The sequence below is a fragment of the Arvicanthis niloticus genome, chromosome X, assembly GCF_011762505.2.
Source record: "Arvicanthis niloticus isolate mArvNil1 chromosome X, mArvNil1.pat.X, whole genome shotgun sequence".
Classification (NCBI taxonomy): domain Eukaryota; kingdom Metazoa; phylum Chordata; class Mammalia; order Rodentia; family Muridae; genus Arvicanthis; species Arvicanthis niloticus.
In genome coordinates this window covers 78,796,550-78,868,638 of record NC_047679.1, presented here as the reverse complement: position 1 = coordinate 78,868,638, position 72,089 = coordinate 78,796,550, and the positions used below count along the sequence as shown (strand labels likewise).

The window sequence follows — 72,089 nt, the reverse complement described above, 5'->3', positions numbered from 1 at the left end:
CAGACAGCTTCCTATGTTAAATTCTAAGAAGAAATTGAGCATCCTTGGAGTTACTCCAGTTGTGGTGAGACAGCCACTAGGCAAGAATTGCCACTTTCCTTCTACAGACAAATTACTGTCCAGAAAAGGACACACTTGCAGAATAGTCAACTGATTATATCTGCCTAGACAGAGTAATCAGCCCTTAATAATTTTGCAGCACTAAGGTCTGTCAGAAGATCCTGGACCAGAAGGCAGAAGAACAGATGCTCCAACGTTTTGAAGTAGAACGAGTGTCCAGGTGGTCAGAGGTCTCTATAAATTGGCTAAGTTTTAGAAACTATGATTTGTGCTTCCCACAATTATAGTTAACTCAGTCATTCTGGATTTCTGATGGGGTTGAAAACATATAGCTATTGACCTTAAGAGAAAAGATTTGAGTGGATGGTCGTCAGCTGACATTCATCCTAAAGCCAGGTTCAGAACTAAATGTTTTAGTAAGAATAGATGACAGAGGAGCTGGTTAGTCAACAAAATGATGGACTGGGTATTAGGACTATCTTGTACCTCACTGGTACAAATTGGCATAATTATGCTCTAATTGTATTTTGAGAGAAAAGTTTCATTTTAACAGGAAGGGTGATTTGTAGGAGGAGATAAGGTAGGAGGAGTACTGAGAGGAAGAAAAGGAGTAAGAAGAGGAGAAGAAGAAGGAGAGGAGAAGCTAGGTGATGAAAGAGAGAAAGAGGGGGGAGACAGGGAGGCAGATATTCATGTATCTCCACCAGTCAAAGATAGTTGTTATATCTAAGTCGGTCAGTGGGTTACACCTCTGATTGAACAATTCCAAACTTATAAAGCCTATGATTAACATTCTTTTTTTTAAAAAAAAAGTATAAATGCAAAAAGAAAAGGGGGCATGGGATATGGGTTTCCTAAGGGGGGTGGGTGGGGAATGGGGATAGGGGATGCCATCTGAAGTGTAAATAAAATATCTAATAAAAAAAAAAGAACCTTTATACACTTCCCAACTACCCCTCCTCACCTTGAGTTTCATGTCTTTGATTTTGGGTAAACTAGCAAACATCAATAGGACTGTTTACAGGAACATGGATATGAGTCATTTACAGTATGTGCTCCTTGCCATTCATTGCCTAAAACACTGAAGAAAATGACTCTCCCTTTATAACAATATAACAATGAAGAAAGAAAGTGACTCCCTCATCCCTCAACTATCATATTAATTTATAACTTTTTGGAGAATACAAGGACACACGAGTCCCTTCTTTTTCAAAGGGAAGATTTTGACTAGCCAAGTCTTAGGGAATTTTTGTGTAGATAACCATAACTGTTATGAGTTCAAGTATGCAACAACCATGTTGTCTCCAGAAGATAGTGTTCCAAACTATGATTCCTCTTCCACTGCATCTCACATTGCCTTATTCTCTTCCAGGATATAGACCACAAGCTTTGGAGAAGGTACTGTAGATGAGTTTTTCAACTTCTAGAAGCTTACAGTTTTTCTGTGTTCCAAGCCATCAATATTGTAATTTCATGGATTTCACTCACAATCTAATCTTTCTATACATGACCCTCTGTTTTCCTCTTAATTATCCATTTAAAATTTGTTAAGGTTTTCTGTTTTAAAGTCAGCTGACTAGTGATTTTAAGTGCATTGCAACTGGAATTTCTCTCTGTTATTTTAACTAATTTAATAACAAACTCTAGAGAACAGAAAGTGGAGGAGTAGGAGTCTTTCTTCAATGTACCCTATCAACTACACTTTAAGATACTGAAGAAGACTGTAGTATGTATCTGAAGTAGTTAAACATGAAACAGAGCTTTGAAAGGAAGTTAGTATGAGAACGAATTTCATGTTGGACTTTTCGAGGGCATTCTTTTTTCTAAGTTTTTTTTTTTCCTGGAACTCATGACACAGTGAGACCAAGCTAGTCTGGAACTCAGAAATCTGACTGCTTCCATCTCCCAAGGGCTGGCATTAAAGGCATGTGCCACAGCACACTTGCCAAGGGCATTCTTTCTAAGCAAATAATGTTAATATATACAGACTTTGGAGCTAGATAAATACAGTCCCCAGTTCTATGTCTAATATTAGTAACTGTGATTTTCCAAAATTCACAGAACTGCTTTCTGCTTCAGTTGCTTACCCATAAAAAAATCATAAACTTGCTACCCAATTTACAGAATCATCATGAAAGTTAAATTATCTCTGGTTTCTCATCTACAATGTAAAGAAGTTAAAATCACCATTCAAACTCAAAACTAAAAGAAAACAATACAAAAATAACCATTATGAAAACTGAACAGGTTAACTCAGCTCCATGAGTAAGATGGAAAGGCTAAGCTTTATCCCTGAAGTTGAGACAGAAAAACAATTACAGAGAATGGCATATTATCTGAGCCAAAACCCACTAGCAAAATATTCTATGAAAATCAGTGTTAAGGTAAGAAAAACTGGTTTATGACTGACAATTAAAACAGAATGTGGGGGTTAAAACAGAATGTCCCCCATAGCTCACATACTTGAATGCTTGGTCCCTAGTTGTTTGACAGTTTGGGAAGACTAGGATATATGGCCTTGTTGAAGGACATGTATCATGAGGCATGGGCTTTGACATTTCAAAAGCCCTAGTCTGGCCCAGTTTCTCTCTCACTGTTTCTCTCTCACTGTTTCTCTCTCACTGTTTCTCTCTCACTGTTTCTCTCTCTCTCTCTCTCTCTCTCTCTCTCTCTCTCTCTCTCTCTCTCTCTCTCCCTCCTTCCCTCTATTGCTCTTGTCTGCACCAGCTTCATATCTGCATGTCTGTTGCAATGCTCCACATTATGATGGTCATGAATTCACCATCAACAATAGTAAGCAAGGATCTAATTAAATGTTTTCCTTTATAAACTCTCTCAGTCATGGTGTTATTTCACTGTAAGTTCCTACATGTGAAAACACACAGAAGTTCAATATGGTCAACTCTAACAGATGAAAGTAGTATGAAGAGAGCTTCCTAATGATAATCTAAAATCTTATTGAATTGTTCCTTGAGAATTTCAACCAAATTCTCATAGGAAATGTTAACTAAAAATCATCTCATGCTTCTAGAGGAAGAAATGAATAATTTTTAAATATGCTAGGACATTATACTTCTTAGTATGGTCTATAATCAAGGGGGGAAATCTGGTTTTACTAGAGATTACTCTATCTTGGCTTTATCATAACTTATGTTGTGTGGTAAAATGAAATTACTCGTCTATTTTATTCTAGTCAATATGCTTTGCCAAAAATTGAGGATGATATCTAACTGAAAAGCACTTATGAATTTCATAGTTCAACCATACAAGATCACTAAAATACCGAAGCATAATAATAAAAATATGGAGCATTTAATTGCATACATTACAAATTTATCAACAGCCCACTAATTGTTATTCCTTTTTTCTGCTCATGTAGACAAATCATGAGGTATCGAGATACAAACACATATGTTATAAAAAGAAAAATACATATATTAATAGAAGAAGAAATGAAGCCATATTTAAGATAGAGCAGGGTGGCTAAATTGTGAGGTAAAAGTTTTACATGATACATACTGTAATAGAGAAAGCAGTTTGCAATCACAGATTAACAATATCAGCAGAAATATAGACATCTTAAACACGAATTAAGAATATCTCTGATAGACTGATCAGTAGAACTAATATGCCTGAGGAAATTTCTTTGAGCCTCATGATATGTCTATAAGATTCCCAAAACAGTAATGCAGAGAGAAAAACAATACAAACAAAAAACAACCAAGATCAAAGTGTGTAGTGTATTTGTACTGTCCACACTAGACGGAGAAAAGAAAATAGAAGAAATATTGGAAGCAATAATAGTAAAGTGCCAGGGGCCAGCCTCAGCAATTCTTATTTCTTGTTTTGTTCTTCTTGAGGGAGTAAAGGGGGAAGAGCTTCAGTTGGTGGGGATAAGTCTTGATCTTAGGAGACATTTAGGGTTTCTATATAATAATAAAATGTTAATCTGTCTTAACTCTAAGTCACTTTGCTTGAGTAGCTGACCTGCCTTCTGAGTTCATCTGAGGTTTGAAATTGTTTAGCACCTCATCCTAAAACAGCTAGTATTCTTTTCTTCTGTGAGTCTGTCAGAAGCTTCTCTAGCTAACCTGGTTATCCAGAGAGGAAGGAAAGGAAAAGTGTTCTGATGCACAAATATGCATAGACACAATATACATTCACACATTCATACTTCCACACGCTGGCCCTGCCCAACTGTTAAAATCAACTGCACAACTCTACATATATCATATGCAAACTTTAGAAGATTAAAAAATGAATAAAAGGTTTGAAAAAGACCACAAAAACAAAACATTGTCACCAATGTATTTTATATACAAAAGATTTCAAGACCTCTCTTTTAAACATTAATAAGTCTAGTATACAGAAAATTACTGATAATATTACAAATCCAAATACTAATATCAGAAGGAGAACACAGGTATAATTACAGATTCTATGGTCATTGAATGGATAGTAAAGAATATGATGATCTGCTCCATAGATATGTGTTTGATAGACAGATGAATTTCCTTAGAAGATACAGTCTGTCATAATTCACATAAGATGTACACAACAGTAAGAGATGCATTAAATATATTGAATCAATTATTAACAGCATCATTCTTATGGACTTATTGAGAATTGCTACCAAATATATGATGAAGAATTTAGAGCAATTTGTTACAATTCTTTCAAAGATAGGGGAGATAGTCCTACCTAATTCTATGGTGACAAATGTCAAAATCAGGTAGTGACATTAGACAAAAATAAAATTACAAATCAAAGTTTCTGATAAATATGGATGGAAAACACAATATAATTTATATTAACATAACAAAGAAAGAGGTAAAATGCATCAAAATAATTAAATATTTTAAATAATACTATTGTGATAAAAAGAGTGCAAATGAATCCATAAGACCCAGAGATGCTAAATTACAAGGAATGCCCAAGGGAAGATATTTGAATCACATTCCGAAAGGGAATAAAATAGTCATCAAAGGTGTATAGGTAAAGGGAACTGAGGTAGGTGAAAGGTGTGAGTTGGGGAAAGGGAGGGAAATAAGGTGGGGCTCAGATTTAGGGAGAACTGGGGGGAAAGCTCCAGATTTAAAAGAAATAGGTAGCAAGCTTGGGAGATGACACTTCAGAATAAAATAGAAGCGGAGATAAGGAAAGGCTTGTGTTATGGGGCACTGGGAAGAGATGGGGGCTGTGGTTGAGATACAAAAGAAAGAAAGAAAGAAAGAAAGAAAAAGAAAGAAAGAAAGAAAGAAAGAAAGAAAGAAAGAAAGAAAGAGGGAAGGAAGGAAGAGAGAAAGAAAGAAAGAAAGAAAGAACAATTCAAAAAAATCCAAAAAGTACAAACAAGCTAAACAGAAAATAATACAAATTTGTGTATGTAGCATTCCTAAAAGTAAGTATAAGTGCTCAAAAAAGAGAGTATTTCTAGAGACCTGGGATGAGGGAGGCTGCAGGGAGAGTATAACAGTGACTGTAGCTGAAACTCCCAGGAGTGGAGGATATGAACTCTGAAGTGGTTACCTCCTGTAGCCAGGCAGGACTCCCAGTGGAGGGATAGGGACACCAACCTATCCACAAAACCTTCAACCTAAAATATGTCCTGCCTACTAGAAATTCAGGGGCAAAAATGTATCAGAGACTGAAGCAGAGACTTAGAAAATGGTCAACCAATGATTGGCCCAAATTTAGACCCATCCCATGGACAAGAAATAATCCTTGACACTATTAATGATACTCTGTTATTCTTGCAAGATAGGAGCCTAGCTTAACTGTCATTTGTGATGCTTCACCATGTAGCCAATGGAAACAGAGGCAGAGACCCAGTGCTAATTGTTAGATGGAGCTCAGGGATTCTTGTGGAAAAAATGGGTGAATGATTAAGGGAAGTAAAAGAGAGGACTCCACAAGAAGATCCACAGAGTTAACTAATCTGGGCCCTTAATGGGATCTTAGAGACTGAACCACCAACCAAAGTGCATGTATGAACTGGACCTACATACTCGACACATATGATTTGCAACTTGGTCTTTATACATGTCCCCCAACAACTGGAGCAGGTGTTGTCCTTAACACTAGTGCCAGCTTGTGAATCCTGTTCTCCTAACTTCTTGTCTGGACTCAGTGGAAGAGGATGTTTCTAGTACTGCAGTGACTTGAGGTGCCAGGGTAGGTTTGGTACCTGGGGGAGCATCTCTAACTTCTCAGAGGAAAAGGGAAAGGGAGAAGAGGGAGGGGGCTGTGTGAGGCAGGGTCTAAGGGTAGAGGTTGTTTAAGTACAGTCCTAAATGTATAAGTGCTCATAAAAAGAGTATCAAAATACATGAAGCCACAACTGCTACAAATGCAAGAGAAATAAACAAATTCAATACTCTAGGTGGAAGAGTCAATATTAACATTTCAGTTATTTTCAAATTGATTTATAAACTTATTTCAGTCTCTCTCAATTCTCAGTAAGTTATATTCTGGATATTACCTCATAGCTTTAAGGCTTTCATGACCCCAAATAGCCAATGTAATATTGAAGGTAAAAGAATGAAGTAGGACAGAAACAACACTCAATTTTACATCTCCATTTATGTACATTATTTGATTAAGTGTAATATTGGCAGAAGCATAGAAAAATAGATCAATGAAAAAGAGTCTCAAAACTAATGCTGTAAACATTGTAAACTGATCTTTGACAAATAAAATATAAATAAATAAAATAAAATGAAGAAAAGTTGATAATTTTCAGTCAACAATGCCAGAAAGTTTTGGACAGCCACATGCAACACAAAAGGAATTTCAGTATAAATCTTCTAACCTGCATGAGTTTTAAGTGAAGATGGAGTGTATAATTAAATGTATAATAGAAAACCTGGGTGATCTCCGGTATTAATATGATTTTACAGGGGAGAGAATCTTTCTCTGTAGTTTAGGCTTGTTTAAAATTTACAGTGTATGCTAGTGTTCTCTAATACTCAAGATAATCTTCCTGACTCAACTTTCCAAATTCTAGGATTTAATTTGGGTAAAACCACATCTAGTTAAACTTTTTTACATATGAAAATCACAGTTGAAGCCCTTGGGGTAAATATTGATAAGTAGAATTAAAATTAGTTTAATGAGTACTGATTTAAATTAAAATATTCTGTTTTGTGAGGCAACTCATTGAAAGAGTGTAAGAATGAGATTAAAATTTCTATGAACAAATTATATATTTTCTTTTAAATTGTTTTTATTTTAAATTTATTTTTTTACATTATGGCTATTATCTTGGTATGTTTATGAGACTTTTAACAGTGGGAGTGGGTGTATCTCTGACCCTTTTGCTTGCATTTGAGATTGTTTTCCTATTATTGACTTAGCTTGTCCATCCTCAATAAGAAGGTTTTCACCTTTTCTTATTGTATCTTGTTTTGTCCTGTTTGATTGTTGTCTCTTGGAGGCATACATTTGTTTGTAGAAGAAACAGAGGTGAAGTAGATCTGGGAGCTGGGAAGACTTGAGGAAGCAGAATTTTTAGTCAGGATTTATTGTATGAAAAAAATGTATTTTCAGTTTAAATATAAATTATAAATATTTTTATGAATTTTTACATAATACATATTTTCTTTAATTTAATTTTAAACTTTATTAAAAAGCTGCATACAAAATCATGGACATATCCTTTTGTCATTTGGTTTGTTATTTTTGTCCTTTAGGGTTTGTTTGTATTGATTTATGTATTATTATTATTTTCCCTAGAGAGAAATGAAAAAGAAGCATGATGTTGAATGGGTAGGTAGGTGAGAAAGATCTAGAGGGGGTAGTTGGGAGAGTAAAGATATGGACAAAATATTTTGTATAATTTTTCAAAGCTAAGAGATTGTTTATAATTCATTGAAAAAAATCATATAACAAAGTTAGCCAGACACAAAGATTATATAGCTGAATGACCTTTTTTACATTTAAAATTAAATACTTCTTTTTCTCATGGATTCTTATCTGAGATGTACAAAGAACTCTTAAAATTTAACAATGAGTATAAGAAACACTATAGCCAAGCATTGCAACCTCCTCGTACTTAGTTTCAGCTTTAAACCTGACAAAGAGTCCAGGAGTTATCTGAGGCAATCACAATTGAAGTTTGCCTCCATGAAATTGTCCTATGGCTAAGTCCATGTAGTTTATTTTTCATTGTTAATTAATCTAGTTGGGGCCAGCACATTTCCTGATGGGTACTGTACTTAGGCATGTGATCATTGTCTATATAAGCAAGGTAGGTGTGCAGAAGCTACAAAGTGAGCCAATATGTAGTGTTTCGTTATGGTTTATGCTTCAGTTCCTGGATTGACCTCACTCAATAACGGATTGTGACCAGGTATATAAGATGCAATAAACAAATTAGTTCTAAAGAGATTGGGGGGCTAGATTTTAAATAAGTTAAATATGAAAGTAGATAAAAAAGAGAACAAGTAATAATAGGAAAAGATAATATTGTGCATCATTAGAAATTAAAATAATACAATTTGAGATATATCATCACATTATAAAAACTAAAACCTAACATACTGTTAAATGATACTGCTATTGAGCATGAGTAGGAAAAAAATGTTTATTTGTTCTAAGTGGAAATGGTTGCTGTTGAAGACAATTTGGTAGCTTTTTAAAAGTTTGACATTACTCATAACATATGCTCCATCAATTTTTATCTTGACACTAGCTCATACAAGTTGAAATCATATGTTCATATGAAAACAAACAAGGATGTGTAGAGTCAAAGATAGTTGATATATCTAGGTTGGGTATTGGGTTACACTTCTGATTGAGCATTACCACACTTATAAAGCCTTTGATTAACATTTTTAAAAAGTGTATAAATGCAAAAAGGAAAATGGGGCATGGGATAGGGGCTTTCTAAGGGGGGGAATGGGGAAAGGGGATGGCATCTGAAGTATAAATAAAATATCCAATAAAAATGATTTTAAAAAGTTTCTACAGGCTAGACATATCCTCTCTCACTGAGGCCAGATAAGGCAGCCCAGCTAGATGAACATATCTGACAGGTGGGAAACAGCCCCTGCTTTGCTCTACTTTTTCAAGATGCACATGAAGACCAACCTGCACATCTGCTACATATGAGCAGGGAGGTATAGGTCCAGCTTGTATGTTTTTTGGTTGGTGGTTCAGTCTCTGAGAGCCCCAACGATGCAGATAAGTTGACTCTGTTGGTCTTCCTGTGGAGTTCCTATCTCCTTTGGGATCTGCAATCCTTTGCCCAAGTCTTCCATAAGAGTCCCCAGTCTCCATCTGCTGATTGGATGTGGGTGTCTGCATTCTTCTGAATCACCTGCTGAGTGGAGTATCTCAGAAGACAGCCATGCTAGACTCCTGTCTGCAAGCATAACAGATTATCATCAATAGTGTCAGGGATATACATGCCCATGAGGAGCGTCTCTAGTTGGGCCAGTTATTGTTTGGCCATTCCCTCAGTCTTTGCTCCATACCCAGTGCCTGTATTTCTTGTAGACAGGATAAAATTGGTGTTAGAGGTTTTGTGGATGGATTGGTGTTTGTATAGTTCCACTGAGACTTACCTGTTCTCCATCCTTCAGTCAAAGAGTTTTTGTTTTCATTTGAAGCTCTGGAAAAACAAAACAAAACAAAACAAAAAACTTATTCCTCAGGAATTTTTCTCTTTTAGTGTAGGAATTAGACAGTATTAAAAATGCTATGTTTAATATGTTTGTCATCTATTTATGTTCCCAGTTGTTTTCATTGTACCTACTTACATGAAGATAGGCTTTTTAACCTGATGTCTTGCAATCACATAAATGGAGAACTACTCAACACTTTACCGTAGATCAAGGTCAAATATACAAATATTAGAAATAGAGACAATATAGAGACTAAATGTATTTGTCTTTATAAACAGCTATGGACTTACAATTCTAGCCAGTTTATTCCTACGTATGAAAAATATGTCTCATTTAAGTCTCAATGTTTTTGCGTATAAATGGGGAGAAACAAATAGTTACTTATATTGTTATTAAGAAGGTTCAGGTAGGTAAAGAACACAACACAACAATATTTACATTGAGTTGCTTTGAGAATGTAAATGCAAAGTCCATATCAGGCTATCAGGAAAGTCAATTTCTAGTGATTCTTTCAAGATTCCTTAGCCATTTCACTTTGTATACCCCTCAAACAGGTCCCACTAATGGCCTCTGTGTCCAAGTTGAAGCCTATCCAAGCCTCTGAGTCAATAGAAACAAGAATGTATATGTGAAATTTTATTCTCATTTTCTTCCTTTTTTATTAGATATTTTATTTACATTTCATATGTCATTTCCTTACCCTATTTCCTCCCCCCACGCCATCCAAGAAACTCCTATCCCATCCCCCCACCTCCTGCTTCTATGAGGATGTGCCCCCACATAACCACCCACTCCCACCTCCCCACCCTGGAATTCCCCCACACTCTGTGTCCAGCCTTCATGGGACCAAGGATCTCCTCTCCCACCTATTTTCGACAAGGCCATTCTTCCCTACATATACATGTAGTCATGGGCCCCTCTCTATGTGCTCCCAGGCTGGTAGTTTAGACTCTGGGAGCTCTGGTTGGTTGGTTTTGTTGCTTTCCTCATGGGACAACAAACCCTTTTAGCTCCTTCAGTCTTCTGTCTAACTGCTCCATTGGGAATCGCTTGATCAGCTCAATGGTTAGTTGTGAGCATCCACATCTGAATATGTCAGAATCTTCCAGACCTCTAAGGAGACAGCCATGTCAGGATCCTGTCAGCATGCACTTCCAGCCATCCATATCATTGTCTACATTTGGTGACTGAACATGAGAGGGATACCCAGGTAGAATGGTCTCCAGATGGCCCCTCATTCAGTTTCTGTCCCATGCTTTGTCTCCATATTTACTCCCTATTTTGGTACTCCTTCTAAGAAGAACCAAAACACCCACACTTTGGTCTTCCTTTTTCATGAGCTTCATATGGTTTGTGAGTTGGATCTTGGGCATATCAAGCTTCTGGGCTACTATCCAATTATCAGTGAGTGAATACCATGTATGTTCTTTTGTGATTGGGTTATCTCTCTCAGGATGATATTTTCTAGTTTCATCCGATTACCTAATAATTTCTCGAATTCATTATTTTTAATAGCTAAGTAGTACTACATTGTGTAAATGTACCACATTTTTTGTAACCATTCCTCTGCTGAAGGACATCTGGGGTCTCTCGAGCTTCTGGCTATTATAAACAAGGCTTCTATGAATATAGTAGAGCATAAGTCCTTGTTATATCTTAAAGTATCTTCTGGGTATACAGTGTTGTTTTGATTTGCATTTCCCTGATGACTAAGGATGTTGAACGTTTCTTTAGGTGCTTCTCGGCCATTTGAGTTTCCTCAGTTGAGAATTCTTTGTTTAGCTCTGTACCCCATTTTTAATAGGGTTATTTGGTTGTCTGGAGTATAATTTCTTGAGTTTGTTGTATATATTGGATATTAGCCCTCTATTGGATGTAGGATTGGTAAAGATCTTTGCCCAATTTGTTGGTTGTCATTTTCTCTTATTGACAGTGTCCTTTGCCTTACAGAAATTTTTCAATTTTATGAGGACCCATTTATAAATTCTTGATCATAGAGCATAAGCCATTGGTGTTTTGTTCAGGAACTTTTCCCCTGTGCCTAGGTATGTGTGGGTCTTCCCCACCTTCTCTTCTATTAGTTTCAGTGTATCTGGTATTATGTGAAGGTCCTTTATCCACTTGGACTTGAGCTTTGTACAAGGAGATAAGAATGGATCGATCTGCATTCTTCTACATGCTGACCTCAAGTTGAACCAGCACCGTTTGTTGAAAATGCTGTCCTTTTTCCACTGGATGGTTTTAGCTCCCTTGTCAAAGATCAAGTGACCATAGGTGTGTGGGTTCATTTCTGGATCTTCAATTCTATTCCACTGATCTTCCTGTCTGTCTCTGTCCCAATACCATGCAGTTTTTATCACTACTGCTCTGTAGTAAAGTTTGAGGTCAGGGATGGTGATTCCCTAGAAGTTTATTTATTGTTTAGAATAGGTATCAAAATCCTGGGTTTTTTGTTATACAAAATGAATTTGTAAATTGCTCTTTATATCTCTATGAAGAATTGATTTGGAATTTTGATGGAGATTGCATTGAATCTGTAGATTGCTTTTTGGCAAGATGGCCATTTTTATTATATTAATTCTGCCATTCCACAAGCATGGGAGATCTTTCCATCTTCTGAGATTTTTTTCGATTTCTTTCTTCAGAGACTTGAATTTCTTGTCATACAGATCTTTCACTTTCTTGGTTAGATTCACACCAAGGTATTTTATGTTATTTGTGACTATTGTGAAGGGTGTCATTTCACTAATTGGTTTTTCAGCCTGTTTATCCTTTGAATAGAGGAAGGCTACTGATTTGTTTGAGTTGATTTTATATCCAGCCACTTTGCTGAAGTTGTTTACCAGGTTTAGGAGTTCTCTGGTGGAAGATTTCGGGTCACTTAAGTATACTATCATATCATCTGCAAATAGTGAAATTTTGACTTCTTCCTTTCCTATCTGTATCCCTTTGACTTCCTTTTGTTGTCTAATTGCTCTAGCTAGGACTTCCAGTACTATATTGAATAGGTAGGGTGAGAGTGGGCAGCCTTGTCTAGTCCCTGATCTTAGTGGGATTGCTTCAAGTTTCTCTGTTTCAGTAAATCTCCTGCCCATAGGGAGTCCATAGAATAAAGACACAAGTCAATAAATATCAAATGAATGCTGCATGCCTAGATTGGGCAGATTTACCATTAAACTACACTATTCCCTGGCTATGAGAGCTCTTAACAACTTGGTCAAGGTCTCCTTCGTCTTCTCTCCTTCCACCAACTGCCAACTCCTTTCACTCCAATGGCTCTCCTGGTCTTATCCTCTTTCCCTGCCTCTGGCTCCTCCCACTCCTCTTCCACTGCCCAATCACTGGCTGTAGCCTTTATTTAACAAAATTTATTGGACAGAAGGTTTACAAGATTCATTCCTCCTTCGCAGCCCCTCCCAGGAGTGGAATTACCATGACAACAAGAGGCTAGGGCTATCCACCACATTTTTTTCCATTTAGTTTGATGTTGGCTACTGGCTTGCTGTATATTGCTTTTACTATGTTTAGATATGGGCCTTGAATTCCTGATCTTTCCAAGACTTTTAACATGAAGGGATGTTGAATTTTGTCAAATGCTTTTTCAGTGTCTAGTGAGATGATCATGTGGTTTTTTTCTTTAAGTTTATTTATGTAGTAAATTACATTGATGGATTTCTGAATACTGAACCATCATTGCATTCCTGGGATAAAGCCTACTTGATTATGATGAATGATTGTTTTGATGTATTCTTGAATTTGGCTTGCAAGAATTTTATTGAGTATTTTTGCATTGATATTCATTAAAGAGTTTGGTCTGAAATTCTCTTTCTTTGTTGGGTCTTTGTAAGGTTTAGGCATGACCATGATTGTAGCTTCATAGAACAAATTGGGTAGTGTTCTTTTTGTTTTTATTTCATGGAATAGTTTGAGGAGAATTGGTATTAGGTCTTCCTTGGAGGTTTGATAGAATTCTGTACTAAAACCATCTGGTTCTGGGCTTTTTTTGGTGGGGAGACTTTTAATGAGTGCTATTATTTTTTAGGGTTTATGGGACTGTTTAGATGGTTTATTTGCTCCTGATTTAACTTTAGTACCTGATATCTGTCTAGAAAATTGTCCATTTCATCCAGATTTCCCAGTTTTGTTGAGTATAGGCCTTTGTAGTAAGATCTGATGATTTTTAAAATTTTCTCAGTTTCTGTTGTTATGTCTCCCTTTTCATTTCTAATTTTATTAAATTGGATACCATCTCTGTGCCTTCTGGTTAGTCTGGCTAAGGGTTTATCTATCCTGTTGATTTTCTCAAAGAACCAGCTCCTGGTTTTGTTGATATTTGTATAGGTCTTCTTGTTTCTACTTGGTTGATTTCAGCCCTGAGTTTGATTATTTCCTATTGTCTACTGCTCTTGCGTATATTTGCTTCTTTTTGTTCTAGAGCTTTCAGGTGTTGTTGTCAAGTTGTTAGTGTATGCTCTCTCCAGTTTCTTTTTGTAGGCACTTAGATCTATGAATTTTCCTTATAGCATTGCTTCCATGGAGTCCCACAAGTTTTGGTATAATGTGTCCTCATTTTCATTAAATTCTAAAATGTCTTTAATGTCTTTCTTTATTTCTTCCTTAACCAAGTCATTATTCAGTAGAACGTTGTTCAGTTTCCACGTATATGTGGGCTTTCCATTGTTTTTTGTCATTATTAAGGACCAGCCTTAGTCCATGGTGATCTAATAGGATGCCAGGGATTATTCCACTCTTTTTATATCTGTTGAGGCCTGTTTTATGAGGAATTACATAGTGTATTTTGGAGAAGGTACCATGACATGCTGAGAAAAAGGTATATTTGTTTTAGGATGAAATGTTCTATAGACATCTTTAAATATATTTGGTTCATAACTTCTGTTAATTTCATCGTGTCTTTGTTTAGTTTCTGTTTAGTCGCTTCCTGTTATTTTTGCTATTAGAGTTGGAATTATGTTTGTGTAGCCCTCTTATTTTGTGGTTGTTGGAAGATTACTTCCTTGCTTTTTCTAGGTTGTTGTTTCTCTCCTTGTGTTGGAGTTTCCCATCAATTATCCTTTGACCTGTTGGATTTGTGGAAAGATATTGTGTAAATTTGGTTTTGTCATGGAATATCTTGGTTTCTGCATCTATAGTGATTGAGAGTTTTGCTGGGTATAGTAGTCTGTGCTGGCATTTGTGTTCTCTTGGGATCTATATGATATTAGTCCAGGATCTTCTCGCTTTTATATTCTCTAGTAAGAAGTCTGGTATAATTCTTATAGTTCTGCCTTTTTATGTTACTTTGCCTTTCTCCCTTAATTCTTTTAGTATTTTTTCTTTGTTTTGTACATTTGATGTTTTGATTATTATGTCATGGGAGGTATTTCTTTTCTGGTCTAGTCTATTTGGCATCTATAGGCTTCTTGTATGTTCATGGACATCTCTTTCTTTAGGTTAGGAAAGTTTTCCTCTATAATTTAGTTGAAGATATTTACTGGCCCTTTAAATTGGGAATCTTCACTCTCATCTGTACCTATTATCCTTAGATTTGGTCTTCTCATTGTGTCCTGGACTTTCTAGATGTTTTGGGTTTGAAGCTTTTTGCATTTCACATTTTCTTTGACACTTGTGTCAATGTTTTCCATGGTATCTTCTAAACATGAGAGTCTGTTTTCTATTTCTTGTATTCTGTTGGTGATGCTTCCATCTATGACTCCTGATCTCTTTCCTAGGTTTTGTATCTCCAGGGTAGTCTCCCTTTGAGATTTCTTTAAGGTTTCTACTTCCATCTTTAGATCCTGGATGGTTTTGTTTAATCCTTCACCTGTTTCATTGTGTTCTCTTGCAATTCTTTAAGGACTTTTTGTGTTTCCTCTTTAAGGGCTTCTTTCTACCTGTTTACCTGTGTTCTCCTGTACTTTTTTAAGGGAGTTATTTATGTCCTTCTTAAAGTCCTCTATCATCATCATGAGAAGTGATTTTAATTCTGAATCCTGCTTTTTCATTGTGATGGGATGTCCAGGGCTTGTTATGGTAGGAGAACTGGGTTCTGATGATGCCAAGTAACTTTGGTTTCCTTTGCCTATGTTTTTGAGCTTGCCTTTCACCATCTGATTAACTGTAGTGCTACCTGCACTCACTGTCTCTGACTGGATCCTGTCTTCTCAGTTATCTTGCTTGTGTCAGAACTTCTCAGAGTCCAGATGTCTCTGTGATTCTGAGCTCCTGGGTGGAAGAACTCCTGGGACTCAGGCAGCCTCTGTGATCCTGAAATTCTGCTGCTCTGAGTGCAGTGGTTCCTCTAGGATGTCTCAGGATATGGTGTCTTCATGGAATCAGACCATCTAGGTGTCTGCCCCCAGCCAAAAGAACCAAGCAATGGGCAGAAGGGTATTCTCATTATTTTAACCTCTGAAAAGAATTCTTCTTGGCCCTTTATGTGGTATTTTGTTCTGAGCCCCTTCCGTGTCCCCTTCGCCCGCGAAAAGGGACACGTGAGGCAATGTTCGGGTGGTTACCACAATGAGGCTTTATTCTTGTAACAGCAGAAGTGGAAAAGACGGAAAGACAGGAAGAGGCACTGCTTAAATACACCCTAGAGTGACGTATTCACTTCTGATTGGCTGTTCACTCATTAACCATAATACGCCCCGGGATGGGCAGTGACTTTTGGCGCGCTTTTTGCCTTTTGCACCTGCACAGTCAGTTGTTTACTAGTGGGAGGACAGGATGCCCGCGCCATCTTGTAATGGCGAATGTTGACACGCTCACTGCGGCTCCCAACATCTCCCCCTATCTATATATTTAAGATGGAACAGCCTATTGCCTATCAAGTGCAACACCAACTCAGTGAGGGAAAGCAGAGGCCTGATCCCCTGTGCAAAATGAGATATTGTAATGGGTTTACTTCCCATACCCATCTCGATGCCTTTTGACGGGGAAAGGGAGCCTCCACCCTGGGGCGCCACCAGGGGCGGTTTCTTGGCATCAAACCTTTGTGCAATCAGGCATACTTTTGGGAAATCTATCCACACTCGTGGAACATTCCCTGTCGAGTACCCACTTGCAAACACCTCTAGATATTCAGATAGCACAGTTATTCAGGCAAGGGCTGGCTAGACTTAGACCTCTCATCGACCCAGTGCAATGGGCTGAACCCTTGGGGTGCATCTACTGAGAGTCTCAGTCATCGGCTACTTTCTCAGCCTAGATAGCCAAATTTCAGGGGGAGATCCTTGTTCCAAGGCTGCAAGTGCTTGGGCGATAGCGGCCTTGTCACGTTTTTGTTGGGCTCTGAGTTTACAGACCAACCATCATGAACACTAATCCACAACATAGGGCTGAACCAAACAGGCCTATCCCCACCTTTTAAGAAAGAAGGAAAAAGCAGAGGTAAGCCAAGAAGTAAAATCGCCAGGGGTAACAGGGTCCACTCGTGTTCCATCAAGGCTCAAGATCCAGATCTGAAATTGCTGTTGTACCTAGTCCAGCTCCCCAGTCCAATTCCCTTTTAAATAAGCAGAAAGATTATGGCTTTGAATAAATGCATCATTCACAAATCTCAGAGGTGTAATACCTAGATGTGGGGTTGTTGGCATGCAGCTCATTTGAACCACATCCGTGAGCTGCTCCACATGGGCTTGGAGCAACAAGTATTCTAAAAAATTTTTAAAGCTCATTATATTGGAGCAAAGGCTTGCGGAAAAAACTTCTTTAGAGAAATCCACTAATAGAGTATCACACAATGAATAATATATACTAAAAGATTTAACCTCTTAATTTTTTGTATTAAAGCAACAACAATATTTATATATATATATAATGTAAAACAAGTAACCATTTTCTGAAGCAATTATTTTTAACAAATATAGCTTCATGGACTCTTAAAAATTATGAATAAATTTACTGCCTGTAAACCTCTCACCTTTACCAGAAATGTAAAGGGATGGTATAAAAACATCTTTTATATCTATAATAATTCTATAAGCATTTGCTGAAATGGCAGCTGGAGTAGGCAAGTTAGGCTGTATAAATCTTAAATTTGAACTTTATTTTGGATTAATTTAATAACCAATCTTTTTTTGTCCAATGAGAATATCGGATAAAAGCCAACCTTATTCTCTAATAATTGTTACATACATCAGAGGTGTAGCGCACAGCCTCGCCGATAAGGAGCACGCCACACTCAGGATTCTTCTGACAGCATTTATTGAACAGCTCTTCAAGATGGTGAAAAGGGGAAGGACGCCGAGCTCAGAAAGCCCACTGCTTAAATAGAGCTTTGTGAGACGTGCAGATCCCTCATTGGCTCAAATCTCTCATCCAATTGTCATACTCGGTTTTCGCGCCATGCGCAGGCGCATTCTCAAGTAAAGCTTCCGTGAAGAACCAGGAAGCAGAAGCCTGTGCCATCTTTTAATGGCGAATTCGGCTCCTCACATCTCCCCCTTCCTTATTAAACTGCAACAACAATCGAGGACTGTTAGGTTGCCGATCTAGCCCACCGTTCTACCGATAGGCGTTCAAGGCAGTTAAACAGTACGAGACCCTCCACACCTTTTATCCCGTGCAATGAGAACCTGAGCCCCGGGAAGTGTGGAGGACCATCACTAGGATACCTGGTGCAATGGGAACACGAGCCCTCAGGATATCCTATTAAGTGATGGTGTCTCATTGTTTAAGCAGATTCAACCAGGCTTGAGGGGATGTTCCCTGCTCCATGGCAAGCAATGCTTGCGTGATCACCACCTTATCCTTTTGATGTTGTTGTTTGAATTTGCAGAGCAACCAGAGGGTAAGCAGCACTCCCCCAAAGATCATGCAGCCAAATAACCCTACCCCCACCCATTCCTTAAAGTAAGAAAAGACCGAAGAGATCCACGAGGAGAATCCCTGGGTCAGGGAGAAATCCAAGCGAGTAGAATTGATCTGGACGATAGCAATCCGCAATCGTCGCATGGTCTCATCAAAATCAGCCGTCCAATTCTGCAATAGCTGCTGAGATAAGGTTCTTGAAAGGTTAGCTACCCGAGTAAAATTTTCATATTGAATGGAGGTATTTATATACACAAGCAGGAGAACACAGGTGAAAACACTTTACCACGTGCACCATACAGCTGAAGTCACTAAATAGCAAAACAAGCTATGTGGGATAAACAAGATATTTATCAGAGTGTGCTTCAGCTGTTATAAGCTTTTGAAAACCAAGTCTTTCATCAGGGTATATGGTTCCAGATGGCTGCAAAGTTGATCTAGCCGCTTTCTACTAAAGTCGGCTCCCAACAGGTCCCCCTTTTTAAATTTTTTTCAAAAGGGAAGGCTGGGAAAACTTATGGAAACCGTGCCTGTCCTAGGTTGGAACAAAGGAACCCAGCCTCACTTAAGATGGTGAGGCCTCCCTTATTTTAGGGGCAAGGGTCTCAATATGCTCTCTTACCCGTCATTGGCTATCCGGCTTAGCATGTAAGTTAGGGGTTAATCCTCATCAGTCTTGATGACAGAGGTTTCAGAGTCCCCTACTTCCAGCCTGTAATAGCAGACCTGTATGGGTTTCATTTGTTATCTGTTGCCGTACCAAAGCCATCAGTTTGAACAGCATGAACCCGAGAGCCAAGAGACTTAATATCTAAACCGTTGATATAAAAGCAACACTCTTTAAGGCAACACACAACTTCCCCTGTTGGAGAAGTGAAAGGTCTAAGCCTTGTACCCACAAATTTATACCAATGAAATCCTTGAATTTTGCATCAGCTTAGTAACAATTATACATATAAAGACAGCCTAATATTAACCACCTCAGTCCCCAAGTCCAGGGAATTGGGGCGCCGACTCCTCATTAACTTCTTCAAGCTGAACATGGGCGTTGAATTTTAGAAGAGGAATGAGGGGAAGGGTAAATTGAAAGCATCTGAAGTCTGTCTTAATTGCATCCAGCTGGAAGTCCAGGGCATCAGTGAACATGCAGGTGATAAGATTTATTCTCCAAAGCTGTGTATTCTGCAATATACAAATCTCAAAACAAGTTTTAGTATCAAGATAATTATTTTGATTCTCTGAAATCTAGTGTTCTGGAGGCCTACCTCTGTCATGTCTGATCCTTATAATTCTGGAAGACATAACTACTACCTTAATGACCTCATCAGAAAACACATAGAAAAACCTTTTTTTCCAAATTAACCTTTCCTTAAGCCAGTAACCAGAAAAACCTTTACATTGAGTTTTTATCCAGAAAATATTATACAACTCAGAATCACACCCATTTTGAAAGTTAAATCTATTAACATTATCATTCTGCTTAGCTCTCTGTCTAGAGCAGCCTTCTATTTATTCCTCTTGTCTTTAAAGCCTTTTTTATCTGTTTTTACTCACTTATTTCTTGCCCCATTTTTGTTACTATAACCTTTATCTATTTATCTGTTTGGCTCTCTTGACTCAGAGCAGCCTGCAATTTACTCCTTGCATCTTTAAATCCTTTTTCATCTGTTTCTATTTACTTATTTCTTGCCCCATTTTTGTTACTATGCAATCACCTTTGTTTCACTTCCTAATTCAGCCAGCTCCGTCAGTCGACTAGTTCTCCAGCGCAGGAGTGAGGATGACTGCTTCCAATTCCTGTGGTGTCCTTCACTGTATCCCGCTTACTGGATGGAGTTCAAACGTTGAGGCTCTGTCCAAATTAGCCTTTCCTTCTTAGTTTTCTTCTCTATCCTAGTTTTCTTTTCTATTTTATTAGCGCTCTCTCCCTTTTCTGCTTCTGATAGGCTATCTTGTTGTTAAGCCAAACAAGATCCACCATACCTTGCAGAAAAGCGTCTAGACACTCCACGCCGCCAGTTCTGAATCCTCTGCTAGCCAACAAGGTCCTTCGTGACTGGTCAAAACTCTGAGATGTTCGGCTCCATCCCGGGTTTCAGTACCAAATGTAGCGCACAGCCTCGCCGATAAGGAGCACGCCACACTCAGGATTCTTCTGACAGCATTTATTGAACAGCTCTTCAAGATGGTGAAAAGGGGAAGGACGCCGAGCTCAGAAAGCCCGCTGCTTAAATAGAGCTTTGTGAGACGTGCAGATCCCTCATTGGCTCAAATCTCTCATCCAATTGTCATACTCGGTTTTCACGCCATGTGCAGGTGCATTCTCAAGTAAAGCTTCCGTGAAGAACCAGGAAGCAGAAGCCTGCGTCATCTTTTAATGGCGAATTCGGCTCCTCACACAGAGGAATCCAAAGCATCTCATTTTTAACAACTTTGACTATAAAGGAATTAAAACAATTTGAACCATATTTTATCAGCAGGTACAGTTATACTCGTGGAGGGAAGTAGACATAATTTTAATTTCTCCAGTATAATCATAACTTTTAGCCCACAGACTGTTGTAAAGTCTTTGGGTCTTAGATTTATCCCTCTTCTCACAAGAAACAATGAAGACAAGAGATGAATTCCGGTAAGCACATTTCTAGGACCTGGTCTGAAGACCCAGAACAAAAGGAGCTTTTAGCACCTGAGCTTCTGCAGCTCAGTCTGCATTGTCTCAATTCAAATGTAAATGTAACCTCTCTCCTGCCTGTTCTCTGAGGCTTGGCTAGGTTTTGACTTTAACTTTGAACCTTAAATTTAAACTGTAAACTTGTATCTTTTCTATATAAACATAGGCAAATCAAAAAATTTCAAACTCTCGGTTGAACTACCAACTGTAGCCAATGGAATATTGGCAGTTTAACTATGTTTTTAAGCCTCTTTTGTAATATTAGAGTATAACCATAATTTTGAGAAACAAAACCAATCTTTAACAATGTAAGCAATCTATTTTCTCTAAAATCAACACCAAGTAGATTACCTTTATGTTGTAAAGTTTTGCTGCCACAAAACAAAGTATAAAACTTAATGGAAAACTTGTAGCATTATATAACTCAGGCTGCTGACGGATGCGCTGTGAGCATGGGGCATCCAAGTAACACTCAATAGCTGTAAACAATGGCAGCACTGCAGAATTTGAATGTACTGGCATGGGAACAGGCCAAGATCTAACTATGGCCCACAGTGGTATACGTATCCCCAAATCGAACATCAGTATCAGGAGAATCAGAGCCGTAATCTTGCAATCTAGCTTCATTCTTCACAATCTGCACCAGCCGCATAGGGACCCAAATTGAATCGTCTTCACCTGTAGAATAAGCACAAACATCTCCCCTCCCCGGGCCGCAACAGGCTCTCATCCAATCTTGTAGCCTCTTGTTCCTACAAGGGACAATGGCTGTACGGCATTCAGCTGTGGCATTTTCAAAGAACATCTGTTCTATCACTGGCATTGCTTGCTCTGGTTCCCCAAAGATTCTGCCATAAAGGGGGGTCCTTTTGTCCTCCACTCTCTCTCCACTAGCCGGTGGAGGGTCCTTAACCTTAATAGGCTCTGCAGTAGCCCTTGTTTCTTTTGAGTACTCTCTCTTTTTACCAGACTCCTGGGTCTGCTTCTTTTGTCCAGGCCTTCTTGCCTGCTTCCCCTTTCCAGGCTCCTTGGCCTGATCTTTTTCTCCAGGCTCTTTGGCCTGATGCCGGCTAACACGCTCTGGTTCTGATAGCCTGGAGAGGACCTCTCTTAAAACCTCTTGACTTGCCCTAATAGCTGTGCTGCCGGCTGGATCCTCACAACACAAATAAGCTAAAAGCGAAAACACAAGCAAGAGGCCAACTACTGCAGCGGTGGCAATGGGTGAATATCCGCTCGCAACGAAGGCTTCCACCCCAAGCATACCTCTCAGAGACATACCTCGATCCTGTAGTCTTTTAACCCGCCCCAAAACTTGGGGGGGTCTCTGCTGGGCCTTGAAATTCCCAGGTTTTCAGCGCCAAATGTTCCGAGCCCCTTCCGTGTCCCCTTCGCACGCGAAAAGGGACACATGAGGCAATGTTCGGGTGGTTACCACAACGAGGCTTTATTCTTGTAACAGCAGAAGCGGAAAAGACGGAAAGACAGGAAGAGGCACTGCTTAAATACACCCTAGAGTGACGTATTCACTTCTGATTGGCTGTTCACTCATTACCCATAATATGCCCCGGGATGGGCAGTGATTTTTGGCGTGCTTTTTGCCTTTTTGCACCTGCTCAGTCAGTTGTTTACTAGTGGGAGGACAGGATGCCCGCGCCATCTTGTAATGGCGAATGTTGACATGCTCACTGCGGCTCCCAGCAGCATTTGGATTCTAATATCTTGCTGACAAGTTTGGTTCCATAGATGTACTTTTAAAGAGTATTTTATTTTAGTTTATGTATATTGGTGTTTATTATTCATGTATATCTGTGTATCACATGCATGTTGTGCCCACTGATGCTACAAGAGCCTGACAGATCACCTAGAAGTGGAGTTATAGACAGTTGTGAACCACAATGTAGGTCCTGGGAATTGAACCTGGGTCCTCTACAAGAACATCAAGTGCTCCTAACTTCTAATCATTCCTCCAGATTCCTTAAATGCACTTTTTAAGGGGATTATGACAATGAGTGTGGAATTCTTTAAAAGTAATTCTGAAAACATATTCCATATTTCCTGTAAAATTGATGCATTGACTATGCAAAATATGTTAGGGTACATAGGCTAAAAAGCTTAAGTGGATGCAAAGCTGTTGAAAAAAATCTTGTCCTTGCTTATGTTGCTAAAGTAAGCCTAATTTGTCTTTCATCATGGGGGGAAAAATAAAATGACACCACAGGGCACATAGCAAGTTGGAGTTTTATAATTTATTTCACTATGTAAATTGTATAGATAATTATTATGAACACCACATTTTTTCATAGTAGTGATGATGGAATTGCCATAAGGGAAGATCTGAATACTGAGGGAGGAAAAAAGCTAAATGATTTATTTCTAATACTAGCAGTTTCAAGAAAAAATAGGGAGAAAAGCAAACTCTGCAAAAACAGATCTGTATTGAGATGGGGTTGGTGCTATGCAAGCTGTGAGCTGGAACTCTGTCTGACTAGCTCTGACCATTCCTGCTTTATTTATGTAAAAATCACTGAAGCTTCCAGTACTTGGATTGTGTTATATTTAACTGAATTGTTGGCTAAAGAGTTCCCATGAGAACCCACAACAATCCAGGCTGTTGCCAAAACTGCAGGTTGCTCCCACAAACATGTAACAAGTCCCCATTGCTGAAGGCAACAACTACAATACTCATTGGACATGGAGAAGTTCAGATTGTACTGACCTAAATTCTTCACCCTTACATGCTAGCGTCTTTGGTACAGGAATGTATTCTGTATGCTACTAAAGCAGAAACATAAACACCAATCTATCCATTAACAATGGTGCTGTGCTTGAAAGATATGCTAGGGCAATTTTGGCAGAAATCTTGTAGATGTAACAAACCAATATCTGATTTAACTTAAGGCCCACTTCATGAGATTGAATTCATACCTGAAGATTACCAAGAACTTGAGACTCAAAAACAGTGTAAAACAAAATACTACTATTCTTAAAAAGTATCAATAAAATGATGCCTAATGGGATTCTGCTATGCTTATATATTAATGCCTTGCTCAGCCATCAACCGACAAACTTTCTGCTACAGCAGATGGGGAAATGCAAATATTCAAACCAGACAATAAGCAGAGAATGAACACTCAGCCCTAAATGAGATGTCTCTATTAAATCGTTCTCCTCAGGTGTCAGGGAGCCCCGGAGAAGTGGAAGTGAACAGTGTGTAAGAGCCAGAGGGGATGGAGGACACTAAGAAAACAATGCCTTCTTAAGAGTCATTTGTATGATTTAGAGTTTTCAAAACTTACTTTAAAAGAGTTCTTAAAGGCTTCAACTTCCCATGTAGTCCAACACCTAATGGGAAAGAAAGGTTAATGCAAAGTGGGATGTGAACCAGTTTATAAATAATTCTTTGGGGCTATTCCAATTTCAGCAGTCCAGTGCTCTAGCAAAATAGCAACATGAATCAGTAGCAGAACTCCAGTTTGTTTGACAATGACCACTCACAAATCAGCAATGGCAGTATAATCCAGAAGAAACTGTGAGCATACTTCACCCCCCCCCCAATGAATCTGCCAGAATATCATAAGCAGTTCATTGGAAAGTTACTCTCTACTAAGTCATGACAAACAAAGATCAGCAACACAATACATGAGTGTAGTCAACAAAAAACTGTGAAGCAAAGCAAGGTGAACCAATGTGATAGTTTTTTCCTCCCACAGTCTGTGGGGTTACTTATATTCTTGCTAAACCTCACTTGTGCTCTCATGTGTCTGCTTCAGCAAAATCTCCTCTTACCTGTGTCTGATTCAGAAAAAAAACATTCTATCACATGTCTGCCCCAGCAAAAGATCACAACTAAGTTTCCAAAGAAACCAGAAATGTCCAATTCATCCAGCAGGAGAAGAACAACTGTAAACAAACTAAACTGGATCTTTGGGGGTTCCTTGTCTCATAATGTAGTGGTATTTATTTTATTATACACACACACACACACACACACACACACACACACACACACACACACATTTGTCCTACAAGTTCTTTGCATATATATTATGGTTTCCAGTTTAGTGTTTTCTAGGGATTTTTTAGTATGAGTACCAATGGATTTCTGTATCTATATATATTGTTGTTGTTTTGATTTGTTTTGCTTTTTTGTGCCACTTTTTGTGGGGCCTCTTTCCTTTTTTTGATTTGTTTTGCCCTATTTTGATGTATTATTTTTTGTTTCATCTTTCATATCATATTATAGTTTATCATTAGCCATTAGAAGCCTGTTTCTTTTTTAATGGAAGACAGAAAGTGTGGTGGACCCAGATAGGAGCTGAAGTGCAGAGAACATGATAAGGTTAGAGGGAGGGGAAAGCATCATCTGGGTAAAATATAGAGAAAAAAATATATTTTCAACACTTGGGAGAAGGAAAAAGGACAACTGAAAAAAAAGAGAAAGAAAGAAATATCATTTTTAATTATTTTGCACATTGACCAGTTGACCAGTACCATTTATTAAAATGCTGTACTTTCTACAGTGTAAAAAACTAAAAAGACAAACAAACAAACAAAAACAAATAAAAAACTGAGTTATATCCATTGGGGTCTCTGTGCTAAGTCCAATGGTTGGCTGCACGCATCCACATCTGTATTGATCGGGCTCTGGCAGAGCCTCTTGGGGTCAATCTTTAAGAATTATTTATAATATGAAAACCATACCTACACTTTCTCCTTTATTCTAGAAAGATTTTTCAGTCTCACTTTGCATCATCAAGTAAATATTATAGGCATGTGTAAATGGTATCAACAAAAATTGTATGTAACTACCCATTGAATAAATAGAACTCGTCTTACCTGCTGAGTTTAGAATCATCTAAGAGGCACAATCACTATCATCAAAATCCCTCAATGATAAATACAATTGAAAAATTTCATTGTTTTATCTCACTTAGTTAACAGTAATCCTTTATATTATTGATACTGTTTTCTGATTAGTACAGCTCTATTTCCATGGCACATTAAAGGGGAAACACATACTATCTATCCTTCATGTTATAGACCTTGCTACATATATATTTTCAATATTTCTTACATATACATAAGGCACAGGGAAATCTTAAGTCACTCTATCACTAGGAAAATTTGATTACAGAATGTCATACCTAGAAGCACTGTGGTGAGAGATGAATATTTGCTGTTAAATAAAATTCCTAGAAAGAACCCTAAGTCATCTTGAAGTGCTATTATTTAAATTAGTTTTACATTCACTTATTTATTTTAAGGAGATATGGGTGCATGTATTGCATGTATTCGTGCGTGCCATGTGTGTGTGTAGAGGTCAGAGGACATCTGAAGGAGTTGATGCTCCCCTTCCAACATACAATTCTCAAAGACTGAACTCAGGTAATAAGGCTCATTGGCAAGTCCCTTTACCTGATGAGGCAGATCTTTTACAGCCCTTGGTGTGCTGTTATTCTTTACACATAGATTATTAGTATTGATATTTACTTACAAGACTTGTATCTATATAAGTAAGTAAAACCAAACTGGTTTTCTCTGGGAATGCCATTTTACAGTTTTGTGTCAATATAATGTTGATTTTATAGAAACACTTTAGAAGTTTTAATTTTCTATGTTCAGGAATAATTGAAGTACTTAGAGAATGCAAATTTTTCTGAGAGACTGAAATCACCTTGCCAAGTCATTTGAAAGCATTCCTTTGGGTGCAATGGCATTAAGACTGGTCCTTTTCAATGGCAATTGGTCTACTTAACTTTTTGGAAATCTCATTTACAATTAATTCAATGAAGTCAATGTTTTCATAGAATATCATCTATTTTCTCCAGATTTCAAAATTCATTAGCTCAAACATGAGAAATATCATATCACACAGTTATGTGCATTTATCTGCATCTGTGATAATTTTCTCATTTATACTGATTTTATGAAAATATAGTGTGGTTTTTATCATTGTAGCATATATACCTTTAAGGGCATTTTTCTTTGTTCTGTCAGTGAGTACTTTGAAGCATTTGGATTTGTATTCAGAAATAATGAGCCTACATCAAAAACAGACAAGTAGATGCATAGACAAGCACTAAAATTATTAATCCAAAAATTTGCCCTATGCCTTATGTATATGTGAGAAATACTAAAAATATATGTGTAATAAAGTTTCTAACATGAAGGATAGACAGTATGTGCTTCTCCCTTAATGTGCTAAGTAAAAACATATGATATTATCAGTAATGCCATGGAAATGTTACTCATACTAACTAGAAAATAGTATCAACTTAAAATTTCAAGGCTGATTTATAAGGATACATTAAGATCCAAGTATTCTATATCTTTTTCTTACATGTTATAAATATATGTAAATATGTATATCATGTATATGATATACACAAACATATGTTCATTTATTCTAATGTTTGAAATTAATATTATCAATTGATAAAATAAAAAACAAGCATAGAGACAATTATGTTTATATTTTCTTTTCAGATTTCCTTGGCTTGCTTTAATCTGGGACATCCCTTTTCATTTTGGTTAGAAATTAAATTTCTGATGAATGTACTGCTTGTTCCAATTCCTATTATTTTCTAATAATTTATTTCAATAGTCAAATTCTCATTTTGGAATTTTTCTAATGATTTATTTCTTGGTACTTTATAATTATTAGACTTTGTTTATGCATTCTTACACTGAAGGTTATATAAGTGATACTCTATCCTGATGAATGATAGTGTCTGTTTTCTGTGTGCACGAACATATGTGTCTCTGTAACTGTATGCATTTCTTTGGTTCTTATTTTTCTGTTTGTTTTGTCTGATTCTGGTTTGGTAGCTTTTAATTTATCTTATTTTATTATACTAATTGTGGTAGCTTGAATATGCTTGGCCCAGGGAATGGCTCTATTTGGAGTGACTTCGGTGGAGGAAGTGTGTCACTGTGGACATGAGCTTTAAGACCCTCTTTCTAGCTGCCTGGAAGCCAATCTTCTAGCTGCCTTCAGATGAAGACATAATGATGAAAGAATTTCTGCAGGTTTAAATTAGAAATTTAAACCGTGCTTTATAGCATAGTATCCATGTACCAAATCATGTGAAGATATTCTCTGTGATGGTTACAATTATGTATATGAAAATTCAAATTTCCTTGTATCTGCCATTACATTATTATTAAGTCAATTAAGACTTCTAGACACCTCAAGAACACAGAAGGAGAGGGAAACTAACATTAACAATACAGTTAAGAAAAACACATGTGCAACATTAAATAAATTTTGTTCTATTATACACTATTTTCCTTTACATGTAGAAAAAACCCTGAAGTAGATATATACACTGAAAAACTTCTACAATTCCACCTTGTGTAGAGGTTTTTTTTCCTCTTTAATCTTACCACTAAGAATCTAGCTCCTCTGTCTTCTGGTAATGAATTTTCAAGGTGGCTTGATTGACATTTTTCCCTCTACTTCCAGACACAGAATTTTATGTGTAATTCAGGAGAAGCTAATCAGAGGTTTACATCACTCTACCAATGGTAACTTATTTGGTGGTGCATGCCCTTAATCCTAGGAGGCAGAAGAAGGAAGATCCCTGTAATTCTGAGGTTAGACTGACCTACATAATGAGTTATACACCAGTCAGAGGTAAATAGAACTTTTCTCATGATAATCAATCTTTAGCTGTTCATTTATGATGGCATTGTTGAGAGTGTAATTCTTGCTTTTTTTAGGAGGATGATACTGTGATATAAATCTAAAGGCCCTAAAAACGACTTTTTTGGAAAGTGATAACAACATAAACAAATAAATAAACAGGACTCTAGATTGAGATGAAGACCAGATCTTGAGATACTGTTCTTAGCTGAAACCATCTACATTGTAAAGCCAATGTGACTTGCAATTTCCTTCATGGTACTTTCCTTGATCACACTGTCCTTCAGATATGCTCCCTTACTTAAGCACAAAAGATGTATTTTATAACATACTTTATATTCATTCTTGTACTATTCCATTGACTAATGATGAATATCTTATTTTCTTTCCAACAAATAAGAAAACTCAAAAATTATTAAACGAATTAGTATTTCATTGAATATTTAGTAAATATTTTCTAAAAAACACAACATTCAGTTATCTGTCTATTTCCTTCCTGACTTCCTTCCTTCCTTCCTTCCTTCCTTCCTTCCTTCCTTCCTTCCCTCCTTCCTTCCTTCCTTCTTTCCTTCCTTTCTTCCAACTTAAAATTAGAAGCTTTAGGTCTGGAAAGATTGTTAACTGGTAAAAGCACTTCCCACTGCAATTAGTTTATATCCTTAGACTGCACATAAAAGCTGTGGGTGGGGCATCTTAACATGGAGCAATTCCAACACTTCAACAGCCTAGACAGGACGACTCTGGAGCAAGTTGCCTAACCAAGCTAATCAAATCAGTGAGCTCTGGGGTCAGCCCAAAGTCCCTGAATTAATGAATTATGTGGAGAGTAATAGAGGCTTCTCTACACATCATGATCACCCTATGTGTGTGCCTACACACCATTTCAAACATACATTCACAAATAAATGTAATGAACATATCACACACAAAGACATATAATATGCAAGAAAAATTCAGACACATTTTAGAATATTTACTTATAGAAACACTTTGAGACCTTCTTCAAGGAAAAGTGATTGCCTAACATATTCAGAGCAGAAGTGTTCAAATGTTTATAACAGTAAGCAATCTCTGCATGAATAAAGTATAGCTTGCTGCAGCTATCTTTAAAAATACCCTATACAAGTAAACATAACATTACAGCAAGCCATATTAAGAGGTTCAGTAAATTGAATTTGTTCACATATGCTTTAAAGACATATCTGTGTACCTTTAGCCAGTGAATAAAATCATTTAAATGTTTCACAAAGGTCTATTTTAAAAGACCAAATAGCTTGAATGTGTTTCAAATTTAAATTGGAGATTGCATCCCTATGAACTATGGAAATATTTTAATCCTAAAAATATTTGTCAGTCAAAATTTTCTAAGTCCCATAACAAAAGTTGTCTAGGTATATACCATTTCCTAATATATACATCAAAATAAGAGATTTCCAGGTCAGCTATGGACTTGATCCTGATAGAATGACATGGTTACTGATCCTGGGACAGGCCAGCAGGCTTGGGCCTATTTGAGTATTGATGACTGCTGTGGGCATAAGGCTTGTTTGTATAATAATCTACATATTTTATGTTCCTCCTTCTTGTAATGTCCTCTCTGTTAATGATTCCATGATAACCAGGGACCATGAGTCCAGGAAGCAAAGGTATGGCTAATATCTCAGTAAAATGGTAAACACTTGGACCTTCAAGGCAGCCCTTAAGTCTGTGGAAAAGAACCCTAAAAACATGGATTCAAAAATATGTAATTTCTCAAAAAAATAAGGATGCAATATGAATTACATAAGTGGCTTTAGATATCTAAAGGAGCAAAAGCAGCTGTGTTGTGAGCCAACTTGTCAGAAAGATACTAAGGAGGGAGATAAAGAGATTTAGGTAGTGGTGATCACAGGAGATCCCACCCAGCTAAGTTTTTTTGTTTATGCTTACAAAAGAAGACAGATTCCTGAGTTCCTTGTTGCCCTAGGACAGAACAAGTTTAGACCCAGGTGTGGTAGAAATGGTAAAATCAGGACAGGGTCCCATCCAGCTAGCTTATCATCTGTGCTTAACAGAGGCAGGCAGATCTCTGAATTCTTTTGCAATGTTGAAAGAAAAAAATGTGTGCTTCTGTCTCCTAAGTATTAAGGGGCTGCGGTCACTGGATGCTGATTCATAGGATAATCAAAAGGAATCCTGGAGTAAATGACTGGATTGATATGTAAAATAAAAGACTGGCTTATGGCTTATGATCTGTAAGAGATGAACTAAAATAGCAAGAGAAAACTTCTTGGAGAACTGTATTGAGCAGAGAATAATAAGAGAAAGCTGGAGGGAGGGAGGGAAGGAGGAAGGGAGAGAGAGAGAGAGAGAGAGCTGTCTGGCAATCTCCAGAAAGAGCAAAACATAGAGAGAGCAATCTGAAAGATCTTTCAAACAGAAGATAGGTTGCCAATTTGAAACCAATATTTGATTTCGAGTTGTTTGGTTTTGCCACTTCAACATACCCCTTCTCTCAGAACCCCTTTTTAAGCCAAGGCTGGTCCTTGGCAGGAGAGAGTAAATCTTGTCCTCAAATGCATCAAAGCACCATCTCATTTGTATCTTTGGCCACAAATTAAGAATCTCTATTATAATTTCATGATGGATTGCTGATACAAGTGATAAAAACATACTACCACTAAATAATCAGCATAATACTATGAATAAATGCAACTTCCATTTCAGAAAAAAATTATTACTCTGATTAGAGTAAACTAATACAAAAGTGTAATATGCAATTCCCTAGTAGAAGTTCGGTGTCAACAGAATGGCTAAAGACTATATTCATTGATACCATACATGTATATATATCCTGACATCTACTTGATATATGTAGATTGACTAGCACTGCATGCCAAGTAGTCAAACATTGGCACAATTAAAATGAAAACCTGTTCTCAATGAAGCCTATCTCACCCATGGATTTTATTATTCATCCCTTATTGGTAAGGAAACAAATGACAGAACTACTTTGCTAAGTTTGAATAAAAATAACACCACAATTTGATATTTTGCATAAATAACATATTTCAAACTCATTACGTATGTTGTACTTGGGTTAGAAGAGCTTCCTGTATTTTAAAGTGTGCTTACTTCTTTGAGGTGGAAAGTTCAGGAATATCCCTTCAATTTCCTCTCCAGATCAATTTCCATCAGAAAAAAAAAAAAAAACAGAGATAAATTCCTCTTCAACTTCATATAAAGCACTGGAAATTAAATACTTGGGAAAAGAAGTGGATATGGCATGATATTAATTAAACTTAGTTTATTGTTACAAAATTTGGTTATATTAATAGTAGGCTTATTGATAAATAAAAGATAAGAGCTAGTATGTGTTAAAGGGATGGTATCATAAGATTATTACTGTCATACAGGTAACTTTTAATAAAAATTATTGAAGAAATCAGGGTTCGGTGTATTAAATTGTAGCAAGAATAGAATATCTTTTTAAATTATTATTATCCTGTATATTTTTTATAGTTCAGTAATTATCCCCTCCTAGCCTGCCCTCCTACTGTTCCTTATCCCATTCCTCCTCCTGCATCTCCAAGAGGATGTTTCCACCACTTCCCTTCTTACCCCAAGGACCTCCCCACTCCCTGGGGCCTCAAGTTCCTTGAGGGTTAGGTGCATCTTTTCTCACTGAGGACAGAACTACCTATGTACTAGTGTGTACAGATGCATAAGTGTGCATAAAGCATACACATACAAATACTTATATACATATGTTCATACATACTTAAATAACAAGTAATTAAACTTTAATGAATAGTTTAACATTAAAAATATTATTATTATTATTTATTGTTATTGTTATTATTCTGAAAAGTTTGTCAGGTACATTGAAGAATTATCATTATTTCTGCTCTTAGGTTCCCATGTGAGTAGATTTTCCTAAATAAAATAATAGTCATTGTTGTTTTTAAATACTTACTAAGAGTGAATATTTCTGCTAAGTACTTTCCCCATGTACTTTATTATTATTAATTTATAGATTTCCATATTTTCTCATGTTTGATATAATTTATATTTATATTTGCAGACAATGTTAAAATATGCTAAACATTTTTCAAGAAAAACTGAATGCTACTCCCATAAGCTTTAGAAAATTTAAAATTTAAATTTTACCTTATTATTAAATTGCTCATATTCACGTTTACATCTAGATAAAATAAAAGAAATTCCAAGATTTCAAAGCTACATGTTATTCTCATCAGAGTCATTGGATAAGTAAACCTTTATTATGACTTTGTCTCTGTGATAGAAATTTCTAATACTTACCTGGAATTTGGTATTTCAAGACAAATTCTCAGTGCTGTTTTTATTAGTTCATATTGATCCATGTAAGAAATTAAATATACTATGCATCCAAATTTTTAAATCAGTCAATGAAGATGTATTTCCTTTGTTACTCTAGATTGAATTACTGTAAAACTATTTTTTATTCAGAGAATAGAAAAGAAGATAGCATAACTCATACTATTTTAATGAGCTACCTAGAGACTCTATTTAGTTCAGCATATTATAGCAGGAAATGAAATTGATATTTTACCTTAAAATCTTAAAGCCTGATTCTTACCTCTAAATCTTGATCTAGTAGAGAATTTCCAATCAAATACTATCCAGGGACACTTCATGTTTCGGTTTAGAAGACATAAATTGGATAAACAATTTAATATGTTAAATTGAAAGTAAACTGTAATGAAAAGATATAGTACACCCTTAAAACAGAACACTGCTGAGAAATAAAATAAATACCTTATTCTGAAACATACAAGAGCACATATAAACTTTAAAAGCATTACACTGGAAAGATATCAGCATGACTGAAAAATTAAAAGTATCAGAACTTTGTTCTATACAAAAAGCTAAAATGTACCTGTATCAGTGACCTCATGTCTGCTATAAGATGTCATACAAATACCTTCCTCTTACTACTACCCATGTGACAGTGAGATAACCAGTAGCTTTGAGTGTCTTGTTGCAAAGAACATGGAAGACTGAAACATGAATCCAATTGATAGAATTTTGGGAGTGTTACCTGAAAGACTGCTTCCTATTTACCTCTGTCTGAACACAATGTTGAAGGTCACTGAGAAGAAGATGTGCTCATGTGTCATGTTCTTCCCCCTGTATCCCTCTCCCCAGTTCAGTGTGAAAAAAAATGAAAGTAAACTCCTGCTCTCAAAGGTTCCTGGTAGAGAAAAAAAAAAAAAAAAGAGTGGGAAGAAGGTTTTTCTGTTTTGTTTTTCTTACCTATAACACAGTCCAGATAGAATCTTGAATACCCTAAATATATAGAAATAGCATGCAAGTAGAAAAGAGAGCTGAGAAGATGGCTGTTGTTTTGGAAGAGCTGTATTAGCAGACAAAGTTGCATACTGAGGATTTGTGAAAGAGAATACAGCAACATATTCTCCCAAATCCTTATTTATAGGTGTCTAAGGGACTTATTTCTGCTTTAACTGCCTTGGAATTTTGAAGGGAATATCATATTGTAGAATCCTAGGATAATTTAAGATACAAAAAAAAGTCACTTATGAGAGTTTTGAGAATCTGCAGTACTGACATCAAAAAGGAAGTTTATGACTTCCTAAGAGAAAAAATCAGAAATAACAAATATCTCCAACTTGGAATGTACACATAGAAGACTAGAAAACATGCATGTAAAGAATGGGTTTCTTGACTAGTTTTGTGTCAACTTTACACAAGCAAGCCTTGTAAGATAGGAGGAAGCCTCAGTTAAGAAAATGTTTCCATAAGATCAGGCTGTGGGCATAGATTAAAATCTATCTCCCTACCTCAATGATTTATATATTAGAGGATTACACATGGATATGCAAATCTCCGTCATGGTGTGCCCTCCACTCCTATCCAGCTATGATACATCCAAACCAATGACCTACATGGAATGTAACCCTAAAATGCAGTAGTGGCATACATATCTTGGTATGAAAGAACAGCTCTCTCATTGGACTTAAGACCCCATCAACAACAGGGAAATCATCCCTGATAATCTCTACACCTAGCCAACTCCCCAGGACAATTGAAGTCATGGGTCTTGGGAAAGAACACACAAGCACCACTTTACTAGATCAACATAATACTTAACTTTATTTTAATAGCTGCCACTATATAAATACAGATATGTGGAGGACTCAAAACATAAGGAAACTTTTTTTGGCAACAGAGGCTATTACAGAACATTACAACCAAACAAAATGTAGAACATGGAGGAATATTGCTTACTGTCAAGCTCTTCATTATGTGCTTAGCTTGCTTGTTTATGTAATGTGGGACCATGTGCACTGAGACGCCACTGCTCACAGTGGGTTGAGATTTTCCACTTAATAATTAATCAGGAAAATACCTTACAGGCTTTCCTATAGGTCAATCTTTTGGAGACGTTTCCTCAATAGATATTTTCTCATCTGATGACTCTGGTTTCTGTCAAGCTGAAAAACAAAACCAAAATCCTAGCTAACACAGGGTGGATGAGAAAAAGCCAGAATATGTGTACTACTCTAGGAAATTTTTGTGTTAACTCTTTTTGGAAACAGGATAGAGTAACTTTACAAAACAAAACTAGAATTAACTCCGTGAAACTTATATGAAGATATTAAAGCAATGTCTATAAAAGATACTTTTATACTCTCATATTTATCACAGTTTCATTATCTATATATAAGCAGGTCATGAAAATAATCTCCATTTCCTTTTTGAGATGAATATATACTGAAATTTTAGTATTTGATATATGTATAATAAAATATTATTTGTCATTAATAAATAAAAAAGTGTTTGTATTAATCACCATGTGTTTCAAAAGCATCTTCAAAGATTAGGGTTGAAAGATGCAATAATTTATGAGTATAAAACTAAGAATGTTGGTGAAAATTTATTACCATGCCCATGAGCCAAAAATTATTTTATGGCTCTCCCCCAGGGCCTATGACGTATACTAATACAGTTTGGACTCAGGTTATAGTACCACACATGAGTTTCATCTTGTATGGTAGGATTTAAATGCATTCAGAAAGTTATTGGTTACTCCTATAACATTTCTACTGCTACTATTAAATCAATACACTGGACTTTGCAAGTAATTTATATTTTAGCTCAGAGGGCTTACAGCTGTGAAACACTGATTAGTAAATTTTCCCACTTTTAGCATGCATAAAAAATTTCAGCACTATGAAAACTATCCAGTTAAGATGAAACTTAGAGGTCACTAACTGTTTATCCATGTTGTATGACTCAATTGTTGGAGGTGATCAGCAATAGGGCCTTACCTTCAAGTTCTGTCAGATAACCAAGAGCTACAGCATTTTTGATGGCCTGTATTATGTGAAATAGTTGGTATCAGCCATAATACATGGTGACTATATTTATGCTCATGCTATGTAGAAGTATATACATGCATGCATATTTAGATAATATGTGTTTTATGAAGCTTCTACAGTACTAGATTTCTATTTGACCTTTTTAAAGCTCTTAATGTTAGTAACCCATTGCTATATTCCTTCTCCCATACTCTCAGCTCCTATCCTATCTGAATCTTCTTGTTCCATCATTCCTCTTTACCCCTTCATGTCATACCCTTGATTCTATCCCACATTCCTTGAAATTCTCTCCATGACCTCTTACTAGTTTCCAGCCTTCTATGGGTTCTATAATTGAAATACATATATCTAAGGAATCAAAGCTAGAATCCACATGTAAGAGACAGCATATTATTTGGGTCTGGATTACTTTCCTCAGAATCACTATTTGCAGCTCTATTCATTCATTTATTTATGAATTTAGTTACTTTGCTTTTCATTATAGCTAAATATAACAGTGTATTTATATATATAAATATTATATTTATATAATACAAATATATATATATATATATATATATATTTATATATATATATATATATATATAATTATCTCCTCATCAGTTGATAAATGTATAAGTTTTCATTTCCTGGGATTATGTCCAGGTATAGCATATCTGTGAGCCTCTTTGAAAGTGATTGCCATATGGGTGAGTGACTGAAGAGGAAAGATTAATTCAGAATATGGAAAAAATATTCAATAAGTTGGAGCCCTGGAAAGAATAAAGAAAGAAGATAGAAGAAATCAGTGGTGTCTCCAAGTTCCATTCATTATGATCTAGCATGTTCCCATGCAGTGTCTTTCAACACAGATTCACACAAAAGACTCTCCAAGGCTCTTCAGACCCCTGAACCTCGGACTAGAAGTACACTTTTATTCCTCTTTATGTTTAAGTTTCTTCTTCTTGGATTGAACACATACCAGGTTCTCTGACCCAGAAGGCTTCTGATGGTCATTATTAGTCAATCAAAATTTCAGTTATAGAAGCTAGTCTAGTAGACCCCTTTTATAATCATGTGTATGTGTATATTCCGTTTCTCTAGGGAACTCTGACTAGTATTTGTCATATAATAAAATATGTGGCATTGCTTTAAAAAACTGTACTGTTTAATATATACATTTTATTACAAAATAAATCTAATATTGTGATTTTAGAATAACATTTACTAAACAAATAAGTCAAATACAAAGGAATTCATAATGTATGGTTTTCCTCATGTGTATCCATGAGTGGGGAAAACAATAGTGGTAAGTTAGAAAGTAAAATTCCTCTGATGGGGGTAGAGTAGAGAATGAAAGAGGGTATGTGAAAAATTTCTGGGAAAATAGTTTCTCTGAGTGGTTCTTACAAATATTTGTAAAATAGTGGCACCTCAAAGAAACTATGTTTAAGGTATACTTTCATGTATAACTTCTGTCTCTGACAAAATATAAACAAAAACTGATAAAAGTATCATTTCTCAGAAGTAAAATGGGTTATATTTTCATAAAATGGAGAAATATAAAGACATAAAAGAAGAAAATGTTAGCCCAAGTACAGTTTATCTTTTCTAGATGAATGAATTTGAGAGTTTCTAGGTTAATGCCACCTTGATTTCTCCATTTCAGACATAGTGTCTCACTATCAAATATTTTGAGCAACCAATAGTAGAGTCTATAACATACAGTTTTATCAGTCTTTACCCATCAATAAGAAGTCTATTGGTAGTGTCCCCCATATAGTATTAGGTTGTCTATAAATTACAGAAGTGTCAACAACTCATGGGATATTGCTTTATTCTAAATACATTTTGTATAATTAGGTATTAGTCTTATTCTTGAGTATAACCAAAAGAAGTAGAGGCTAGATATAAAGAAACAGAAACTAAATATAAGTTTCCCAAATTACCTAAATTTTACAATATTGCCATTCTTTTAACCTTACATGTGAAAACAGAAATATGTATATATTATGTAATATTTATGATATATATTTATATTTTTATGCATTATATATACTTTGAAAATATAAATTTACTGATAGCTTGATCACTGTAAAAGACATGAGCAAGAAAAGCAACAGCATAAATAAGTAGATTCATTATGAAGCATGACAGAGGTCATTCTTTGAAAACTAAAACTTAAACAACCATGATCCATCAAACATACTAGTGGATATGTATTGAAAAAATAAGATAAGCCTTTCAATAATATAAACACACTCATGTGACTTTAATTTTTTTCAAATCTGACTTTTAATAATGGTCCTTGAATGCTTTAACCTACCTTGCAGCTCACCACTCACCAGAGGTTTTGGAAAAGAAAGGATATGGAGGAAGTGGACCTATTTAGTAAGGTTCTTTGGAGCAACTCCCATCTGTGTTGTCTGGAAATCAGCAGGAGCAGGTTGATCCACTCACAAACACCTAAGGGATACACCAGCAATCTGGTTTGATCAAGTCGGATTAGCAATAGTGGTGACATGACCCAGCAGAGACAGCCAGCCCTCAGCCTCAGCTCAAATCAGCAGAAGGGACCAACAGGAACACTTGTGGCTCTCATGTCTTCACTGATCTTCACTTCCCTGAAAGAGGCACAGAGGAGAACTTCTCCTGGTGTTCCTGTTGTTCCCTTCTGCTGGATTGAGCTGACGTTGAGGGTGAGGCCTGGCTGTCCCTGCTAAGAAACACTTCTTCATCCTCATGTTTCTTGCACAATAACAATAATAGTCAAGGTATAGACTTCAGATGACATCAAAACAGAGTTAAAAGGATCAAACACTAGGCATTCTGTAGCATAAGAAGTGAAATGTTATTCACAATAACGTATGAGATATTTTGTGACTATCAAGAAGATGAAAGTTCAAACCTACAATCACAAATGGTAAGAAAAAAATACTAAGTACCCTGGTTTGGTATATATGTGTTTATATATAATGAAATATTACACTGCATTCTATTTTAAAAAGATAATTTTAAGACAATCCCAGTACAGCCTTGACATTATACATTATCTTTAAAATTTATTTGTATTATATGATAGCTGTATTTTAAAATCTAGAAAATACTTATAATCATATAATTTCAAAAGGACTAGAGTTGAGATATAGCTTAACAGCTTGGTTGAGGCTTCTTCCTGTGTTTTTCTTAGTCTCGAATTTTCTAACCATTGAAGACAAACACAAATTTTAAGTCCCTTTAAATCTTGTTATAGACTGAATTTAAGTTAGATTAAAGGTCACACCTCATTTAAAAAAGTTTGGAAGCTACAGAAGTAATTATTACTTGTTTGTATGTATGTGGTCATGCATATATAACATAAAAATAAAAACTTCCTGTCTTTCCCCTTTTTTATAAATTTTAAGTGCTATGACTTTGGCTTAAAGTCTCTCTTATTTAAATGTGGTAAATTCTTATTATACTTTTAATGTTCTGAAATGTCTTATAAATATCTCTGGAAAGAACTGCAAGTTGAGAAATATATTTAGAAGAAAACGTGGCAACCTGTAAGCTTAAGTAGACAGAAAGAAAAAATGCAGTTTTGCATAAAGAGAGGTACTGAAGGATCTTATCCTTTAAAATGTGAAAAGTTGTTAACATTTTACTTTTTCAACATATCATAATATTTTATGTACTATTAGTGCATGCTTTTGATGTGCATTCTTTCTTTTCCTTTTATGTGACTGTTTTCTTGCCAAATATTTACCCAGAGAAGTATAAAATATGATTATCTATTCCCTCTACCGTTTCCTGTAAATACAAATCCTTTTTAAATAGGAAAATAAATATATTATCAAGCATCTTCTTTTGCAGACCCCAGCAGTTTTATTGAACAGCAAATGTTCATTAGTATGCACTGATATGAAGACGATCTTACTGACAATTCCCAGAGTGTTCCTTCTTTCATAAGCAGACTGCTGATGGTTGATGTATAATCCATCTGAGCATTGCAATAAAAAATAAAATATCGCGAAATATACATAGGGCTTCAAAGGAGCGAGTGCCAAAAACTTTCAATAGACAAGAACACAGTATTCACACAAGGACTCACATAACCATTTTACTTACTTAAATTTAAAATTCTTTATATAAAAAGAAACAAAAAACAAAGCAATAAAAAAAACATGGTTTTGAATACCTTATAATTGGTCTTTTAGGTTTCCGGTTTCTTAACTGACTTTATTAATTAATCAAACTGACTTTATTATTTAATCAAAGACAAATTTCATTAATCAACACTTACAAAATTGTACATGATTTTTGAAAGTTTACTTTTCTTAACCAAGGTTCAAGCATCAGGCAAATGTAAGAAAATTCTGGTAATTGGGAATCTTTTGTTACTTAATGCTAATCACGCTGATATGTTAACATTGTGGATGATGTAACAGACATTAAATACAAATACCCCTAGATAATTTCTGATAGTTAATTTATTTGTCTATTAATTCATTTTTGGTGAATAGTATTTAAATCACCTTAACAAAAGCTAGGGTCATGAGGGAAGAAGAAAGCTTTTGTTTTTATTTCTTAAATAATTTCATTGTTTTATTATTACATTTTTTATTAATTAAAATGATTTTCAAATTTAAATGTATTTTCCATAATTTATTTTTTATTCACATTACATCCCAATCTCAACTCCATGCTTCCTCTCCACCCAGTCCTACCCTTAGAAATCCCCCCTACCAACCAAAGAGTGTACATGGCCAATCTGTAACCCCTACTACATATGTAGCAGACCTTGTTTGGGCTCAGTGGGAAAGGGTGCACTTAATCCTGTAGAAAGGATGCCCTGGGGAAAGGGGATGCTAGTGTGGTAAGGTGGGAGTGGGTGGGTTTGTAGGGGAACACTCTCTCAGAAGCAAGGGGGATGGGGTGAAGAACTCATAGAAGAGGGGCCAGGAAGGGGGATAAAATTTGAAATGCAAATAAATAAAATAATTAATAATGATAAAAACAAAATCCTTACTTGCATTATCTCCTCCCCTTCTCCTCCAAGAAGGGGAAGCCTCACTTTGGTATCACCCTACCCTGGCACATCTAGTCCCAGCAGGGCTATGTACCCCTATGAGGCCCAATCAGGCAGCCCAGGTAGAGGAAGAGGATCCAGTGGCAGACAACAGAGTCAGAGACAGCACCCACTCCAATTGATAAGGGACCCACAAGAGGACCAAGCTGCACATCTGCTACAAATGTGTGAGGGGCTTAGGTCAAGTCTCTGTATGCTCTTTGGTTGGTGGTTCAGTCTTTGTGATCACTCATGGGCCCAGGTTAGTTGACTCTGTAGGTCTTCTTGTGGTGTCCTTGATTCCTCTGGCTAGCTCAATTCTATCTCCTACTTTTCCATAAGACTTTTTAAGCTCTACCTGATGTTTGGCTATGAGTCTCTGCTTCTGTTTCTATCTGTTGCTGGATGAAGCCTCTTAGAAGACAGTTATGCTAGGTTTCTGTCTTTAAGCAAAGCAGAGTATCATTAATTGTCCAGGGATTGCCTCTCTCCATGGATTGTTCTCATGTTTAAGTCCTGCCTGGTTAAAAGAAGTAGCCACTTCAGACTCTATATTTTCAGCTGGTACAAATCTCAGCTAGGGTAACCCTCACAGAGACTCCCATTGCCTCCACCATCATAGTTTTTTAGCTAGTCTCAGATAACCTACACTGATTTCAGTTCTCACCCCTAGCCTTCTCCTGTCCTTCCCAGCTGATTGTCATCCCCATATTCCTCCTCGTCCAATCTCCCAGCTAGTTCCCTCATTTCATCCACCTCTGATGACTATTTTGTTTGACCTTAAAAACATCTATTGTTACATTTTAAGAGAGGAGTTACCTTTGGATACCATGATGTGTACAGAACAAAAATGAAAGGAAATTATCTACCTAAATATTTTCCATTCCAAATTCAGGTTTTCTATGTCACAAATAAGAGGAATGGGTATTATCTCTAAGATGCTTTCTGAGTAAAGTGAAACCAAAACCAATGGAAACTAGAGAGGAAACCATGGTGAGCCTGTAACCTTAGGAATGGGGAGGCTAAGATAGGAAACTCACAAGTTTAAAGTTATCTGTGCTAAACAAATATGTTCAAGTCCAATGAAAATTGACAGTTTTCAAAAATCTCTGACAAGAAAATGAACATAAAACTTTATTTTATCACCAAGCATTATCTGAACTATCATAACAATACTGTAAAACACTCATATCTATTCTCATTATCCAAACACCACATTGTTGAAACTAACAGAGAGATTTTAAAGCATCTCATGACTGTGTTCATCAAGCCTTACCTGAGGTAACAATATCTAAGGGGATAAAAGATAGACATAAAAGACCAATACTTGGATACTGGTCAAATAAGTGAGCATGGTATCAGAAGAATTATTTTTTCTTACTAGTAACAGGTAGATCATTTAAATTAATTAACAGAACATTAAATAGAAACAATAAGGCATTTCCTGACCAGCAGCATGGAGAGACAGAGGGATTCTAAGTATTTTGTGTATGTTTAATTGCAACTGCTATGAAAAAGACAATTAAAGAATAAAATATTATGTATAGTACTTTTCTATCTTTTTGTAATTATGATAATCTAATATGTATTTCCATAAAATTTTGATTCATATTATCTTCATGTAAGCTATACATAAGACTGTGTCTCAAGAACACTAACCATACTGTATTTGTCTAAACATATTTTCCTTTGATTAAAATACATTCTTCTCAAATAATATAACCTGATTATGGTTTTTTCCTCCCTCTACAAATCCCAGTTCCTCTCCACATCCCTTCCCATTCAGATTCACCCTATTTCCTTTTCTAATTTCTGACCCAAAATTTGTCCTGCCTATAAGAATTACAGGGACAAACATGTTGAAGAAACTGAGGAAATGGCCATCCAATGACTGGCTCAACTTGAGGCTCATCCCATGGGCAAGAACCAATGCTTGATACTACTAATAACATGCTATTATGCTTGCATACAGGAGCCCAGCATAATTGTCCTCAGAGAGTCAGTTTAGCTGACTAAAACAGATGCAGAGACCTGCAGCAAAATAATAGACTGAGCTCTGGAAGTATTGTGAAAGCGGTGAGGAAAGGATTGAGGAACCCATAGTGGATAGGAACTCCACAGGAAGATAAACAGAGTCAACTATAACCTGGAACCTTGGGGCTCTCAGAGACTGAACCACCAAAGAGCGAGCATGAGCTGGACCTAGAACCCCCACACTGATGTAGCAGATGTGCGGCTCAGTCTTCATGTGGGTTTCCCAACAACTGGAGCAAGGACTAACACTGATTCAGTTGCCTGCCATGTGGATTCTGCTATATCTGGGCTGGCTTGACTGGCTAAAGTGAGAGAGGATGATGTACCTAGTCCTGTAGTGACTTGAAGTGCCAGGAGTCATTTTTCAATAAAAATAATAATGTCACGTATCTCTTAAATTTTTGTCAAAAAATTTTATGAACAAGGGTTTTCCAATAGAAAGCAATTGTTGCGTAGACATAACCAATAATTTGGACAAACACTATGAAGATTCAAAAGACCCTTACTGCTCTAGTCTCTGCCAAAGAATTGCCACTTGTGTGAATACCCCAAGATAAATGGATTTTCTGTGCCAATGTTCTCATGGGTACAATGGGCTAATGTGTGAAACTGATACAAATTCTTGTGGAGAGAATGCCTGCCAACATGAAAACACCTGCCATAAAGACCCTGGGCACCTTGTGTGTAGATCTGCCCTGCTGGATATGTTGGAAGGTTCTGTGAGACAGATCACAATGAATGTGCTTCTATCCATTGCCACAATGGGGCTGTATGCCAGGATGGAATCCAGGGCTACTCCTGCTACTGTGTGCCTGGATACCAAGGCATTCTAAGTCATTGTGACTTAGAAGTGGATGAATGTGTTTCTGATCCCTGCATGAACAATGCTGTATTCCTCACAGATGTAGAAAGATACATATGTGTCTGTCCACAAGAGAATTCTGCTGTGAACTGTGAATTGGAAAATAATGAATGTAGATCTCAGCCATGTCTATATGGTACCATGTTTCAGGATGCTCCTGGGGCTCACTTCTATGACTGTAGACCTGGATTTCTTGGAGACCACTGTGAACTCAACTTCAATGAATGTGCCAGTCAGCCATGTCTCCATGGAGATCCATGTATGGATGGAGGAATCAACTTCTACTGTGACTGCATGGGTAGTGGATTTCCAGGGACACACTGTGAGACTGTGATGCCACTTCATTGGTCAAAGCCTTCTCACAATGATACAACATGTGAAGATACTGTTGACAGCTATATTTGTCACTGCTGGTCTGGATACACAGGTGCTCTGTGTGAGACAGACATAAATGAATGCAGTAGAAACCCCTGTCAATTTGGGGGAAAATGTGCTGAGCTGTTCCCAGACAATCAATAGGGACACATTTCAGGCTTGTCTTCTTCCTTCAACTACCTTGTAGCCTCAGGCTGTGTTTGTATCTGTCAGCCTGGATTCAGAGAGAGAAGCCTAGCATAATTGTCCTCTGAGAGGCTCCACCCAGCAGCTCACTGATACAGATGCACAGACCCACAGCCAAACATTAGACTGAGCTCAGGAAAACTTATGGAAGAGGTAGGTGGGTGAGTGACTGAGAAATGTGAAGTGGACAGGGGACTCTACAGGAAGACCAACAGTCAACTAACATGGACCATTGGGGGCTCCCAAAAACAACCACTAATCAAAAACCATATAAGAGCTGGACCTAACACCCTCCACCACATATGTAGCAGATGTTCAGCTTGATCTTCATGAGGCTCCAGAATAACTGGAGGGAGGATTAACCTGGCTCTTTGACCAGACTGGGGATCTGGTTCTCCTAACTGGGCTGCCTTGTCTGACATCAGAAGGAAAGGATTTGCCTAGTAGTACAGTGAAGTGCCAGGGTGGGTTGGTACCCAGAGGGGCCTCTTTATCTTAGAGATAAATTGGAGGGATTGTTCAGAGAGAAGCCTTGTGAGAGGGTTACTCACAAGAGAGAAGAACTGTGATCAGGTTGTAAATTGAATAAATTAATGAAAGAAAAACAAGCTTCTAAGGAATAATAATAAAACTGAATATAATAAAACAAAAACAAGCACATCAGAATTGGACAAAACAAAGAAAAAATAAGGCATAGAGCCTACGAGAACTCACAAGAAACAGAGTCCCACTTGTTCCTACAATCAGGAATCCCATAAAAACACTAAACTGGAAGCCATAATATATACACACAGGACCTGATTTTCTGGCTGGAGTGCCTAACCATATTTTTATGCAAATATGAACAGAAAGTCATATAATGTCTCAATAAACAAAAACATGTTGTACATATTTGGTATAAAATGTGTTTGATACTTTCAAATTTCTAGTAGAACCCTCTTTGGATATCAACCAAAATCAAAAATTGTATCATGCTATCAAAAAAAAAACCCACTGTGATACAAAATGTACTGGTTTAGGGAAGTGGCTATTAGAAGATGAATCTTTAGGGAATAAACATGTCTGCAATGAAATTTCTTTTACATATCAGAAAAATCAAAATAATTATATCTCAAACATATGTTATGTGTGACATAATGAGTGAAAGTTCTAGTTCAGTAGGTGATGCAACATATATACACACACACACACATATGTATATATATGCATATATATATTAGTTACTGTTAAGACCGCTTAATTAACTGTAGTTTTATTGTCTTTGTAAGTATACATGTGTAGGATGAAAGAAAAAGTACAATAAGGGGTAATAAATGGACAGAAGTCAATTGTTTATTTTGTGTCATTTCCAGAAATTGAAAATCAAGCTTTCAAAACAGCATTAGGAACTATTATCAAAGATTTTAAATATAATTTGTGGCTGATTTGCTAATGCTTATAAAATAATATATTCTAAGACAAATATGCTGTTTTGCTTTTTTTTTCAGCTTAACACAACTCAGAGTCATATGGGAAAAGAGAACCTCAAGTGAAGGATTGCACAGAGCAAACTGGCCTCTTGCAAAGTCAGTGAGAGATTGTCTTGTTTGATGCCTGATATGGGAGAGCCTAGACTGCTGTGGCCAACACCATCCCTAGGCAGGTGGGCTTCAGCTTCACTAGAAAGTTGGTGAGCAAAATTGGAGTCCAGTGTTGCTTCATGGATTCTGATTAAAGTTAGTGCCTTTCATTGTCTTGTCATTTGTTAGTAGTAGACTGTAACCTAGAAGCTGTACACCGAAATAATCCTTTTCTCCACAAATATTGCTTGTACTCAAAACTTATATCACAGCAATTGAAAAGAAACTAGACCAGTTTATTTAATTAATATATATATTATTTTTGTCCACACTAGGAATTATTGATAGGAATATATAAATGAGTGTGTGCTCCTTGTTATATTTATCTAAGCTAAATGTAAAGAAAGTGAACAACTGAAAAAGTATATATAGAGAAATTGAATAAATAGTTACAAGATGGAAAGAAAGGTTAATAGTTTCAGATTTAGATATGCTGACAGGTCAGAACTATGCACAACCTTCTAAGCTCATTTAATTACAATAAAGTAAAATTAGTCTTTTTATCTCAATATCAAACTTATTCTTTATTTTTTTTTCTTGTCATAACCATGGTTTCTGATTTTATGTTCTGATGAGCCTAGACTTCTATGTTTTTGTTTGTTTGTGTGTTTTCTGTTTTGGGGGGTTTGGTTTCTGGTTTTTGGTTTTTCAAGACAGGGTTTCTCTATATAGCTCTGGCTGTCCTGAAACTCACTCTGTAGACCAGGCTGGCCTCGAACTCAGAAATCCACCTGCCTCTGCCTCCCAAGTGTTGGGATTAAAGGTGTGCACCACCACTGCCCGGTGAAGCCTAGACTTCTGAACTATATTGCCTTTTACTAAAAATGTTTCAGACCACTTACCACTGTTTAGTAGGCTTGATTCCATGAAGAACTCTAATTGCCATTGTGATTAATAATGTGTTTCTCTGTGGATATTTCATGATGAATTGAAGTTACAAATTTTCATTGTATTTTAATAGGAGATGCACTGGTGTTTATAAAATAAAAGGCCAATTTAATAGTTGAAAGTAGTTATAATGATCCTGGTAGTGAGCAAACAGTTACTTGTTAAAATGAGAAAAGAGTAGAAAACAATCTGGCTGAAAAGTTCATAAAGTTGAACAGCACAATGTGTCTAATTATCCTATTTCTTTAAAAGGCTATAAACTGTCACATTTTGTAAATGCCACAGTTGCAATCTCATATACAGAAATGTTTCTAATACAACTTAGTGAAGAGAGGAGTTTGAAAAAAATGGTTAAAAACAGAACTGATTGAGTGCTTATTTACAAAATATCTGCCAAATAAAGGATGGAGGAAAGTGTGCTTTCAAATGTTGACACAGAATAAATAGAAATGTTTTGGAAGAAAAATAATGTAAAATTATTCATAAATCTACAGTGATCTGATTTTAAGTGTTGAAATTTTGACAATGTTCACATTTATTTTTGTTCTTGAGAAAGAAATAAATAGGAAGAAATTATTTTTAAGACATCTTAAAATCTGTGTTGTGCTTTGAATTTATCTTTCTTTTGAGCTCTAAGTGTCTTTTAGCTCAAATTTTTTTGATCTAGAGTGTAAAAAACAAAAAAAAATATTTCTAATGACAGTGTGCTTCTCTACTTGCCTAAGTTAGCATTAGTATTTATAAAAGGCTGCACTTGATCATTGTAATTATGTATGTTTTCCAATTTCAATGTCATATTAGCGATCATTATCCAAAATGCAACTATTAAGTTACAGTATAACAAGAAGTATGTTCTGACAAACTATTTAAAAGATCAATTAAAAAATTATTTAATCATTTCAGGATATCATATCTGTGTTTTACTTTGTAATTTTTATTTCACTAGAACCTGTACTCTGCAATGTTTCATATCAGCCTACACATGTATCTAAAGTAAAAATGATAAGGTCAAAACTCCACAAACATTTTAGAATTTCTTCCTGTCAAGTTGCATAAAACTTGATATGTTATGTTCCTTGATGATTTTGTTTTCTTAACAAAACAACTAGTAAATTATTAATTCTATAATTTAATAATCCTCTATTCTGAACAAGGAAATAATGAGTATTCATTATTTGAATGTGTGAGATGAGAAAAATTTTGCGTGCATTTATTGTTGGCCTTTAGAATATTTACATAATTGCAAAGTACAGAAAAAAAATACATGTGTGTTTCATGTTCACCTTGTTATTTATTGTTTTAATCTTACATGAAGCCCAGCAGTCTTTATACTAATGGACTTGTCATTACCATGCAGTAAAATTGGGAGATGGTATATAATAGGACTTTTAGAATGTGTGAATGAATCACTGGGAGGAAGTCAAACCTCAGAGACATGCTTTTAAGAACCTGAAACTTTTCTCTTTCATCTTCCAAGGCATCCACTGAATATGATGCTATTTTTTACTATGGACACAACTGAATCCAACTGAGAATGGAATAACAACATAATCTAAAGCAAACATTCATATATTTATTTTTCGGGTATGTTGTTCGAAACAATTGGTCTAGTTCTTACTAGTTTTAGAAACAACTGACTTGACTAGAACTTACATGATTTTATTTGTCAAGTTTCCAGTAGTCCTGAAGGACATTAACAAGAAAACTGAAGATATTCAATAATTGGTTATAATAATTTAATCTTTTAAACACATATAAGCTGAACCAGACCATATATAACCATTTGAAATTGATGTTTTTTTACATTTTCTTTTAGTATAATGATGTGTGTATTTTCCCAATTTGTTCCTGTCATTAGTTCATTGTTGTTTATATTTGAGTTCTTAGCCTATTGGAACAATTGCCAGTTTGATTTATGTACTTGTTGAAGGAAATCTAAATTCATTACATTATGGATAAGTCTCTATAATCATGAAGGTACATTGCTTGTTTGAAGATACAATTTTAATTATTACTTATAAATAGACAAGAGAATAATTACCAGGTCATATCATATTTGATTAATTTTGTAAGAAACAGCTAAATCTTCTTTTCCAGACTAATTTAATAATTTTATCATCAACCTGCAATAAGAAATAATTTCATCACGGTTTCCCTGTTAATATATTTATATTAGCCATTTTAATCATTCATAATGTTGAATATTTTTAAAGGACCCTTTTGGTATACATAAGCCATTTTTGGTGAAACTCTGAAATAGCATTTCAAGTCTTCTTTTAGCTATTGGGGAAAAAGCATTGTTTCTTTACAGTTTATACTTGTAAGATATTTATGTTTTCTAGATATACCTTTGTTCAGAGTATAATTGTCAAAAGACCCTTGTAACAATTAGTATGTTCACTTTTCTTAACTCTATATAAAGGTGGGAAGCAGTATGTGCTATGGCTTCAGTTTTCCTTTGTTATTTCACATACCCTAGTACCTTTACATTTCAATATGCATGTTAGTATCAGTCAAATTTTTACTCCAGATAAATTGGGGGGACTTTGAATTGAAATACATGAAATATGCAAGTCAGGTCAGTTTAGGAACAACGTATGTTTAGAGTATCAAATTTTTCAATTTTTAAGGTTATTTATTTTTATATTATTTTTGAAATTTTCATACATGTTTATGATCATATCTGCCATGTATTTCCTGCTTCTAGTTCTCTCTATATTTTTCACAAGTAGCTTTACCCAGATTTATTCTATGCCTTTCTTTGGAATCTTACTAAATTCAGTTAGTGTAATTCATATGTGCATGGATATGAAGTCATCTGCTGGATCATGGGAAACCTACCAGTGGTTATATCTTAAAAAGAAAATAATTCTCCATTCTCTATGAACTATCCAATACCAATAACTCCTCTATGTTTTTATGTTCAGGGATGGAGCCTGAAGATTACCTACACCATCTATACAAAGATTTTGTCTGTTTTGATCTTCTGCAGTTGTTGTTCAGTCAGCCACAGCTACTATGAACTCATGAGTGCTAAAACCATGCCATATCCAGACAACAGCATTTCACCACAGTGCTTCCATCCTTGAGCTCTTACATTGTTTCCAAGTCACCTTGTGCAAACTTTCTAAGTCTTGGTTGTAAATGTGATTAATATAGATGTTTCATTTAGGTCTGTGTACTTATTTTTCTTTCTCAAGAGAATGACAAGTTATATATCTCTACATTCATTGTCTGTTGTCCAGTATAAAAAGGAAACTTCTCTGATTAAGGTTGAGAGTAGGTCAGGCTTATAGAAAGAAGCTTGGATATTTAGAAGGAAATTTAATATAGAGCATATTTTCTCATTTATTTTTACTTTAATTTCCCAATAACTGTATTTCACTATTAGAGGTTGAGGTTTGTTTTGGAGTGAATGTGCCTCAAAAATAAATGTTGAAATTTTATTCTCAATGCAACAATGTTAGGAACTGTATGCTTTTGAAAGATAATCACTCCTTTATTAAGTAATATGTGGTGAATAAGATCAAAATACAATATGTTTACATATAAAAATGTCATAATGAAACCAGTTATTATGCATAACTTACATATGCTAATGAAAACTGTAGATAAATAGTGATGCCCTTACAAAACAATTAGGTACATAAGTTTGATCCTCCTACTAGTAATTCCACCTTCTTTGTGTGAAAAAAAACATTTCTTTTTTTAGAGAATGTAACACCCATAGCCTTATTATTAAAGCAGAAACCAACCCCCCTACACACACACACACACACACACACACACACACACAGTAAACAAATATTCCAGTGCCTAATCTTGGGTTCCATTGCCTCTAACAGTGTGTGAACAAATACATATTTTAAAACACAATGCATATTTCATAAGTGGAACTAAAAACTATAAGTTGTCCCTATAACAATTACCAATACAGAAACACTTGGAGAATCCATCAGAAGAAGTTGGAACATTGTTTAGGATAATGGTAGAACATTTTCTGTAACTATGCCAAAATAACTGATAAAAACTGCTTACAGAAGTAAAGGTTTGGTTTTGTCTTGTGGATTCAGAGATTTTAGAATGTGTTTGGTGGCTTCATTGTCTTGAAAATTAAGTTAAGTTATATCATGCAGTCATGAATCCAAAGATGAATAGGATGTTTTCCTGGCCACATTGCAGCAAAGAAAAAGATATAATACCTAACAGCATGTTCCCAGGAAGCCACTTCCTTCAACTTGATCTCATCTCTTAGCATTATACCATCTCAATAACCCATTACTTAAAAGTAGGTCAACCAATAAACACAATAGTACAGTCAGTGAGAGCCTTCAATTAGTTGTTAATATTCCCACCCTGAACATTGGTGTTCTTCAACAAATGGTAATTTTGGGGACATTTCCAACCCAAACCTTAAAACCATAAATGGATCCTTTAGGGAATTCTGATAAGGATATAGAAGAAAAAGCTCTAGAGATAAGCTTGAACTTCTTTAGATAGGATTAAAATGGTCATTAGCATTGTGTTGGTACAAATATGGTTGCAAAGGAATGGAAATGAAGTCTTTGATAAAATGAAGATTAGTATATTGACACCTATGTGAAAATGTGACCTTATTCCAAAACAGCAGTCTGATTTTTAAAACAACTAAAGACAAACCCATGGAAAGTGGGCTTGGAGAAAGGAAGATGGCTCTTGCCTAGTGTGCCACCTCTGGCTCTGATGTGCCCATCAGACTTTGAGAGATGAAGGAAAACCAGTTGAGCCTTAGGCAGTCACTTATCCTGCCAAGTTAGTGTAATATCTTCAGAATGATTTTTTTCCTTTCTAGAGGGAAAAGGGAGACTCCCTAAAACTCAGGAGTGTAGCAAAGTGTGCACACTCAAGTATCCTCTGAAACTTGTCCTTTATGGAAGGTATCACTCAGGAATGATAAGTAGTATATTTGACAGACATTTGGAATGATTCATAGCCTTTAATTACTGCATGTAGTAAAGTGCTATAAGACATAAGCAATTTAAATACTGTATTCAAGGCTAAATGAGAAACCAAGTGGGGAATCTTTAAATAGCAAATATAAGATGAAAACAGTAGTGTGACAAAGAGATAAGGAGATTAATATGTATAGTAAGAAAAGCAAGTTATCATTTTTAAATATTTTTATTACTTTTATTTTTTACAGTCCATTATTTGCCTCTCTCCCTGTCTGCCCTCCCAGTTTCTCATTCTATTCCTCCCCCCATGACCCCAATAGATGTCTCTGCACCCCCCAAGACTCCAGACTCCCTGGAGCCTTCCACCAAGGCCAGACCAACCAGTCCTCTGCAATATATGTGCTGGGGGCCTCAGACCAACTAGTGTATGCTGCCTGATTGGTAAATCAGTGTCTGAGACATCTCAGGGGTCTGGGTTAGTTGATACAACTGGTCATTCTATGGTGTCACCATCCTCCTCAGCTTCTTCCAGCCTTTCTCTAATTCAACCACAGTGATCGCTGACTTCAGTCCAATGTCTGGAGATGTATATATATATATAAAGTTGCTTGTTGGGCCTCTCAGTGGACAGCCATACTAGGCTCCTGTCTGTAAGCACACCATAATACCAGTAATAGTGTTAGGCTTTGGAGCCTCCCCTTGAGATGAATCTCCAGTTGGGTTTGTCATTTGACAGCCCTTCCCTCAGGCTCTTCTCCATTTTTTCCCTTGCAGATTTTTTAGACAGGAATAATTTTGGGTCAGAGTTTTTGACTGTAGGATGGCAACACCATCCCTCTACTTGATGCCCTGTCTTCCTACTGGAGATGGACTCTGTCAGTTTCCTTTCCTCACTACTGTGCATTTCATCTAAGGTTCCTTCCATTGAGTCCCAAGAGTCTCTCACCTGCCAGGTCTTTGGTATGTTTCTAGAGGATCCCGCACACCTCCCACCCCTGAGATGTACCCCCGAGGTTGCATTATTTCCATTCATTCTGCTGGCCCTAAGGGTTTCTCTCCTGTCTCTATTTTCCTCATATCTGATCTTGTTTCCCAGCAGGTTATCATTTAAAACACTCACAGTATTGAAGGCCAAACCATATAAGGCAGAAGATCTGTTGACTCATGGGACCTCAAGGATATCAAATCATGCATGGCCTCAAACCCTCATACAAAGATCTCTATAGCACTTACAGCCATTTTGTCTATAGTGCAATTCGGGACAAGTTTTGCATAATCCATTGCTAAGAACACTTAAGCAGTGAATCTTAGTGGTATCTATGAAGAACAGACTCACTTTTCAAGTAAACATTGTGCAATATATGTTAGCATGGCTACCTCTGTTAAGGTTTTAAAGATGAATAAGAAATATCCAGGCCCAGTGAAAGCACTTGCCACAGAAATGGAACCATTACAGAGAGTTATTATTAGCATGTAACAGAAATGCCAAACAAAATTTGAGACCCTCCAAAAACTCCCCTTGACCAACACACACACACACACACACACACACACACATACACACAAGGTAGGGCTTATTGTAGATATTGATTTGGAGTAGGGCCATTTTGTAAGATCCAGCTTGTAAAACTGACAGAGAACATCTACATGGAAGATTCACAAACACCAGATTTCACCTAGTGTGAGCTTTTAATATAAGTTATTCATATATTTCTTTTCTATGTTGTCTTTTCTTTTTAAAACATTGTATTTATAACATATTTTTAATTAAATCCTATTTTATATAGTTAATTAAATTACTTGAATTTATTTCAAAATATAGAAATTCCATGTTTTTTTAAAAAGTAGGAAAGACTATATATAAAGCATCAAAACCAAACTCCAAACTAGCTTGTTAAATATTTTCCCCATTTCTTTGTGTGCTTGTGTGTGTGTGTGTGTGCACATGCATGTGCATCTGTCTGTCTGTCTGTATGTATGTATGTATGTCTGTATGCACATATAGGAAGTTTGGTAATGTAGAGCACGTTGAGACCCGGAGACTCGGTAGGCACACACCTGAGGCTTAGGTGATATCCAGCACGCTGCCAGACTCTTGTCTTGGAACACATGGCATGCTTCTCACATAAAAGAGATGAGACCTGTGGTCATATAGGCCCAAAATAGAGTTCTCCATGCTAATGAGACACCTAGAAGCCCAGAGTGCTTAGCTAATAAGCTTTCCTTCCCAGGCATTCTTCCTTGTAAAAAGGTATTTAATCTCAGGCCCACTCTGAGAAGTGGGGTATGGTTTTATGCATCCAGCTTCCACCATGACAATAAACTGTTAGAACAAACCTTGGACTGTCTCTTTTCATCAAGATCTGCAGTAGGGAGCCATGAAGAAGGCCTTCACCTACAGAGCCACAGCCTAGTCTTTATAGAAAGTCTCTCTGCTCCCCCAGCCACAACCTCTACCAAGTCTGCCACTGCCAAGGTAAGGACATTCCCTGATGGGAAAAACTGGAGATCCCCTTTTCCATGCCCCACCCCACCCAAGGCTAGATGCTGTCTCTAGCCCATGGCCTCTTGACTCTGTCCTCCGTTCCTCCATGACTCTTACTGGCACCTGGATATCCATAAGACTGAGAACCCCATGACCCCGGCCTTGTTGCAGGGACTCCAGCTTTCCCACAGGTACCACTGCATTTTTCCATCCCCGGAGCAGTGTCTCAGGGCTTTCCTACAGCCCAACACCCGGCCCTGGTGGGTGTGGGATAAACACAAACTTCTCGAAACATACCACCAACTGGTGACCCACACAGACCCAAATAGAACTCTAGATTATTCAAGTACCATGGGTAACCCCTGACCTAGTTCAAAAGACCCAGACTTTCCTTTCCCCTCTTCTCTATTTGCATAGTGAACATTTCTATTAGTGATTTTCATCTCTGAGCTTCAACCCTATTTTGTGCTTCTTTTATCAATGAAAATGCTTCCTCATCTATTTCTTTTGCTGATTCATAACTAATAACCCAAATAATAAGTTTTCCATTATAATCTATGTTCTTATGTGTCAAATATATTTGCATTATTTTTATTTTGCATGTTCAATATTCTCATTTTCAGCTCTTCTCTTTAATCTTCCAATATTTCTCCTGTATATTTTTCCTGAGTTTTAAATTTCCTTCTCTTATTTTGAATATATGAAACAACTAGTGAAAGTCATGTGATGTAAAGTTTGGAATCTTAAGGGTGCCATGACTTTAGAAGGTCAATTACAAATTTTGTTAACTGTTTTAATGTCTACCTCTGATATGTTCTTAATCAAAACTTCAAGAGGACTAGAACTATGAGCTTTCTATGCAGGATATAAAAATTAACTCCTTTAATAAACTATGCTACTGCAAGGTAATAAATAAAAATAGATATTGCCTGAGATACATCTTTTTGGATATAGAGCATTTCCTAAAATGTTAGCAACAATATGTTACAGTATTTTTCCTTGAACAAATTATCCTGTTGAGCACATACTAATGGCAAGTCTTGGAAAAATCAGCCAAATGGTGGTGGATTTTGAAAGACCATATTATTATTTAGAAATAGTTTCTTGCCTACGCTCTCTCATATTTTAAGAATTCAACAACTATGTTAAAGGGAAAGTTTTATACATTCTAAGTTTAATATGATTCTTGCCTACCAGGCAATTTCCTATAATGGTAAGAAATCTCTCTCCCCACATTCTGCCAAAACACTCTGGAGTTTGCATATATTTTCCCTGAAATTATCCTATTTACTTAAAAATTACCCAAAATATTCCACTCTGTAATTCCTGCCTCATTGCTAGAGTGTAACTCATAGATGAATCACATCACAACTGGTTTACTTTGAAAAGAACAAATCACAACTAAATAACATCGATATATCTTTACACACTTATAAGCAATGTTGAAACACTGAAAATTATTTTCTCTATCTGAGCACTGACAACTAAAAGACAGAGTTCCTACCTAAAAAAAATAAATGGAGTGAGTGATTGTAAACTGCAGACTGTACTTCCTAGATCCCTGTCCAATAGTGTCAAGAAAAAGAAGCTAGTGTGGGAGGAACACAGAGAATCTGAGCGGCCTCATTCACAAATAAACATGGGTTTAGGGCTAGGTTGTTTTTCTCTGCTTCTGTTAGTTGTATGTGGTGAGGGGGTAGGAGGGAAAACAACTCTTTATGTTAAGTAAGCTCAGAAAAGGCAAAAGGACGATTGGCTCCCTTTTAAAACATGGAGTTGTTTATCAGACCTGAAGAAGAGAAGGATGTCCACCATTTGTTTCTGTCCTGAGTTTCAATTTCTTTAATGGCTTGGGATTCTACTAATATATTGCCTTTCAACTCCCTAACTAATCTCTTTTCTTTCAAAACAAACTGGCCTTTATGTCTATAATAAGCTGAGTATACCCACTGATCTTGTAATAATTATTTTTCTCAAAGGTATTCACTGCCACAGGCTACTAAAATTTAGGGACAGGATTGAGAGTTGTAGGGAGTGAGGAAGCAGGGGGATTACATAGGCTGATACAAGCATGTACTGCAGAAATGGGAATAGCAGGTTGAAATTGAACATGGGAAAATTTAGTCTGAATGTCAGGAAAAGTTGTCAACCCACAAATTTAATTAGGTAGTGGAATAGCTTCCCAGAAGAAATGGCAGAAATTTATTGCTGGAGCTATTTAAAATTGGCCTGGACGAAGCACTAGGGAATACACAGAGTGGGCAATCATTCACAGGTTCTTGGGGATTGATGTATAGAGCAATTGGGCTTTTGCATTTCTAATTTCATGACAATTATTCCAGCACTTCTCTTTATAATGGTAGGTATTTCCATTTTACAAGTATAACCTGGAAAATCAGAACATTATACTATTCCATAGGGATAACCACAACCACTTTTTTAAAAGAGGTTGCAAGTATATTCTTATTTAATGCAGTAAAGACTCAACCATTCTTTATTTCTTCCTTTTTTGTATTACTGTGCAGAAAGAAATCCTAGGAGACTTCTGATATTTTCTTTTTTCGTTGTTACATGAGGAATATGCTTTATATATTTTTCAATTTTCACTTTTTGGACTAATAATCAGTTCTTTCAATAACCTGTCTACTTTTCATTTTCTGCCTGAATAAAGATCCACAATGGACATTTTTTTTGCTTTAGCTGTCTTGCAAAACCCCTGTTATACCCCTATTCATTGTATTCAGGATGTTATTTCAGTATATACTTTTTTCACTACTTTGCATCTTTGGTGAAATTATTGATAACCATGTCTTAAATGATCCCTGATAGCCAAACCAATAATTCTTATTTTATAAGATATTTAGGTATTTTAAATGGATTAAATATATGCTGTGTATACATAATGTTCCTTGGTCATATTCAAGTAAATTCTACTTGGTAGCATTTTCTTCTCAGTAATTGTATGAGAAGTATATTCTCATTCATAAGTAGCACATATCAAATAAAATATTGCAATGAAAAAAATCTAGGACCATTTATCTTCTCTCAAACAGAACTTTACCTGAACCCATTTGGAATGTAAAGGAGTATATTCCCACCTGTATCTTTGTTTTTATTCTAGTAATAAACGAAGCAAGCCCTCCCACAGAACAGGGTTCTGGTGACCCTAGCCTTGTTCACTCCTCAGTCCTTTCATCTACCCACTGCTACACCAGGCAGATTAACCCTCTTCTGAGCCAGGAATGTGCTGTCACTGGCACCATGCCCTACCCATATGCAGCCCTAACACTTGGTCAAAATTTGCTCTGGGTAAGGCCATCCTGGCTGCAGATTAGTTCACCAGAAGCACTATCAAGTGGTTGCAGTCCTTTGACATAAACAATGATTCTACATCCAGCTACTGCTGACTGCTGGTGAACATGTGAATCCTTGTGCTGGCTCAGGTGTGTATAGATAAGCCTCTTCCATCAAACAATGTACGAGAAGATAGATGATGAGCTTCCCTTCTCCCTAGTTTATCAAGCCCAAGGACAGTGTTGTGAGCTTTAAGGAAGATAAGTGTATGGCGTCCCTTGCAGGAACCAATGGTAAGACCACTGTCCAAAGCTGGATGGGTAGAATTCCACTCTGCCCAATATAAGAAGGACAGAGTGGAATTTGTGAGGAGGCTTTGCATGTTAAAGATTGGGTAACACATTCTCTCAGCCCTTGGCATCATGGAAAATATCAGTGTTCTGGTTCATTATGCCAGGATTTGTTAGCAAAAAGGCATTGTGCCCATAATGGTGCCTGAAATCCTCCATGATGGGGACTATGGCTTGAAGGGCTGCCAGTATTCAACTAAGAGGGTTTTGGCTGGCTACAAGGCTACAAGTGACTGCCATGTATATCTGGAAGCAAGATTCTGAAGCTCAACACAGGAACCCCAGGCCATACTTTCACCCAGAAATTTTCCAATAAGAAAATTGCATGGCAACTGTCATAGTACTTCATCAAAGAATGCCCCCTCCTGACCCTGAAATCATTTTCATGTCTGGAGAGCAGAGTGAGAAAGTTTTACAGAAACATCAATGCTATTAACAAGTGGTCCCTACTGAAGCCATGGACCTTGACTTTCTCGTATGGCCAAGCTCTGGAAGCCTCTGCTCTAGTGGCCTGAGGAGGGAAGAAGGAGAAAGTGAAGTCTTCCCAGGAGGAGTACATCAAACAACCCCTGGGCAACAGCCTTGCTTGTCAAGATAAGTACATCCCAATTGTTCAGTCTGGAGCCAGAGCCAGTGAAACTCTATTTCTAACCATGACTAGTGAGCTGAAGTTGTCTAAGGCTAACCCATCAACACTCCAAGCCTCTGACTACTCACTTGCTACTGAGAACAGGGGGGCTTTCAGGCTCTTTCCCATCACTCTTGCTGCCCTGATGACTGGTGTGTGCTGCTGTCTGTAAATGCTAATTCTGCCATCCCTTCCAACACACTGCCAATAAGCAACTATTTAAGGGTGGAAATAATAATCAAAAATACAAAAAAAAATTAGTCTCTCCTAAAAAATATTTTTTCTTGAGTTATCATATTTAATTATGACAAAATTAAGTATATGCACCTAACATCATGTTCACAAAAGCACAAAAGCTGCTTGTCCAGAGACATATTGGAATTGTTGGAATTAAACCTGGAATATAAATAATTTAATATCATTGCATGTGTTTCCTAAACTTCAATGAAATGATCATTGTCAATCACGGAGAATTACTTCCTAATAGACAGTGATGACTTCTGTGGACTGCCTTGACTTGTAACTTTTGATAACTTTAGGAGTAAGTGCCAATGAGTTACATTCAGTGTGTTACTGTGTGTGTTAAGGATACATACAGGTAAATACAAGTTGCCTTTTGTGACCTAATTATCCCTACGTTAGTTTAATATTTGACACTTTGAGTAAATTTGCTGTTTTGGTTTGTTTTGTTTTGCATTACTTTGGGTTTTTTTCTAATAGATTTGGTTTCCCATGTCTATAGTGGTTCAAGTGGATATTGTGTGAACAACACACAATATATTAATTGCTATTACCAGTGACTAATGATTTAGTGTTTTCTTTCTCCTAGTTTTTGAATGCCAACCAAAATAACTGCTCTTGTATTTAAATTTTTGAAATATTTCAATAATTATGTAGGATATAATTGGGTCACCAGCAAATCATTATTTTCAAACCAAAATAGCCAATTCCTTTAAGCTATTATTTCTATGTTATGTTCTTGTACTAATAGGAGACAATAGATAAGTTTATTTTATGTATATTTCCTGTGGAATACTATGAGTAGAAATGAATAAAGTTTGGCAGGGTCTAATGAGTACTTTGCAGAGAAAATCATCACTTTTGTTCTGCCTCTTATTTTCATTCTTTTAATTATTAATGATATTCTAATATATACCGTATTATTATTTTTAAGAGCACAGTTGTATTGCTTACACCGCAATCATTCTATCATTTACATCCAAAATACCTGTTTTGTAATCTATGTTATTAATATATGAAAGTTATAGAATATCTAAACATAGCAAACCAAATATGCTTCATCCTCAAATTTGATATTATTATGCAGTGAATTTTCTAAGCTCTTTTTAATCAGCAGAAAGTGCTAGAAGTAATATGAGTCTAAGGGGAAAAAACTAATTAGCAATAATGATAGAGGCTGAAAGTATACCTTAAAGCTGTTTTTGTTTCTGTCAATACCAAAGGAAACAATATTATCAAATGACGAAGGTAGCTTTGAGGGCTTGAACACTTTACACCAGAAGCAAACAGATATTGCTAATTGGGTAGTTAGAGACAAGAAATCAGTAAAGAAAACTCGTATAAGAAACTTGTATGGGATAATTTTCTTCTTTTGGTCATGTGTTTGCTAGCCCAGGTAATTCTCAAGTGTTGCCATGAATCAAGACTCTACTTACATGCAAAATAGATTAAAATATTAACAAAAAAATCTGACAAAAGCAGAGAATGATTCTGAATATTAATTTACATTTACTATTGTGTGAATTTTTAGAATTTCATCAAGTCTACCAGAAAAGAACAATTGGGATGTTGTGAAACCTGAATACTATCATTTTCAATGTCATGCCATCATAAGGTATTAGCAAAGTTTCATGAGTTTTATACTTTTTTACAAGAGGTTCTAAGATTCCATTGGAATCTAGGGATGATTGGTAAAACTGAATATAAATCTTGTGAGTGTCCAGGCAGTTATGGTGCAGTCAGAGCTGAGAGTTCTACATCTTCATCTGAAAGCTGCTAGCAGAATACTGGCTTCCAGGCAGCTAGGATCTTAAAGCCTACACCCACAGTGACACACCTACCTACTCCAACATGATCACACCCTGTATTCATACAGGGCCACACCTTCAAATAATGCTACTCCCTGGGCCTAGCATATACAAGCCACCACACACTCTTAGCACTATCTTGTATGGCTTATGTCATATGAAGGGAAAAATGAAAATAACCAAATATGAGATTTTATCTGCCAGGATAAGCATATCATTATCACACAGAACCTAATTCTAGAATCGCACATTTATTTTTCAGGTTGCCTCAACTTTCTAAGGTTCCATTTTCACCCTTCTAATCATGAAAATAAATATTACCTACTTTATATATTTACTAAGATCAAATGAGATTAAACAAGATTAGATGAGAAAACTTTGGTGTTCATGTCTAGCTCATAATAAGATTTCAATAAATGTTTGTTAAATTTAAGCCAAAACGTCCCTCAAACAAGAACTAGTTCTCTTCACATTAGGACATTTACTTTCTCCCCAATACAATAAACATGCCCTGGTACATTTTGTGCTTTCACTACTGGCTCACAGAGACTTACTGCAGTTCTTCCTTCACATTTCCTAGCTCTTAGCAGTACAATACTATCAGAACAGCCTGATAGAAGCTAAAAATTTTATTTTATATAACTGTGCTTCATGTTAAATGAGCAAAACAGATCTACAAGGAAAGAGAAAAAAAAAAAACTCTTATCATCAATAGTTGCCCTTAACTGAGACTATCAAGGATAGAAACATATTATGATCTTGGACTGAATTTTGCCAAAATTCAATATAAAATTTCATTCATTCTTCTGTGTTTAAATTACTAGGAAGAAAACATGCATATTGTAATTGTCAAATGATACCCTTTTGGTGATGTCCTGTTATACAAATCCATTTGAAGACCATCATTAGTAACATGGGAGTTGAGAATAAACTAAGAAACCACTCTGCCAGTGTGTAATAAAAATACTCATAAAAAGAAATGTTTTGTGTTTCTTAATCTGCCATTATATAGATTTGTTATATATGTAAATGGAGACTGTGTGTATATAAGAAGTTAAATTTGTATAGAGGTATGTAGCTTTAGAAATTGTCAAGAATACCAGCGTTAGACATTAAACTTCAAATCTACAATCCCATTACCCCATCATTCACAATATTTCTCAGTGAATAAATTAATGAAGCATAATTTGAGAATGGGTTTGTATTGATATGACCACAACATTCTTGTGATATAGTTTTTTTTCAGATAATTAATTTAAAAATTCAGAAAATTCTTGTTAATTGTAGAAATCATATACCATCACCTTCCTTCCATTTAATTAGTTTACTTTGGGTAACTACTTTCTTATGAAACCATTTTTTGCTTTTGTAGAAAAATGTATATAAGTTGACTTGTCAGTGAATCCAATAAAATTTATGTGAATCCTAGACCCTATTCTGCTGTTTGCAAACTAGATTCCATTTCTATCTCTGTCCCTGAAAAAAAAAATCACTCTAAAAAGTATATTCGTATTTAATACTAATCTAATGTGGCTTAACAACCAATGAAATAGTCATTATTTTCATATTGGCTTGCTATTATCTACTGTATGTCTGACATTATGTGGTAAGACATACATTCATGCCATGTGCCATGCCCCCTTTGTGAAGAAACCTAGAAAAGCAGAAAAATAGAAAATTGGAAAATCAACAGGGAGCTTAAATTTTCCTCTTACCAAAAGTTGTCTCATTTCTGAGTACATAGGATTCATAAAAATTTTTTAATGAAGTATATATTATTGGTCTTCTCTTTCAGTTCTCTTGAGCTATTAAGTTTTTGGTGGACTGATAATTTCTATTTTTTTTATAAGCACATAAGCATTTCTAATACAGTTGTCTATGGAATTTATAAAATGACTTCGACACTGGCAAAAGGAAAAAGATGGCTTTTGCTTCAAAGTGACAGTTTCAAACTTATGTTTCTGTTGAGGATAAAAGAGGTGTGTCTAAAACCAATCAGAAGTAGACACACTCCTAACTCTACAAAAAATGTATAGCCAAAAAAACAACGAATTTGAAACTTTTCTTAAATTCATCAGAGCACTAAACATGGAAAGTTGAAAACATACTGAAAGTCAGTCAAAAGAAACACAAATGTCTGCAGGGAGAGACAGACAAGGCACCGACTGATGAGGGAAGGAGGCAGCTCCCAAAATCTCTGAGTTCACTTAGGATGCCTGATTTAGAATTAACAGAGACCTGCAATGTAAAAGCCTCTGGGGTTTCACACAGAGGAGTAGATACTCTCTGTCATGGGTTTGCTTCACTCTTTAACTAGAAATTTGCTAAAAAGTTTTAAAGTCCCAAGAAAGTCTTGCTTGAAGTATAGAAGTGGGAATGAGGCACAGCAGATAGCAGATACTGACAGAACAGTACAAAACTCCATGGGGACTTTCCTTCTCATCAGCCCTGGGAGCAAAAGATTTTACTGCATGCAGTAGAGGTAGAAAAGACCAACAAACACCATTGTCCTTAGGGTATCACAAAGGAAATGAGAAAAAACAACAACCTGTTACCTCTGGGGTGAGCTGCAAAATACATGCAGGTTTTAGAATCACTGCCTTAGGAGCAGGGAACATGGAGAAAGGAGCCTCTCCTGGAATCTAGGGAAACACTACTGGCCTAAAGCCACAGTTCAGTCAGAACAGTGGACAGAAGTCTTGCAGGCTCCATTATAAAAGTTGCAAAAGTGAAGCACAGAAGCCACATAAAAGAAAGGCAATGACTGAGGGAGAAACACATAATGATAACATCATCCTTAAAATTCAGTTCCAGGGCAGTGGTGGCACACGCCTTTAATCCCAGCACTTGGGAGGCAGAGGCAGATGGATTTCTGAGTTCAAGGCCAGCCTGGTCTACAGAGTGAGTTCCAGGACAGCCAGGGCTATACAGAGAAACCCTGTCTCAAAAAACAAACAAACAAAAAAATCCAGTTCCCACTCTAAACACAAGGTATCACTAAAAGAATATAGAACCTAAAGCCCACAAAAAGAGTAACCATAGCAACAAGTCCATCCCAATTCCTAATTACAACATGAACCACTGAACTACTAGTATTTTAATCCTATAGAAGAATAGAGACAGAGGAAGCTGAAGAAAGAGCTGAAGAAATGATGACCAAGTGTTTCTCCAAATTAATATCAGGAACTTTCCTATGTAGCACTAAAGCAATGATGTCTTCTGACACCAAAAGCATTGACCTCAGTTTCTACTGTCCTACTCAAAAGATTTGGCTTTTGAAAACTTGCAAAACAAATAAAACATCAAATAATTGCAAAACAGTGACTGCAGAAACAAAACACACTGGCAAGAGACGTGAAAGCATTCATATACAAACTAGGCATGGCATAAATGTTGGTTAACATACAGGGAATTTTGATTCTAATAGTTATAATTAATACATTAATTTAGTATGTCAAAATATGCATTAAGATTAAAGAAGATATACTGACATGTCGGTGGCAACCAACAGCTATTTAATAGGACTGAAGAGCCACTCAATAGGAGGGAAATCATGCTTGGTACTGGAAATGTATACAGCTTCCTGGAGTTAGTGAAGTGATGAACCTTAGAAAGGAGTCTACAACCACAACTTTGGTAGACAATCCTAATAATTTACTACATTAAAAGTCTGGATATATAAAAAAACTGAAATCGGCATCTCAAAGAAATATCTCTACTCTCATGTTTATTGTTGACATACTTACAACAGCTTGTCTCTCTCCCTCTCCCTCTCCCTCTCCCTCTCCCTCTCCCTCTCCCTCTCCCTCTCCCTCTCCCTCTCCCTCTCCCTCTCCCTCTCCCTCTCCCTCTCCCTCTCCCTCTCCCTCTCCCTCTCCCTCTCTCTCTCCCTCTCCCTTTCTCCTTTCTTTACCTTTCTCCTCTCCCTTTCTCCTCTCCCTTCCATCTCCCTTCCTCCATGTCTCCCTCTCCCTCTCCCTGTCTCCCTCTCCCTCTCTCCCTCTTCCTCTCCCTCTCTCCCTCTCCCTTTCTCCTCTCCCTTCCATCTCCCTTCCTCCCTCCCTCTCTCTCCCTCCTCCCACTCCCATCTCCCCCCTCCCTCCCTCTCTCTCTGTCTCTCTCTCTCTCTCTGTCTCTCTCTCTCTCTCTCTCTCTCTCTCTCTCTCTCTCTCTCTATGATGGAATATCATTCTACTATGAAAATAAAGGTGTTTTATCACTTAAAAGCAAAATATACTGGAAAAAATGTACAATTTTTGGTGAAATAAGCCAAATTCATGACAAGTATTGCTTGGTTTGAATTTTATATTAAAACTGCAAAATTTCAATTAGTATGCAGAATTACTAGATACTGAAAAGGTGGGAGGGAGGATGCAGAGTGAGAAAGACAGGAACTTAAACTGAACAGGAGAAATAAGTTCCAGTCTTTCATAGCACAATATGAAAGATTATAATTCATGACAGCTTTTTAAGTAGTTTATGAAGAACTAGAATTGTGGAACCATAAGAACGTAATCACAGAGTATTATCAGGAAAAGAAATGGTAATTACCCTGATTAGATTAGTACCTATTACAAACATATGCTGAACTTTCACACTGTGGCTCATACTCATGTATGGTTGGTAGATATTAATTAAAAGATTAAAACTCAAAATAGTAAGTCTGAGCTGGGAAGTAGTTTATTATACTCCAAGTTCTGAAAAGAAAATAACAGAACAGTTCAACCACAGATATTATTTGGTTCCTTTTGCCGTGCTTGTAATTGATCTAAATATTTTGCCCATACTAGGCAAATGATCTATCAAGGGGTCTGCTTACATCCCAAGAGTTTCCATACAATCTGCCTTTGTTTATTTTGTAGTAGGTAGAATAATGTACCATCCGAAAATATTCATATTCATTCATTGAAACAGTTAAATATGTTTCCTTATATAGCAAAGGCAGTCTAGAAGATATGATTAATTCTGAAATGTTAAATAAAGAAGTGAACCTGGGTTTCCTGTTTGGACTTGGATGTAATCTTTCTTGGTGATAGAGAAAGACAGGAGACAGAGTCAGATAGAGGTCTGCTGATAATACATTACAGGCTTTGGTGATTGAGGAAAACAAAAGGTGTCAAGGAATGCTGATGCTTTCTAAAAGCTGAAATTGGTAAATTAATAAATGAGTTGTCTCCTGAATTATCCAGAAAAGAATGATATGCTGCTAACAACTGTTTTTAGCTCAGTGAGTATTAACATGGTGTTTGCCAACCTACAAGATTGTGTGATAGAAATCAGTGCCATTATAAGCCACTAAGTTCTTGGTAATTTCTTTTAGCAATAATAGTAAATAAACACACATTCTACAATATTTTTATGATATGATGATTTCTCATTTTATATAGTAACTACAAAATTAGAGTGATTTAGAAGTCTTTTAAGCAGTGAATACAACAGTCAATCATTTTTTAGCATGCATGAACATGTACTTCCCATCTTTAAATGTAAAGAATTATACCAAATGTTTTTCTTATTTGATATACACTTAGTTAATTCTAAAGAATTATCCAAAATAATGGCCCATGATATATTAATTTGTATGGATTTTCACTGTTAAATATGTCATCTTTTTTGTTTATGAACATACCACTAGAGGCTAGGAAATGGGCTTTGATTCTTAACTGTTTTGCTTACCATTCACAGTCATGAAGATCTGTTTAATCTTGTGTTTTGAAATTAATTGAAATTTATAAAGTAATGCTTAATAACATCAAACCATATTAATTGTAAAACACATATCTTCTGACCAGCAACCATAGCTTCAATGGCATGAGGGCTGATAAAGGATTGCCAGGTAAGTTTATCTTCCAAACAAGAGTAACTGCCTCATTAGCTACTTTCCTCACAACACAGATGTAGAATTGTTGTGTGTATTCAAAGTTGAAAGAAAATCTTCATAATACAACACTAGAAATATTTTAAAAACTTTTCCTCTAAGGTTCCATATTAGGTTGTAACTATTTCACACGAAGAAGTAAATGACCTATTACTTAAATTATTAGGCATGTAAAAGTTCAGAGTTTATGAACTTGGAAAAGAAATTGAAAGAAAAAAAAGGATCCCAGAGAACCAATTTCATTTGATATACTAGGAACTGCATGAAAAGATGGCCAGTAACAAATATATACAAATATACAGTTTAAACATGTTGCATTAATAATGCTGATCTTCTGGGAAATGAAAGCAAAAATTTAAAGTTTCACTGTTTACTTTTTTATTTAACCTGTAATAGAGGGAGATGAATAAGTTTCACCAAAATTTCCTCTTAATTGATATGCTATAGCAAAATGGCACATACCTTATCCAATAGTAATGATCAGTGGTTAAATAATATGTGAAATACCTATACCCTACAGGTAATAAGACATTATATTTAAGAAGTATACATGTACTTTTCAACAGAGATTGAGTAATGAGTGTTATGTGGCTTGCAGTAAGAATTAATTGAATTTGATTTATTTTAAAGAATAATGACTTAATTATTGTTTGTTGACAAGTACAGAGGTTACCAGTTATTCATACACTAGGGTGTTATTAATGTGCAGAAATATTTGAGAATATGCATTTTCCAGTAAACACTGGGATTACTACTGACATTTAAATGCTTTGGGGCCAGATATATTAATACTTTACAATGCAAGCATCATAAGCACAGTTCCCTCTGGAGAAAGGATTTGACATATCAATGACAGCATTATCTTTTATCTATCACCCTTACTTTGACTCTTTTTACAAAATAACTAGCTTTATTATGCAGAAATTCTCTTCAGATTTTTATAGGAGAATAAGTGAATGAAGTAAAGAGTATCACCAATAATGAAGCCTTAATGACAAAAAATAAAAAATGAATACTATTACTGAGGATCTCTTATTAGGAAAGCCCAGGAGAAGATTTTTATAACAAGCAAGCTGTCTTAGAGTCAGTACTACTGTGATGAAACACCATGACCAACAGCAAGTTGGGGAGAAAAGAGGTTTATTTGGCTTACATGTACACATCACTGTTCATCATTGAAGGATATCAGAACAAGAATTTAAACAGGGCTAGAACCTGAAGGTAGGAGCTGATGCTGAGGCTGTGGCAGAGTGCTGCTTATTGGGTTACTCCTCATGGCTTTGTCAGACTGCTTTCTTACAGAACCCAGGACCACCACCTCAGGGATTGCAACACCCAAAAATAGTCTGGGCCCTTCCCTCATTCATCACTAATTTTAAAAATTTCCTACAACAGGGATCTTATGGAGGCATTTTCTTAGTGCAGGCTTCCTCTTCTCAGGTGACTTTGGCTTGTGTCAAATTGACATAAAACTAGCCATCACACGAGCCAAGATTGAAGATGCCTAGAAAATTATTTACATCATAAAACACTATTCCAACTTGCTTTTGTATTCTTGCAATGAATACTACAATGAAAAATAACCTGGGGAATGAGAAGTTTTATTTCAGCTTACACTTTCAAGTAGAAACATCACTGAGCAAAGTAGGGTGGTAAGTTAAAGAAGAAAACTTGTAGGACACTTTCTTGCTGGCTCCCAGGATGACATGACTAGTTTCCATGTTTAACAGAGACAAATTTGCCCAGGGATTAATATCACCAACACTAATTTGTTGGACCATTCCATATGAATCAGCAATCAACTCAATTAATTGCAAAGATGGTAATAATCCAATCTGATCTAGACAATCTAACTAGGAAAAATGTAACAAATTATTGGAAGCTGATAAAATGCTGAAGAAATTATGTTTACATATCCTTTGAAATAAGTTCTAAATCTCAAATGACAAACTAGGGTTATTTTTACATACACAAAATTTTTAACATATTTCTTATAGACCTTCACTACAGAAAATGCTGAAGGAATTTTTCTTTCTGGATGAATGAAGAGGATACTTATTGGAAATCAAAATGATAGGAATGAAAACCACTAAAACCAAAATTATGTAAATTAAATATAAAAAAATCATCTTTTTATGTTATAAAATATGTATGACTATTTAAAGCAATGTTGAAAAAACTGACATTTATAACTAATTTTCACAAATTATTCACAAAGGGGGATCTTCCTAATTGTGGTTCATTCACTTTAAAATGGCCTATGAGATTAAAAATATTTTTTATATTTACATTTTAATTCTGTAAAAAGATAAAGATTATGACATATGAAAATATATCAAGTCTTAGTGTTCAAACACTTCATTGGAATATATCTACATTTAGCTATATGCATATTATGTATAGCATTTCATTTACTTTTTTTTATATTGCATGTAGAAATAAACTCAGAATGGATAAAAAAGCAAACCATAAAGCTTGTATGATATCTGGAAAAATAGTAAAACATCTTTATAACATTAAATTGGTAATAGATTGCAAAAAAGACAGTGGTTTAAATGAGATATTCTCCATAGTCTTTGGTAATTGAATGCTTTGTCCCCATTTGGTAGTGCTATTTTGGGAGGCTTTGGGGATGTGGCCTTGCCGCTGGAAGTCTATCATTAGAGGCAAGATTTGAGAGTTTAAAGAACTAGAGCATTTGTAGTTTTCTATCCCTGGTTTGTTCACATGATTCAAGATGTGCACCCTTAGCTTCCTAGCTTTTGCCACCATGGTTAACCCTTGTGTCTATGGCAGTGTTCCACCAACATGAAACCACAACTCAAAGTAAACCTTTCTTCTATAAGGTGCCTTGGTCATGACGTTATAACCCAGTAATAGAAAAGTAAATAATAAAAAGGGAAAGCAGAAAAACATCTTAAAAATTAAAGAAACTTAACCAAAATTTTAAAGATCTACCAGAGAAAGCAGAGATACTCAGAATTATAGGTGAGGTATATATTTCCATTCAGGGTTAAACATCCTCCAATATCTTATACTCTACACCTTGGTCAGCTGTGATTCATTGGATTAATAACATTTACTACAAATAGAAACTTCTCAGATGAGGACTGAGGGAAATATTGTTTTATGAAAACAGTGATAATCATTAGAAATTGAGGTAATACTCATGGATAGCTGAAAGGTCAAACAATATAAAAGAAAGAGGCAGCATAGGATTACAAGGAAGGAGTATCTTTTAGACACAGAAGGGCAGCAGTATACACATGACCTGTGCTAATGTATGACAGAGCAATGCCAGCATGGATATAAGAGCTGGTCATGAATTCCTACCTGTAGTGTAAGTTTTATGTCAGCTGGACACACGTCAGAGTCATTTGGAAAGATGAAATGTGAATTGGCAAAATGACATCACTAGGTTGTCCTGTGGGCAAGTCTTTGGTGAATTTTCTTGACTGGTGATTGATATGATATGGGCCATCTATTTATAAGCAGTGCCAAAGTTGGCCAGGTGGTCCTGGAGTGTATAAGAAAACAAAATGAGCAAGCAAGGAATGTTACTCTCTACCCTATGATTCTGTTCTTGCTTCCAGATTCTGCCTTGAATTCCTGCTATGACTTCCTTTGAGAACATACTTTGAAATGGATGTAAAAGCTAAATAAACCCTTTCCATCCAAAGTTGCTTTTGGTCAGGATGTTTTGTTAAAGAACAGAAGCCCTAAGACACATAGCCATGGAATTATTGACAATTGTTAGGTTCTGGGAGCAGAGAACGAGTTTTCTCTAAGATTCTAGACACTGTTTAGTTAACTGTGCTTCAGTAGAAAACTGCATACTCAAGAATATGTGAAATACAAGTAAAACAAAGTAGTCTTAATTGGTTTTCAAAAACAAAGTCACAAATCTGGATGCATAGGGAAAGAGGATGGATATTGTCACAATATAATCCAAATACAGAAATCAGAACATTCAAAGAACTAATAAAATATCTTAAGATAGAAAACTAGGTCTTTAATTTCTATAAAGGATCAATTAGACAGGCATAAGAGTTTCTAATATTCCGTAACATTGTAGAATACCCATGCTTGACAATAATTGATTATATATTTCAAAATAGCTGTCCACACAGGTATAAAATGTACAAGATACAAATAGATTGTAAATATTTAAATCAATGGAAATACCAGTTGCTATAATCTGACCACTACATATTCTATAAACATATTGAATAAGACATTATACCTTATAAATATGTCACTTTACCCATTTTAAAGCTATCAGTATAGCATCTCCAATATAATCAATGCCTCCTTCACTGTCCCCATAATCAGATCATCTCTAAATCTGATCCTCTTCATGTTATAATGACCATGACTAAATTGAAGTTTTGGAATTATTTAGAATAATATGCAAATGCTAAAGTGTTTAACTTAATCATATCTGACAACCTATTTGCATATAAGGTATTTATGTGTTTTTAGGATTACAATACGGAAAACTTGGAGGAATGTTGTTGTGTTTTACAAAAAAAATCTAGTGATTTAAAGGGCAATTATTTGAATGGATTTCTTACAAATTAAGATGAGGAAATGAGCAGTAAGCACATGAAAAGATGTTGAACATCTTTGTTCTTTAGAAAAGTGAGATGAAAATCACATTGTGGTATTATTACTTATACATTAGAATGGACTGGAGTGTGTAAAAATTAAAATGTAGCCATATGAAATAGTAGTGAAGATGAGGAATAGATGGTAGTTTCATATATTGTTGTTAGCACATAAAATAGTCCAACCATTTTGGGAAATTATTTTAATTTTTTATCCAGTGAGCCTACTGATAGGTCGGTGAACAAACAAATGAAAACATGTATTCACCAAAAACATTTTTAAAATAAGCCACCAGTGTATAAAAAATAAATCAGATACAAAGAATACATACTTCAATTGAAGATTCAGAAGGAGAAAAATTAATCTCTAATTATGAAAATTCATACTGTCACTTTTACCACTATTTCAGGATGGGGACAACTAATTGAAAAAGACAATAACTGGCTTGGTGCTTATTCAAGTGAATATGTTTGTCAAAACATATTAAACTTCACAATGAAAATGGATTAATTTTATTATATTCTAATTAGACATTAATAAATTTGAAAAACATACTATGGAAATTTAAAAAGCATTAAGAACAAGAAGAAATTAGTATAACTGAAGGTAAATGACAGTTCATTAATTTGAGTTTGAATAAATTAATGAAGGGAAATGCAATGTTGAGTACTTTATAGTTCATAGTAATATATGA

At 35.9% G+C, this 72,089-nt stretch overlaps 2 pseudogenes; both read left to right on the top strand.

Annotated features, from left to right (window-relative positions):
* Positions 1 to 38,681: 38,681 nt before the first annotated feature.
* Positions 38,682 to 44,720, top strand: LOC117695039 (uncharacterized; annotated as a pseudogene).
* Positions 44,721 to 57,974: 13,254 nt separating this feature from the next.
* LOC117695037 (fructose-bisphosphate aldolase A pseudogene) lies at positions 57,975 to 59,033 on the top strand (annotated as a pseudogene).
* Positions 59,034 to 72,089: the final 13,056 nt, after the last annotated feature.